General features: G+C 33.6%; 1 long non-coding RNA gene across 1 annotated transcript; it reads right to left on the reverse strand.

The window, feature by feature from the left end:
• Positions 1–27,553: 27,553 nt before the first annotated feature.
• LOC114332122 (uncharacterized) lies at positions 27,554–55,781 on the reverse strand. Its single transcript, XR_007696806.1, has 2 exons — positions 55,672–55,781; positions 27,554–27,712 (listed from the first exon to the last, which is right to left on the reverse strand). It is a non-coding gene; the product is annotated as an uncharacterized LOC114332122 (long non-coding RNA).
• Positions 55,782–72,089: the final 16,308 nt, after the last annotated feature.

Raw genomic sequence — 72,089 nt, forward strand, 5'->3', positions numbered from 1 at the left:
TTTTTTTCCATTTCCAGTGCAAGCAACTTCTGTTCTGTTCTGGAAATGGACTTCTGGCGAAGATCGGCCTGCATCTCCAGAGTCTCACATATAACGAATGAACGGGTACGAGATGTTATGAATAGAAAAACAAACATAATTGAAGAAGTCCAACAAAAACAACTTTGTTGGTATGGCCATGTACAAAGAATGGAGGAACATCGACTCCCAAAGCTAATAATGGAATGGCAACCCCCGGAAAGAAGGAAAAGGGGCAGACCGAAAACAACCTGGATAAGTGGAATCCAGAAAGCCATGTCTGAGAGAGATCTCCGACCAGGAGATTGGACAGATCGACGCGGCTGGAGAATAGGAACCGGAAGGCGCAGGACGCTATAAACCGGTGTTATATATATATTGTTTTTTTCCGCTCATTTTATATTTAATTATTTCATCTTCGAAGAAACCTCTGGATTCGTTTTGGCCGAATCCGAATTTTGGCGGAAGGTTTAAATATTTACCGAATGTGGCCGAAGCCGATTACTCGGTCGGTCTTTAAGATGTCATGTCGTTTCTGGCGGGAAAAGCTAGATGCGCAAGACCTGCTACATGCAGGCTGCGACTCAATTAAACCGTCTTGAATACGTTTGTCTTTGTCTTGAACCACCCATAGAAAATTGAAACAAGATATCATAAGAAGTCAAACGCGGCAAATGCGTATTAGATATGCACCGATGGCTCCAAAATGGAAAAAGGTTTAAGATGGAGGATATACCTACTCCAGATCACTGAACCTTAGTATAAAAGAGGGTATGGGAAAAATGACAGCGTCGGTCAGAGTAAACTGGCTGGTATCTCCATAGACGTAAAAGAGATAACCCAAAACGGTATAGACGGTAAATCCATAATGATTTGCACAGACACCAGACAAGCGTTAATCACCCTGAATAGACCACGTGTCACATCAGTCACTAGTCCAACTTCGAATGGTAACAACATCATACTGAGTTGGGTTAAAAGACTCAATGGAAATAAAGGCAACCGCATTACTGACTAGCTAGCTAGGAAGGCAGCAAGCCTAAGACTCTTATGGCCTTATAATATTTTTGGCTGGTCAACTACAACAATCGTGGAAATTGCTAAATGTCACTCCCACACGCAAACCGTGAAACTATGGAAAGAAGGGCCAGGATGTAGACCTGTCAGGGTAACACTAAGGAACCTTAGAGAGTCAGTACCAGAAAATTACTTGGGAATGACCAGGAAAACTCGAAAACCTACGCTTGACAGTTAGTTTTTGAACTGGCCGTTGTCAAATAATCAAACACTTCCACACACTGGGGCTAGTAGACACACCTCTATACAGAAAGTGTGAACGAGATGACGAAACTGTCGAGCATGTCCTATTATATGTGAATGATGAAACTAGTAGATGTGGAAATTATCGATATAAACGTATAAATTAACATTACATTACACAGTCTCCACCTTTACACGTCTGTGACTTGTGACAAGACTATTCTATAAAATAATCCTGTCACAGTGATAGTTGTCATACTCCTCCGATACTTCTAAAGGTGGAAAACTATGTACTGTAATGGTAATTTATACGTTTATATTGATAATTTCTACCTCTACTCGTTTCATCTCTTTTTACTTCACAATGTATTATGTATGTTTTCCATTTTTTAAGTTATTTTTCTGTTATTAGCGCACTAATCACTGTATATTATACATAGGTACATGTAAGTAGTTCATTACTTAACTTAATTTTTATAAAATGATAATGATGTCAATTAATACTTCGGCATCTAAAAAACTAGATATTGTTTATCTATGTATATGTTACCGGCCAAACCCGATTTCAGGACAAACTAGTTTGGCCTAGGCCAAGCTAGTTTGTACCGGTTGGCGCCGTACGAGGGAGACCACGACGCAGATGAAGAAGTGGAAGTAAATCAAGTTCGAGAAATACCTGACCTCACGTTTGAGGAGTTCATGTGGGCCTATGGAGGTACCGGTAAAGCGAGACCTGGTGTTACCACTGAAGAAAAGCGAGATCTACTCGCACTTCGCGATGACTATTCACTGCCCCATACATCCCGGCCAGTATCAAAGACGCACAAGGGTTGGCATCCGCCTTTCGAAGGAAGTTTGGTCGAGTTGCAGAACTTCAATGCCAACTGCCAGCTCCTGGCGAAGCATTGAAACTCCAAGATGCATCACGTTACCTATTCTATCTGGTAATAAAATATACTGTCCATGACCAAACTACCTACCAAGATGTATGGGATGCATGATTTCAATTAAGAGCACGTGTTGGAGTCCGACGTGCAAAAGTTAGCCATGCCAAAGTTGGAATGCCGCCAATTAGACTAGAGAGTTATCCGAAATTTGGTAGAAGAAATTTTTAAAGACACCGATGTCCATGCGTTAGTCTGTTGTAATCCGCATAGTTACTGGTGCGGAGCGAAGACCGTCCCCTGCCACTTTTATACAACTGGGAGTCCAGTTGCAGATACCATCATCCAGTTCGAGTCCCGATAAGGTTCCAGGAGGAACCATCTTTTAAGGAGGGGCAATGTGACGAATTTATAACTGAGACCGGCGCTACCCCTAGTAGTAAATAAACAACGGGGTCACGTCATCGACAAGGAATTTATCCGCTAAGCGAGAATTTTCGAGAAACCTGTTCCAGGCGTTCGAAATGTTCGACGGTGGATTCTCAAATCAGAGCCGTATCTATATAAGCTCATGATTTTCAAGCAGAGGGCAGTTGTGAATTTGAAATCGTCGGTGTACTTTGATATGTAACGGGCGCGGAATTATTTTTTGAATTTGTAATTAGATAAATTAGTGGATTTGGTGTAATAAATAAATTAGATATCGTAGTTTGTAAAATAAAAGATATAAAAAAAACTTTGGGTTTGTCCTAGTTGGGTCAGAGAGAGCAGCATATGTGCCTCCTGATGAGAGACTAATAAGTTTCGAAACCGGTAGAGGTGCTTGCTGCACTCTCTGATTGAACTAGAATAATGATGCGGCTGTAGTTTCGTGTTGCAACGAAATTAAAAACAGTTATTCATTTTTGATTTGGTCCGATTGGAGTACGAAGGGAACCATTCTCGTTGGAACTTTACCGCGCTGAGCAAATGGGACGTGGATTATAAATTGTAAAATTCCCTCATCTTCCTTAGTCTCAGCATCCGTTATGGCTTGCAAATTGTAGAAGCCTCGGAGGTGTTACCAGAGAAGGTTGTCCTTGTTTTCAGTCTGGTAGGATGTAGAATAACATTTTTGGATGTTGTTTTATGTGCTATTAGATTGAAAACTTAATTTTTTGATAGCGGTTGCCGCTAGGGCATCCCTGCCATTTCGTTCGTTGTAATTCGTGACTGCACGCCGGGGATTGTACTAGTTGGGTCAGAGAGAGCAGCATATGTGCCTCCTGATGAGAGACTAAAAGTTTCGAAACCGCTAGAGGTGCTTGCTGCACTCTCTGATTGAACTGGAATAATGCTACGGCTGTAGTTTCGTATTGCAACGAAATTGAAAACGGTTATTTCTTTTTAAAAGATATAAATTCAGTGTTTTTCATTTGTTTAGTTGTAAGTTATTAAAAATAGAAAAAGTCAATTAAAATTAAATATTAGTGCCTAAAAGATCATAGAGTAAATGGAGTCTTAGTTAACAACATCAGATATGCAGATGATACAGTAATAATAGCCGATAGTTTACAAGACCTGCAAAGACTCATGAGTAAAATAGTAAGGTGTAGTAGGGAGTACGGACTCTCTCTCAATATCAAAAAGACGAAGTTTATGAAAATTAGTAAAAACAACCATAATACTAACGAAATCTTGATAGTAGAGGGCCAGCAGATCGAAAGAGTAAAAAAGTACACTTACCTAGGAACACTTATAACAGAAAATAATGACTACACTGCAGAAATAAAAGTCAGAATCGAAAAAGCACGTTCTAATTTTATAAAAATGAAAAAGGTCCTATGTAGCAAAGATTTAACATTAGCTCTTAAAGTACGCCTAACAAAATGTTACGTCTACAGTGTTCTATACTATGGAGTGGAATCATGGACGTTAAATGTAGAGACAATGAGACGACTTAACGCCTTTGAAATGTGGACCTATAGAAAAATTATGAGGGTTTCCTGGGTAGATAGAGTTACAAACAATGAAGTACTGAGAAGAATAGGTAAAGAAAAGGAAGTTGAACTTACAATTAAAGAAAAGAAGCTACAGTATCTCGGACATGTGATGCGGGGCGAGAAGTATGGTATCCTACGACTCATAATGCAGGGAAAGATAGATGGCAGAAGAAGCATCGGAAGAAGACGAATTTCATGGTTGAAGAACCTGAGAGAGTGGTTTGGATGCAGCTCGAAACAACTATTTAGAGCTACTGCCTCAAAAAAAAATTAAAATAGCTATGATGATTGCCAACCTCCGTAGCGGAGACGGCACCTGAAGAAGAAGAAGAAGAAAAGATCATAGAAAAGTCATGTCAGTTTTGTAAAAATACACCTGCAAAAATCAAGGGATGTCACCGAAATTACTATTCCGCTGTCTCTCCAAAACGAAATTTTTAAACATCACGACGTGTTCTGAGGGACTAGAATCCTCAAATTGTTCTAGTGATAACAACTTTAGCATGGTTCTGATTAATATTCGTTCTATAAGATACAAAAGTGATGAATTGATTTTGTTCCTAGATGAATTAGGATGTCCCCCGGTAGTTGCGGTTACAGAGCACTGTCTTGAAGTCAACGAGCCTTTTTTGTTGAAAAATACACCACAATTGCTAGGTATAATCGACCAAGCTCAGCTCATGGAGGCACCCTAATCCTTTCTACAAGTAATGATTTTTCTTTGGTAACAAAATATGACTTTCTGTTAAGTGAAGCCTTTTTTGAGTTCTTCTTAGTTTATAACAAGAATCGTAATCCTTATATTATTTGCATTTTTAGATCTCATGACTCTTCCGTGGAACTATTTTTTCAGAACTTGCTAAATTTGTTAGATGACCTGCCCAATAAAAGTAGAAAAATTTTAAGCGGGGACTTCAACATTAATTATGTTGTTGCTTGTGCTACACAAATATCCTTAGTCAACATATTTGGATCGTATGGTCTAACAATGCACGTTGATTTTCCTACAAGAATTACAAAAACTTCATCCACCATAATTGATTATACTGTTTCAGATTATTCACCCCTTGATGTCCACTCTACAATTATTAATACTGGATTATCTGATCATGAAGCAATTTATACGAAGTTTAACTAACCCTGGACTACTAAAGGTATCCGAATATTTTCCAAGAGTATGCGTTTTCTACTCTACATCAAGAAATTTACTACCAACGTCTCTATCACTGAATATATCACCAAGTACAGGGCAACCTATCTTAAACTTTTAAAATCAGCTAAAAAATTCTACTACCAAAACCGTCTGGGAAGCTCCAAAAGTATTGCAAAAGAAACTTGGTCCATAATAAACGACCTTCGAAATAAAACCCACACTGCTCAAACATTTTCCCTTCCAGACCCTGAAAATCTAAATGAATACTTTGTCAATGTGAGTAAAAATATTACATCAACTATTTTGATTTTGCCACAATAAGATTCCATTTTCTATCTCCCTTATTCAAGAAAGGTCTCGAATTCATTCTTTATAAAACCAGTCGATAAATCTGAACTGATCCAAACAATCAATATTATCAAAAGTAAATCTTCCTGTAGTACCTACTGATGGTCTATCGATAAAAAAAAATTTTAATCTCCCAGAAAATGTGTTTGAAGTCCTCATCTCTCTATTTAATGACTCTTTTGAAAATGGTAAATTTCCAGACTGCCTAAAGACCGCCATCATTATTCCTCTTCATACGGGTGGTGAAATAACTAATACCTGCAATTATAGACCTATTGCACTACTACCGGTACTCTCCAAAATTATTAAGAGATTAATAAAAGCCCGACTTACGTCCTTTCTCGTTGAAAACAACATTTTATCACAAAATTAGTTCGGCTTTTTAAATAATAAATGCACCACTGATGCCATGTTTTCTGTACTACATGAGGTTTATCAAGCACTGAACAATAATCTTCACACTGCCACCGTTTTTGGTGACTACGCCAAAGCTTTTGATTATGTGAATCACAACATTTAGATAAAAAAACTAAATTCTACGGAATTCGAGGTATTTCTTTAAATTGGTTCCAATCTTACTTGGATCATAGGAAACAACTGGTTAGAGCAAATGATACAGACTCTAGTCTCAAAAGCATATGTGGGGTACCTCAAGGTTCAGTATTGGGTTCTCTACTTTTCCTTAACTTTATTAATGACATCACTAGTTTAAAGATCGATGGAAAAACAACCTTCCTTTTTGCTGATGATACCAGTATCACTTGGAACAACTCAAATATTGCAACTCTTCATGCTACTATAACTTCTGATCTACTAACAATAAAATCCTGGTCTGACTCTAATTTAATCTCGTTTAACGTAGATAAAACAGTAGCATTATCTTATAAAGGAGCTCTTCAACCATCATCATTCTCTTTGCCTTATCCCTATGCGGGGTAGGCTTCCCTAATTGCATTTCTCCACACAATTATATCTTGGGTCATATCAATGGTAATCCCCTTTACCAACATGTCCTGCCTTATCGTCTCCCCCCAGGACTTCTTTGGTCTTCCTCTCTTACTCCTTTCAGTAATCTGCACTTCAGCTATTCTTCGAATTGGGTGATTAACGTCTCGACGTTGAACATGACCAAACCATCTTAACCTATGCTCTGTCATTTTGGCATCAATTGGTGCCACCACTAGACCCCTAATATACTCATTTCTAATTTTATCCTTCTTTGTCACTCCACTCATCCATCTAAGCATTCTCATTTCCGCCACATGCATTCGTTGTTCCTCTTTCTTTTTCACTGCCCAACATTCAGTTCCGTACATCATAGCCGGTCTTATGGCTGTTTTATAGAATTTTCCCTTCAGCTTCATTGGAATTTTTCTGTCACACAACACACCACTCGCTTCTTTCCACTTCATCCATCCAGCCCTAATTCTAGTGCATGCATCTTCATCTATTTCTCCATTACTCTGTAATACCGATCCTAGGTACTTAAAACTATTGCTTTTCACAATCATTTCACCATCCAAAGATACCATTTTATTTGTAGTAGCTCCATCTTTAAATGAACATTCCAAATACTCTGTTTTGTCCTACTAAGTTTTAAACCTTTTTCCTCCAGAGCTTGTCTCCACTGTTCCAGTTTTTGTTCTAAGTCTCTTTCACTATTTCCTACTAACACGACATCAGCATACATTAAGCACCATGGAATGTTACCCTGTAGTTTCGCTGTTATCTGGTCCAAAACTAATGAGAATAAATACGGACTAAGCACAGAGCCTTGGTGCAATCCTACTTTCACAAGAAATTTATCAGTCTCTCCCACACCTGTCCTAACACTAGTCGTTACTCCCTCATACATATCCCTCACAATCTTTACATATTCACCAGGGACTCCTTTCTTATTGAGTGCCCACCAAAGAATCTCTCGAGGAACTCTATCATATGCTTTCTCAAGATCACTGAATACCATATGAGCGTTTGTTTCTTTACTCCTGTATTTTTCCATCAACTGCCTTAGAATGAAAATTGCATCTGTTGTTGATCTACCTTGCATAAAGCCAAATTGATTCTCGGATATTTCGGTCTCTTCACGTATCCGTCTATCAATTACTCTTTCCCATATTTTCATGGTGTGGCTAAGCAGTTTTATAGCCCTGTAGTTTGTACATTGTTGTATATATTCCTTGTTTTTGTAAACAGGTACCAGTATACTGCTTTTCCATTCGTCTGGCATTTGTCCGACTTCCATAATTCTATTAAATAGACCTGCTAGCCACCTTGTTCCTGTCTCTGCCAATGCTCTTCATACTTCCCCAGAATATCATCTGGTCCTACCGCTTTTCCTTTCTTTATTTTTTGAAGCGCTTGAGCCACTTCCCCGTTGGTTCTTTTGGTGACCATTGCTGCTATTGTCTCCGTTGACTCTACAGGCTGTCTGTCAAATTCTTCATTTAATAAGCTGTCAAAGTACTTTCTCCATCTCTTTCTTCAGGAGCTCTTCAACCCTCACCTCCTAATAACAGCCAGACCAGTACCGTTGATTCTCTAAAATTTCTTGGTATTTTTTAGACAGCAACCTTAAAGGGTCACTACATACCGATTTGTTAAGGAAGAATCTATCTTTAGCTTGCTATGCTAAGAACTCTTTCGAATGAACTCAATCTAGAATCTTCCAAAATAGCATATTTTTTTTGTTCTTGTTCGTTATGTTTCATCTTCGTTATGGTCTTCCTTTTTGGGGTTCTGCTGCAGCTGTTCAATTCGATGTTATTTTTAAATTACAAAAAAGAGCAATAAGATATCTGTTTGGCCTTAGAAGAGCAACATATTGCAGAAGTTACTTAAAAGATCACGGAATTTTAACCCTTCCACCTTTCCATATTTTAAAATCTGTTGGCTTAATTCGTAAACATCTACATACATGTCTTTCCAGCAAGATCTAGTCATGACTACTTCACGAGAAATTCTACCTTTGACGTCTATTTACCGACCCAGTCCTCTGAGTTGATACAGAAATCTATATTATATTCCGCAAAAGAAACTTTACAAAAAAAAAGAAGTTTCAGTAAACCTTTGTACATCTGTGTAAATAATAAAGAAAAATCTAAAATAATAAAAAGAAATTAGAGAAATCCGTTAATCTGTTCAAGAGAAATCAAATATAAAAATTAGCATAATTTTCTATAACCCTAACTTTTGACGAGCAGTTTATTTGTGTTCAGCTACCTCGAGAACGAGAACCACTGAGTAACAAAATTGAAGTCATTCCTGTCTATATTTTTCGAGTTGCAAATTTCTCATGTTCTATGTACTTTGGAAATGTATTTTCCTTGTGCACAAAGTGAAATTTTCATTGCGATTCATCTTGCTGCGGAAAATTGGTAGGTTTAGTGCGTTATTATCCCGCCTAATAGGCACAACGATATTCTGCAAATACGAAAATCTCAATTACTTATCATTGTTAATTAAAATAAACTAAATATTATCGAAAATGTTCTAAAAATATATCTAGAATATTCTATATATTACTAGTGCGGGAAAACAATGGAATTGAACAATAAAACTTAGATAACGTTAATCAACTGTCACTTCACCTCTTTCTTGCAGATCGGTTTCATCGGCATTTTGAAATCAGTTATTTCAATCTTTGTTGTTGATGCTTGTATAATGTGACATCTCTTTAACGTATAGGTATGGTGTCTCAAGTTGATGTTTCTTATTATAACTTGAAACAAAACAAACTGATACGATGCGTTCTTCCTTGTTGGGGTTCAATAAAGGATATATTTTCATAAACGTTTTACGTCCTACACGGCGGTAACAAATAATGCGTTGAATTGTGATTCTGATTTTCATAAGTAAAAAAATGCATTCAAATAAGACAATAAAAGAAAGACAATCATCTATACGCATTAAAATTTCTTTTTATTGTTTTCACCCAATTTACCACAATAAAATATGGTTAAAATGTTGAATGAGTTGCATATGTGAGTTCCTTTTAAATGAAGTAAAGAAACACAGACTTACTCACAATTATTTAATTTACTTCGACGACCGGTTTCGATCTCTACAATATACAGATCATCTTCAGGTCGGCGTTACAAGTGATTAAATGCTACAATTAAAGAAATCCAGAGTTAGAACATTGTCTGGTTGTATCAAAATGCAAATAGAAAGCCAAAATTTTGAAAGGTATGTAAATGTTAACATTTCAGAACAACAAACTGATACATACGTATGCACACATAAGAGCAAACAGGTATTCATAAGCGCGCATACGTACATAGATGTATGCGGTTTATGACTATTTGTTAAATTAAGTTAAATTTTAAAAGTTTTAAAATTTTTAATTTTGATCTACTTACATGCCGTTACAAGGGATGCTTTGTAAGTTCATCAATAACATGTTTAAACGTCCAGATTATGCTAGTAGGATAGCTAGGTGAAGGACTGGATAAGCGGACATGCTTCGTAGGTCAAAACACAGTGAATTGGAATGGATCCTGAAGGCAGATGTGTGATGTGAAACAGAGATAGATGTATTAGTTGTGAGAAAAACAACGTTCGGATGGGAATCTTCGTAACTGCAACTAAGGTATAAATTGACTTTGTGTAAGCACTTGTTCGATTGTAAAGGTCTTTGCTCTTAGGTGTTTTTGAGCTATGGGCAAAGGTCGAAGTAAGGAAAAAACAAATAGGAATAAGTTGTAAGATTGTATTGTTCCCAGTCAAGGACTAAGGGATGTCAGTTAGTTTGTATCATTGTAGGTGCATAACACTTGAAAATCTATTAAATGCAGAGAAATATAGGAAAAATTAATTAGATAAAGAAAAGGTCAAATTAAAATATTGGTTAAAAACTGGAGATTATTAAAGGTGATCTGAGAAAGGTTGGGGTTTGTTTAAGCTATTGTATGATAGTGTATGTTCAGAAAATTAATGAAATAATAATTACAGGGTGTAGACACTTACTCAGATATCAGATATCAAATGCAGGACAATTATTCTATATTGCAGAAGATCGAGAAGCCTTCGCAATGGTGATCGCCAACGTCGGATAATTCTGATATGAGTGATATTGCACGTGAAGAAGAAGAAGGCACTTACATTGGGAAATTTAAAATCAATAAATAAATTAACACAATACAAGACACAATACACATAGGATTTATCATAACTATATAGACAATGTCCTGTGTGTTTTGTGTCTTTTATTGTGTTAATTTATTTATTTATTTTAAATTTCTCAATATAAATGCCTACAACCTGTAATTACTAATTTATTAATTTTCTGAACATACACTATCATACTATAGCTTAAACAAACCACACCCTTTCTCAGATCACCTTTAATAATCTCCAGTTTTCAACCAATATTTTAATTTGACCTTCTCTTTATCCAATTAATGTTTCCTATATTTCTCTAAATTTAATAGATTTTCTAGTGTTGGGCACCTACAATGATACAAACTAACTGACATCCCTTAGTCCTTGACTGGGAACAATACAATCTTACAACTTATTCCTATTTGTCTTTTCCTTACTTCGACCTTTGCCCATAGCTCAAAAACACCTAAGAGCAAAGACCCTTACAATCGTACAAGTGCTTACACAAAGTCAATTTACACCTTAGCTGCATTTACGAACATTCCCATCCGAACGTTGTCTTTCTCATAACTAATACATCTATCTCTGTTTCACATCACACATCTGCCTTCAGGATCCATTCCAATTCACTGTGTTTTGACCTACGAAGTATGTCCGCTTACACAGTCCTTCACCTAGCTATCCTACTAGTATAATCTGGGCGTTTAAACATGTTATTGATGAACTTACAAAGCATCCCTTGTAACGGCATGTAAGTATATCAAAATTAAAAGTTTTAAAATTTTTAAAATTTAAATTAATTAAACAAATAGTCATAAACCGCATACATCTATGTACGTATGCGCGCTTATGAGTACCTGTTTGCTCATATGTGTGCATACGTATGTATTAGTTTGTTGTTCTGAAATGTCAACATTTACATACCTTTCAAAATTTTGGCTTTCTATTTGCATTTTGATACAACCAGACAATGTTCTAACTATGGCATTCTTTAATTGTAGCATTTAATCACTTGTAACGCCGACCTGAAGATGATCTGTATATTGTAGAGATCGAAACCGGTCGTCGAAGTTGTTAAATACCAAACATTTATTATTCATTTCCGATATTTTACAGTATATTTTTATCACCCCGTACATCACATAAACCAATTTGTTATCATATTTAAACATGTGCTGGATATTTCATTTGTTTAATTGTTGCAATTTATAAACAATATTTTGGCAATGGACATTAAATTAGCTGACTAAATATAAACCTTTGTTCTCTTGTCATGTGGGCTGTGACCCAATTCATGTTGCCAACAATAGAATATACATTTTAGAATCATTCGTTAGAATCAACTCAAGCAGTCAAGATGTAACTTCAAATAGAGTCTTCAACTAACTCGCGTATAAGCCATAGTCAGTACTCATCGTTCTCCCGGGGTAACTTCTCTAGTGTCGGTCTTTATAAATAAATTATCTAAGTGCTATTGGTGTTTCAATCAACTGAAGGGCAGCCTCCACTGAGCCCCCGAAGATTAGACAAAGTAAATTAAATGATTGTGAGTAAGTCTGTGTTTCTTTAGTTCATTTAAAATATGGTTACCTTGTATCTGTTGGCCCATCCGTAAACACAACTCCTCCCTTATTAAAATAGATATAATGACAAATGAGGTGTCAAATAAGAGTTGACAACCCAAAGACGGCATTAAAGATGAGAAATTTGACATCAGACTTTCGGTTCAACAGTTAAAATCACAAGTACTGTTTTAAAGCCGTCGAAAGAGTACAAGAGATATATTATTCGACGCGCCTTAGCAACAGAAGAAAACCTGAGACTTACGAAACCTTATTGCTTGGTATTATTATTTTTTGAAGTTCAAAACGTTCTAATTTGATTAAAATACACTAACTGACCAGGTGAACTTCGTACTGCCTCAGAAGCGGAATTGTATTGCCTTTTTTTATAATAGGTATCAAATGAACGATTAATCAAAATCAATGGGACGATCACTAACAATTCAGTACCCGTGTTGAGCTGGCCCCCCCCACTTGCAAAAATCAAAAAACAAATAGCCCTGATTTATGAGCTATTTATGAGCTCTCATATTCCGCAAACTAAAATTTTTGAGCTCGTTCCACTGAGCAGGAATTTGATACTTTAGTGGGGGGGGGGCTGACTCAGCCCCCCCCCACTACTTAAAAATAGGAATATTGAATCGGTTTTTGCGGCAGAATTACGAGCTATTTATGAGCTCTTGAAATTATATAGTTTCGATTTTTGAGCTCATCCCCTTCACCCCCAAACAACCCTTTAATTGATTTAACTTAAGAGAAAAATGCTGAGAAAACTTAAAATATATCGTATTGCGGATATAATTCCTATAGCTTATATACTCTAAGAATAAACTATTAAATCACGTGCATTTCGATTATTGAGCTACAACCCCTTCGCAAGAAAACCACCCTATCTTCCCGGCTTAAGAGAAAGTTGTACTTAAAATGCATTAAACTAATTATTTGGCGACTACATATCATTGAATAATTTATAAGCTTCCAAATTACGCGCATTTAGATAAGTAAATTGCACTTTATTTTGTATAGTGCAGTCACTGAAGGTAAAAATCAACGATTACCTTCAATTTCGGTGAACCTTCATCGATTTTCACGAAAATTGATCAGTGGTTAGAGGATACGTCAAGAAACAAAGGTGACATGGTACCACCTTGCGCCTTTACCCTGAGGGTGGATACCGCCCCTTCTCGGGGTGAAAATTATTTTATTAAAAATAACTGCACAAATCAATAAAAGAACAAATTAAAAGCAAAATTTATTATATAAAGTTAATAAAATAAGTCAATACTTTTTAAGTTATTACAGATCAAAGATTTTAATTATTCGTGAAAAAAATGCATGTTATGAAGCGGTTTTTCGTAAATCACTGAAAAACTGTAAGTTTTTACACAAAAGTTAATAGTAGTTTAATTCGTATAGCTTATATTCTAAGAATAAACTCTTAAATCACGCGCCTTTCGATTATAGAGCTACAGCCCCTTCGCAAGAAAACCATCCCATATTCCCGACTTAAGAGAGTTGTACTTAAAATAATTTAAATAAATTATTTGGCGACTAGATATCGTTTAATAATTTATGAGCTCGCAAAATATACGCATCTCAATTATTGAATTGCCATTTTCTTTCTATAGTGCAGTCACTGAAGGTAAAAATCAACTATGACCTTCGATTTCGGTAAATCTCCATTCATTTTCACGAAAGTTGGTGAGCGGATTTTGATGCTATCAACTTTTTCTGGAGCTCATTTTTGATAGGTATTTCTAAGTACTTTGACAAGTATTTAGTACCTAAGTGTTATAAAATGCATCTCTTTCCCGTTATTTAAGCTTGAATCCTTAGATTTGAATAGTCGCAGAAACAATATACATTTAACTACCAATAACTTACTTTAAATTAACATTAAAGGGTTTTTCAAGTAAGCAATTTATTATATTTTTTATTAGCTTGAATTTTAGTGATCAACACTTTTTTGTAAAAACTTACAGTTTTTGAGTTATTTATGAAAAATCGCTTTAAAGGCCTGGCTGAAAGACTTCGGTCGATGGCCTTTTGGTACATTGTATCAATAAAGTATGTCTCTCTCTCTCTCTCTCTCTCTCTCTCTCGCTTTAAAGCATGCATTTTCTTTCACAATAATTAAAATATTTGATCTTTAATAACTCAAAGGTATTGATTTATTTTAATCACATTATATAACAAATTTTGCTTACAATTTGTCCCTCTCTCAATATGTGGGGTTATTTTTAATAAAGTAATTTTCACCCCCGAGAAGGGGTGACATATACCCCAGGTTAAAACCCCAAGTTGTTATTGTTATTTCGTGAAAATGAATGGAGATTTACCGAAATCGAAGGTCATAGTTGATTTTTACCTTCAGTGACTGCACTATAGAAAAAAAATGGCAATTCAATAATTGAGATGCGTATATTTTGCAAGCTCATAAATTATTAAACGATATGTAGTCGCCAAATAATTAATTTAAATTATTTTAACTACAACTCTCTTAAGCCGGGAATATGGGATGGTTTTCTTACGAAGGGGTTGTAGCTCTATAATCGAAAGGCGCGTGATTTAAGAGTTTATTCTTAGAATATAAGCTATACGAATACGAATTAAACGACTATTAACTTTTTTGTAAAAACTTACAGTTTTTCAGTGATTTACGAAAAACCGCTTCATAACATTCATTTTTTTCACGAATAATTAAAATCTTTGATCTTTAATAACTTAAAAAGTATTGATTTATTTTATTAACTTTATATAATAAATTTTGCTTTTAATTTGTTATTTTATTGATTTGTGCAGTTATTTTTAATAAAATAATTTTCACCCCCGAGAAGGGGCGGTATCCACCCTCAGGGTAAAGGCGCAAGGTGGTACCATGTCACCTTTGTTTCTTGACGTATCCTCTAACCACTGATCAATTTTCGTGAAAATCGATGAAGGTTCACCGAAATTGAAGGTAATCGTTGATTTTTACCTTCAGTGACTGCACTATACAAAATAAATTGCAATTTACTGATCTAAATGCGCGTAATTTGGAAACTTATAAATTATTCAATGATATGTAGTCGCTAAATAATTAGTTTAATGCATTTTAAGTACAACTTTCTCTTAAGCCGGGAAGATAGGGTGGTTTTCTTGCGAAGGGGTTGTAGCTCAATAATCGAAATGCACGTGATTTAATAGTTTATTCTTAGAGTATATAAGCTATAGGAATTATATCCGCAATACGATATATTTTAAGTTTTCTCAGCATTTTTCTCTTAAGTTAAATCAATTAAAGGGTTGTTTGGGGGTGAAGGGGATGAGCTCAAAAATCGAAACTATATAATTTCGAGAGCTCATAAATAGCTCGTAATTCTGCCGCAAAAACCGATTCAATATTCCTATTTTTAAGTAGTGGGGGGGGCTGACTCAGCCCCCCCCCACTAAAGTATCAAATTCCTGCTCAGTGGAACGAGCTCAAAAATTTTAGTTTGCGGAATATGAGAGCTCATAAATAGCTCATAAATCAGGGCTATTTGTTTTTTAATTTTTGCAAGTGGGGGGGGGGGCAGCTCAACACGGGTCAATTCAGTCCAGGTAGTAGCATATATGCGAGTTCCAGCACCTAGCGGTGCTGGCGAGAGACAGAAGAACCTTAGAGGACATAACTAGACAAATTGAAAAGGAATCAGTGGAAAGAGGCTTAACACTAAATGAAGAGAAAACAAAGACACAGAGGAGAGAAATATAAAAACGGAGAATTATAATTTTAAAATAGTCAGTAATTTTCATTAGGTACCTAGAAGTCCGCCATTAGTCCAATTTTGAAATGAAGGGTAAGTATAACCTAAATCCAAATTTCCATGCAAATCAGTAACGACAAGGTATTCAATGACATTGTTTGTTTGAATTAAAACTATTCTAGGGGCTGAGATTAAGGGTTAAACTGTGATAAAATCTTAAACTATGTTATTCGTGTCAATTAACATTCATTCACTTCATTAAAAGATGATTTAAATTATGTATCTGCTTTAATTCACAATTATACGTTCTTTTCTAATGGGGGTAGTTTTCACCCCTAAAAAATAAAAATCAGCGAACGGCACAAATTCAACTTTGAAGTAGAGTGTAAGTAGAACCTAAATCCAAATTTTCATGCAATTCAATGCTACCCCTGAAAATTATACGGCATCGCCGTATTTCCCGTTCATTTACTGGGCTATAAATAATTCGCACATTCATTGTTCACTGTAAAATTTGAATCTACAACCAACCATAATCAAAATTTTCATTATTTGTCTCTCTGTTAAAAGCACAACCATTTTTGTAAAATTACTTCACTGCAGATAGTTTATGTCAAATAAATACCAGTTTACAATTTTTATCACCTTTTGTCGCATATTTTTGCAAAAAATAAACGGATGATAAATAAACGCCAACAAAAAAAAAGGTTATACTCCGTGGCAAAAATTGGAATTCGTTGAATAACATTTCCTGAATTAGTTCATAAAGTAATTATTATAGAATGATACCTACACTCTATATCGTTGAATTTATCCCCGAAAGGGCTATTTATTTCTTAAATTAGTCAATTCAATTATCAATAGAACCAAATCCTCAGCTTTTCTTATTAGTTGTTCAAAATTTAACCTTCTCCATGGTCGGATATTTCTTAGCAAGGATAGAATTTTCCTTCCTAATCTTTCTTTGTGCCACGATCTTTCATTTCACGATTATTCAGCATATTTATTTGTTCTCGTTCTTGCCTATTATTCTATGCAGCACTTCATCATTTGAGGTCTGCGATGTCCATAAAATCTTGAGGATGCTTTGGTGGATCCAAATTTCAAAGACCTCCAATTTATTTACTTTTTAAAGGCCGACATTTGGACTGCATAGAGAAGAGCCGATCTGATCTAACATTTTGATAAACGTAGAGGCCAGGGTAATAAGACAAAAATATACCCTGTTCGTGAAACTTCAGCAGCCAGGGTACTGAAGCGTTTTTTCGACAAGTAATACCTATAGAAACAAATTGTAACTATTTCCTGCGTAGGATCTGGCGGCCATTTTTATTTATAAACAAATAACGGTCAAAAAATGGCATTTTTCCCTTTTTTTTTTCAAATCAATGGAAAATAGTGAAACGTATGATTTTTTTCATTGATTTTCATATGATTTTTGGCAGCAGCAGCTGCCAATTATTTAGATCTACGGTATCAAAAATAGGCATAGCCTTGATGATAGCCAAACTTCGGAACGAGGACGGCACCTGAAGAAGAAGAAGATGATTTTTTTAGTACAAATATCTTTGAGATTATGGGAAAAGCTTTAAAATGACATATTACAAAGTTTGATATACTTATTTATTGTTAATATAATTGCAAAAAAAATCGGAATTGCAAAAAAAATTATTTTCGCAATAACTGTTGTAAAAATGAGTGTACAGGTTTGAACTTTTTGTCAAATGAGGATTCTTTGGTGCTTAATATGTGATAAAAATTTCAAAGCGATTCATTCAATTGTTTAAATTTTAATTAAATTGTTTATCCCCGAGAGCATTTTTTTGCAATAACATAAGTCAGAAAAAAATGACCTTAGAACCATTCCACAGATGTCAAATGGAAGAGCATGAGCTATATTTTCAACTTGGTTTAAAAAAAGTGAATAAAAGATGCATTTATTAGTAATAAATAATTATGCAAAAGTATTGTAAATCTTTCCTTATAAACATTTTGGATAACTTTTTAAAAAAAAATTAACTGTTTTAAGTGCACAACTACCAAGTAATGTTATTTATATCATAATTGATAAAAAATTGTAATAAATATATATAATTTCTTATTTAACAAAATAAAAAGTTTATAAGGAAAGATTTACGATACTTTTGCATAATTATTTATTACTAATAAATGCATTTTTTATTCTCTTTTTTTAAAACAAGTTGAAAACATAGCTCATGCTCTTTCATTTGACACCTGTGGAATGGTTCTAACGTCATTTTTTTCTGACTTATGTTATTGCAAAAAAATGCTCTCTGGGATAAACAATTTAAATAAAATTCAAACAATTGAATGAATCGCTTTGAAATTTTTATCACATATTAAGCACTAAAGAACCCTTACATGACAAAAATTTCAAAGCTGTACACTAATTTTTACAATAGATATTGCGAAATTCATTTTTTTGTAATTCCGACCTTTTTTCGCAATTATATTAACAATAAATGAGTATATCAAACTTTGTAATACGTCATTTTAAAGCTTTTTCCATAGTCTCAAAGATATTTGTACTAAAAGAACCATGAGAGTAACTGTTTTCCATTGATTTGAAAAAAAAGGGAAAAATGCCATTTTTTGACACTTAATTGTTTATAAATAAAAATGGCCGCCAGATCCTACGCAGGAGATAGTTACAATTTTCTCTTATAGGTATTACCTATCGAAAAAACGCTTCAGTACTCTGGCTGCTCGAGTGTCATGGGAAAAACCTTATTACCCTGGACTAGTAGACCCATTTCGAGTTTTACTCGACGATCTTATAGCAGTCTTTTGCGAAAGATTTTCAGGCGTGTTCTATTCTTGATCTTATTTTTAATTCAGGATTTAAAGTCCCAGGTAATTTAAATTTGTTAACCTGTTCTAAAATGTGTCCGTTTTTTGTATGAGGCTGAGGTACATTTTGGTTTTTTCGGATTGGTACCACTTTTGATTTATTGATCTTTATTTTCATACTAAATTGCTTACAAACCAAGTTGGTCCTGTCTATGAGTCGTCATAAACCTCGTTGTAAAGTCGAAATGCATAATCAATACCGTATCATCGGCCTGTCTGATGCTCTAAATATTTACGCCATTTATCTTGACGCAATCCTTGAAATCCTACAGTACCTTTTTAAATAGAAACTCAGATGGAAGCTTAAATAGCAGAGCTGACAAAACACATCCTTGTCCAACTCCTCTTCTAATTTCTACTTCTGCGGACGTGGAACCTTCGATCCTAACTCTGGTGTTCTGGTTCCAGTACAAGCCTTTGTAGTTTGATGTCTGGTCCATCTAAATCGACTTCTTGCAATCGTTCTAATAGTCAATGGTGTCTTCTCTATCAAATTATATTTCGATATCTATGACACATATAAATACAGGGTGTTTCATTAATAATTGTCCATATAGTAACTGGAGAAACCTTAGCACAAAATACGAAGATTTAACCTAAAACACTTAAATAAAATGTGGTTCTTTACTGAGTTACAGGGTGTTTTACCTAAAAATTTAAAAAGTATTTTTGCTCAGCATTTTAAAACTATTCGACGTATACTTTTCATACTTGGCAGGAAGCATAGGTACTGTACAAACTGCTAAATTATGTTAAACAAACGCTTCTGGCTATTACCAGAGGCGTACGACGGGGGAAAGTGAATGGTTGCCCTTTCCAAATTCTACGCCACTGGCGGAATTGCTACTTTAGTTCAATTTTTGGATTCTCCAATACTTTCTATAAAAGTAGTGTACTCTTTATTCGTAACGATAAAGTCATTAGATTTCAATATCTTTCAAGTTAAAAATGAAACCACACGGTTATTTTGATTAATGTATTGTGTCGCTTCATTTTTAATTTCAAATATCTCGAAAACTAATCATTTTATCGTAACGAATGAAGACCATATTATTTACATAGAAAGGATTGGAAAATCAAAAAAATACACTAAAATAGCAATTTTGTCAGTGGCGTAGAATTTGGGAAGGCTCAACCAGCCACTATCCCCTGTCGTACGCCTCTGGTAGTAGCTAGAAACGTTTATTTATCTTAATTTAGTAGGGTGTACAGTACTTACACTTTCTGCCAAGTATGATAAGGATACGTAAAATAGTTTTAAAGTACTGGGTAAAAATAATTTTTAAATTTTAATGATATGAATCATATCATAATGTAATCAAAATAACTGTGCCGTTTCATATTTATCTTCAAATATCTCGAAAACTACTGACTTTATCGTTACCAATGAAGAGTATATTATTTACGTAGATAGTATTGGGCAATCTAGAAATGGCACTAAAATAGTAATTCTTCCAGTGGCGTAGAATTTGAGAAGGGTCAACAATTTACTATCCCCTGTCGTACGCCTCTGGTAGTAGCTAGAAACGTTTATTTATCACAATTTAGTAAAGTGTATAGTAGTGGCACTTTCTGCTAAGTATGAAAAGGATACGTCGAATAGTTTTAAAATGTTGAGCAAAAATAGTTTTTAAATTTTTAGATAAAACACTCTGTAACTCAGTAAGGAACCACATTTTATTTAAGTGTTTTAGGTTAAATCTTCGTATTTTGTGCTAAGGTTTCTCCAGTTGCTATATGGACAATCATTAATGAAACACCCTGTATATCTTTCTGTTTCTGTTTCTGGCCATAGCATTTTTGAGCCAGAACTAGTAAACTGAACAGGGCTTCTCTCGTTTCTAAGCCGGCTCTGAATCGAAAATGATCGTCTCCGAAATTTTTTTCGCACTTTTTATGGATTCGGTTATTATTCTTTTATTTGTTATTGGCATTTATATTTCAGTTTTCAGAAGTTTTGGTCCTTCGTTACTGTTGTCCAATCTTTTTGGTTCTTCTCGTATGCCGTGAAAAAGAATTTTGAGATAGCTTTCCTATTACAGTGAAACCCCGATAAGTCGGCCTCCGATAACCCGGGAGTCCGGCTAACCCGGACCGATTTTCATCAGACAAAACAAACATTTTTTCACTTTGACTGGGTTTTTTACCAAGAAATAAACAATACTGTATACAATAAATGTATACGTAATTTAGATGTACTTTACATACAGGGTGAATCATGAGGAACTGTACATATTCCTACCTCGTATAGAGGCTCCTATGGGGAATAACAAATGACCATTAAAAAGTGTCTGCTCTCATTGTTTAATAATATACAGGGCGAGTTTGGCATTTTGACAGAAATTTGTATTCGTCATAATTGTTGAAAGGTCAGATCGATGTGTCTCTTATTTTGGTCAATCGTTACACTATTACCACCTAATCAACTGATTTCTTCAAACTAGAAAAAAATCAGGTCCAGCTTCAAAAAAATTAGTTCGTTTGGGTCTTAAAAAAACTTTATACGCTTTTTGAAAACTATAACATGAATTTTACAAATTAGACAAATAAGCAATTAAAATGACATATTTATTTTTCCCCACACGATTACTTAATTTTTTTATAAAAAAATCAAAGGACATCGCACACATCTTATGGAAAATATAATGTCACTTAAATTCAATAAAATTTATACGATTAGATTCGTTTTACTATAACGATCAATTCTTATCATTGCGCCAACTCTTAATTATGATTAATTACGGCGCAAATTGCAATTAAAGTTTATCGAAATCACATTTTTGGAGTCCATAAAATGTTAGTTTACAATCATTATTGCTCTGAGTGCTATTCATAACAGCTTAAATCCGGCTGGGCCTAAGCGGATTAGTGAAACCAATCCGCTGATTTATGGAGTACCGAAAATCTGGGTATTTTAAAATATTTTTTCTCTCTCTAACTTATGTACCTACCCATTTGATTTCAGATTTATTTATATCAATTTCTGCTCTTATTTTTGAAAATAGAGAGTTGGCGCAATGATAAGATTTGATCTTTAATTTAAAACGAATCTATTGGTATAAATTTTATTGAATTTGAGTGACATTATATTTTCCATAAGATGTGTGCGATGTCCTTTGACTATGAATTAAAAGTTTGGTAAAGTGAACCATAGATTTAAAAAAAAAACTTTTATTACAAAAATTAATTTTTTTTAACAGATTTTTAATTTATGTTACCACCTAATCAACTGATTTATTCAAACTAGAAAAAAATCAGGCCCGGATTTAAAAAATTAGTTCGTTTTGGTCTTAGAAAAAATTTCACCCTGTATACGCTTTCTGAAATTTCTAATATGAATTTTATAAATTAGACAAATAGGCAATTAAAATGGCATATTTATTTTTTCCCCACACGATTACTTAATTTTTTACTAAAAAATCTTTGTCAAAATCGGAATTTTAACCTAAAAAAAAATGAAATCACGGTTTAACTCGCTACAACTCTGTTCCAGTTTAATATTTTTTTTTCTGAAATTTTTACAGCACATATCTCTTCCCATTGTGAAGACTATGAAAATTGTTGTAGACTTTCAGTCTTCTTCTCATAAAAGTTATGAATTTTTAAAAATGAAATGTGCATATTCGTTAATTGCAAAGTTAAATCGCAAAAATTAAGTGAAAAAATTTAGAATTTATCTATTTGATCACGTCTATGTCAAACTGTAGAGTCCAAAAAAAAGTGTTATGGGTTTTAGATCTAGACGTGGTATAAAAAAAAAATGGTGAAGATTTTAATTTTAATAAAAACGTTGTTTAAATTTTTTTTATTTTTATGGTAAAATTCCGATTTTGACAAATTTGATTTTTTAATAAAAAATTAGTAATTGTGTGAGGAAAAAATAAATAAGCCATTTTAATTGCCTATTTGTCTAATTTGTAAAATCCATACTAGAGTTTTCAAAAAGCGTATACAGGGTGAAATTTTTTCTAAGACCAAAACGAACTAATTTTTTAAATCCGGGCCTGATTTTTTTCTAGTTTGAATAAATCAGGTGATTGGGTGGTAACATAAATTAAATATTTGTTCAAAAAAAATAGTATATTACATACCTAGCGTGAAAGTACTCTATTTCAGCCGAGCGGCAAGGTAGTTTACCGAGGTGCGAAGCACCGAGGTAAACTACAGACGCGAGGCTAGAATGAGTTCCCGCGAGGTTTGTATACTATTTTACTCACAATCGGTTAGTAGTTTATGGATTTCTAATACTCACAATCTACCAATAATAATTTCGTTTCAAATATCTGTAGGTATCCATTTTCATTATGTGATAAGATGAATTATTTTAAGTAATTTTAACCTGTGAGATCGTTGCTAGGTAACAAAACAAGTTTGTTGAATCTGACATTTAGGCGATACATGACGCCATTAATTGTACATATAATCAAATTGTGTTTATTTTACAAAAATGTCTGATAGTGAATTTGAATGTACGCCACCAGAACTGCGGGTAGCCGCAGAGAGAGCTACTGAAGGAATAATTCCTGAAAAAAGCAGGGAGAGGTATGAAAACACCTATGAACTATACAGTAAATGGTGCGTGGCTAAAGGTGTGCTAATGTAACTATTAATATTTATAATTCCAAATAGTTTTCTGTTTGTTATTGTTGTTTCTTAATTAAATAAATGTTGAGTGGATTCTATTCTTTCTAAACCATCTTTTAATCAAAAATGACATTGACATTTGCAGGTAGAAAAGTGACAGATGCTAGTCGGGAAAGTACTTTCCCGGCTAGCTGGGAAAGTAAAGTAAGTAATAAGTCGCTTCCTGATTACTTCAAAGGTTAGAAATCCATAAATTACTAACCGATTGTGAGTAAAATTAATTTTTGTAATAAAAGTTATTTTTTTTTTAAATCTGGTTTCTAGTAAATATGTTTCACTTTACCAAACTTTTAATTATTCATAGTCAAATTTGATTTTTTTATAAAAAATTAAGTAATCGTGTGGGGAAAAAATAAATATGCCATTTTAATTGCCTATTTATCTAATTTGTAAAATTCATATTAGAGTTTTCAAAAAGCGTATACAGGGTGAAATTTTTTCTAAGACTAAAATGAACTAATTTTTTAAATCCGGGCCTGATTTTTTTTCTAGTTTGTATAAATCAGTTGATTGGGTGGTAACATAAATTAAATATTTGTTAAAAAAAATTAATTTTTGTAATAAAGGTTATTTTTTTTAAATCTATGGTTCACTTTACCAAACTTTTAATTCATAGTCAAATTTGATTTTTTTATAAAAACTTAAGTAATCGTGTGGGGAAAAAATAAATATGTCATTTTAATTGCTTATTTGTCTAATTTATAAAATTCATATTATAGTTTTCAAAAAGCGTATACAGGGTGAAATTTTTTCTAAGACCCAAACGAACTAATTTTTTTGAAGCCGGACCTGATTTTTTTCTAGTTTGAATAAATCAGTTGATAAGGTGGTAATAGTGTAACGATTGACCAAAATAAGAGACACATCGATCAGACCGTTCAAAAATTATGGCGAATACAAATTTCTGTCAAAATGCGAAACTCGCCCTGTATATTATTAAACAATGGGAGCAGACACTTTTTAATGGTCATTTGTTATTCCCCATAGGAGTCTCTATACGAGATAGGAGTATGTACAGTTCCTCATGACTCACCCTGTATTATATATTTCATGTTTTTGCAATTATAATGTGTATTTGTTTATTATTTATATGTGTTTTATTAATTTTTACCATATTCTCCGGCTAACCCGGATTTTCGATAACCCGGATCGGTCGCGGTCCCGATTAATGTTCGATGTTCCACTATATTTCCGTTTACCTTCGGTCGATTCTATCAGTTTGTCATCTGTGTTCAGCAATGGTGTGAAAAGTTGTTCTCTTGCTATAATACGCTTGAAAATTATTAATAGCACAGTTTTTATGGCACAGCATATTTATTTGCATTTTATGTTGTACTGTATTCCATCTCGACAAACTTTGAATACAATACAAGATAAAATTAAAATGAGCTTTGCCATAAAAACTTCGCTATCAATCATTTTCAAACGGAGTATAATCGCTGTGAACTCGTTTACTTTTTTATGTAATTTAAAGAAAATCATGCCTTTGTTGCAGTTCTATTTCGAAGCATTTTTTCAGTCATTCCTTGTTTCTATTTTTCGAATTCTTTTGTATTCTCCGTCTTTGTCATCTTTTGCTTTGGGTTCTGTTCGTTTGTCAATTAGTTGTAAAATCTCGTCTGTTATTTATTCCTGTTTGTTGTTCATATAATATTTTTAGATGTTTTTCTACTACGTTGTTAAATTTTGTTCTTTAATAGCTTTTAACAGGACGTTTACGTCATCGGACTTTTCATCTTGAGCAAACTTTTACAAAAATATTATGATCAGAATTTATGTCAGCTCCAAGACATATCTTTGTAATGATGATAGCGTTGGGATATCATTTTTTGTTTGTTTATTACGGATTAATATGTTTTCATTATGTTGCGGTCAAGTCCACGTGTAGGTACCTATAATATGCGAGTATGTAATTTAAACTATGTATTTGTCACTACCATATTTTATTGTGTTGGTAGAATTCGGTCATTCTCTCTCCCCTGTCGTTCTTTACTCCAAGTCCGAAGTCACCATATTCATTTCTTCATACCGTCGATAGCCACGGGAAATCGAGAAAACGACTTACTTTTCTCGTTTTAAGATCGTTCTCTGATATGTAATTATCAGTGCAATCACGAGCGAAGGACGCTCTTTACTGCAGAGAATGTAAAGGCCGGTATTCACGCTACGTCTTATTGTACGTTTTGTTGGATAGGACAAATCCCATACAATAAAACGTAGCGTGTATACAGCAAAAATAACATAATATTGCTTTTTACACGATGCGTTTTATTGTATAGGATTAGTCCTATCCAACAAAACGTACAATTAGCGTGAAAACCTTTAGTTTATTGTTTCTTATTGCCCAAATCTTCATAGCTTACCATACTATGTCTTCATACTGTGTCATATACGTCTGAGATATCCAAAATACTGTAATGTTCTATTAATTATTTGCAAACTTCACATGTCTCTGATTATAAACCTATTCAAGACAAATACTGTATGACGTGTACACACTTCTATAAATCAAATGGCAAACGGGTATATGTTTTCAAAAAATTCATAGTGTGTAAACAAATAAAAACTTTATTAAAATTCAGCTAAGCACTTTCAGCATATCAAAAATCACATCATCAGAGCGTTTGTCTCATAGTTATAAATACCTCAAATAAAGAGTAATCGTTGAACAACACATTACAATAATTAAAATTAACCCAGGGCTTACCTTCTGGTCATGGGTAAAAACCTTTAAAATAAATAAATTGTCACATTAATATGAGTAAAATACAATGCTACCATTTTACAATACTCAATACTTTACAATGACCAGAGGCTAAGCACTGGATTAATTTGAATTATTGTAATGTGTTGTTCAAAAATTACCCTTCATTTGAGGTATTTATACCTATGAGACGAAAGCTCTGATGATGGCATTTGTGATATGCTTAAAGTAGTTACTTAGCTGAATTTTAATAAAGTTTTTACACACTATCAGTTTTTTGAAAACATACACCCTTTTGCCATTTGATTTAATTATCAACCTATTAAGTTACCTGCACAGGATCTACTTGAATTACTTTTGCAGACTAGCAGACTACTGCTTTAGTGGCTGATCTAGAAATTTTCTTGGGGAGGTTAACTTCCGATGAAACATCAACCAAAAGACATAAAATAGAAAAACCCAAACTACATAAAAGAAATAAATAATAACTTACATACATTAAGTTTCCTTAATTTTCGTGACCAGACGATTTGTTGGGTTGAATTTATCTGTCTGTGGTTTCATGTCAGCTAATATAAATTTATGTATTAACAATTTTTTTCTTTAATTTTGGACCTTGTTGGTGGGGATATATGCCCACTTTTCCTCCCGTCTCTCCGCCCCTGCTCAGTATTTGACGAAGTTAAAATAAGCATATTATTTATTTTCTTCTAGATACCACAATAGTCTTGTGTGTAATTTTTTTTTAACTCGTCGAAATAGGAGTTTATTTTTACAATTGGAGTTAGAGTAGTGTTACTAACACCAATAATTCCACTTAAATAGGGTATGTTATGCATCATATTATGTCACCACGATTACGTATACGATATGAATAATATACAAATACAGTAGAGCGTCGATTATCCGAACTAATTGGGGGACATGGGTGTTCGGAAAACCGATTTGTTCGGATAATCGAACTATATTGAGATTGTCATACATATTTATCCACAAGTGAATAAAAACCATATTTATATAACTGTATATTTGTTTATACCTTGATAATGACAAATAGAAATTAAACAAAAAAGTGCAGTGTTTGCAACAACATATTTTTGGATACACAATTGAAGAAAATTGAAGATATTTTATGCGTTAATTACTAACGCTTGCTCAGTACTCGAGTGCGGGGCGCGAGAGTCGGGAGTTCGGATAACCGGTCGTTCGGTTGATCGACGTTCGGATAATCGACGCTCTACTGTAATACAAATGTATTATTATACGTGTAAGGAAAACGAAAAAGTGAACGATAAATATTTTAAAATCTTTTATTGGCGAAAAAATATTTTTTACATTAATATTTTATTTTGTATGCCATCTTTAATCATAAACAAATCATTATTTGTATTTATTTGTAATTTGCTATTTATAATAATACGTTTTTCATACAATGTCTTCAGCTGAAATGTTATCCTAAAATAAAAAAAAAACAAATTAATGTTTGAATAAAATAGAAGTTAAAGGATACCGCGCACATCTTATGGACAATTTAATGCCACCAAATACAATAAAATTTATATAAATACATAGATTAGTCTCCAAATTACATAATTTCATATCATTGCGTCAACTCTGAATTTTGATTATTTGATTAATAACGGCGTAAATTGTAATTAATATTTATAGAAATCACATTTTTGGAATCCATAAAATTGTCCTATTCAAATACTATTGGTCTAAAATATATTATCGAATTGAAAACAGCTTAACTCAGCGTGAGGCTGACCTTTCTTTAGCGGTGCGAATTTCCATTTATTTATTTATAAGATAAGATACCTTAATATCTGCAGAAAGTTTTATAAAGTGCCTTTTCACAAAATCTCGTTTCACTCTATCTTATGTACATACCCATTTGATTTTGGATTTGTTTATATAAATTTACACCGTTAATAATCAAAAAACAGAGTTGGCGCAATGATATGAAATTATTTTATTTTCGAGGTGAATCTATTCATGTATATTTTATTGTATTTGAGTGACATTACATTTACCATATGATGTGTGCGGTGTCCTTTATACACAAAATAAAAAATAAAACAATATTACCGGTATACAGTATATTATCAAAAATTAAGGGTGAAATTTAGTCAACTTCTCAAATATGTTCTTTGGAATAAATCACAACAGTGATCTATTCCCAAGGACATATACATAAGTACAGCTCCAGGAACGAACCACGGCCGATGAAAAACGCTGTCGTTGGTCGTACAGCCACTTAATCTCTACACAGACAGAGTTTCGTATATAATTTAGAATAATAATTTAGATTAATAATAATATTATCGGTTGATTTAATAGGTTAATAGTATCGGTTAATAATTTAGAATATTATCGGTTGATTTAATTTGACAGTGAGTTGGAAAATCTCAGTGAAAAGTGGGAAGGAGTTTCTGTATACCATACACTGTATACAGAAACACAACTCACTGTTGAGTTCTTAGTGTATTCTCCATTTAAACACAACGTTTGTCTAGTTTTTAGTTTTTTCAGTGAGTATTTTGAGAAGGGATTGAAGGTATTTTGAAACATAACTCTTCCCTAAAACCTTAAAACGCATCCGGTAATAGCCTAAACTCTATTTATAATTTCATGTGTTTTAAACTACCCACCTTGCTGTGAAATATGTATAATTTAAAATGTGGGTGGGTGTTAAAATAATAATTTACTTATTTTTTAAATACTTAAGTATCTTTACAAAGGAGCAATATGTTTTAAGATTTAATTTAAATTGTCATTTGTTGATACACAAATTGCACAGATACAACATGTTCGCATTATTTATCAATACACAGCCGAATTGACTATAATAATATGTACCTACACGTCACTAATCAGCATTCAGCTACAGAAGCTTCAGAATCAAGCTACAGAAACATTCAGTTTAGGTCGAGGAGTAAGAAAGGGAGACAATATTTCTCCAAAATTGTTTACGGTAGATGTAGAGTCAATATTTAAGAACACTTAATAGCATGACAACAAAACACCACAAGCAATCCAGAAACACTCACAAGAAGGGATTTAAGTATGACAGAATACCATCTGTAAAATCTGTAAAGGGCCTAGGAGAAAAATGAAAAAGGATAGGAAATAAGTACAATATCACAACATTAAAAAAAATCTGTCTAAATCAAAACTTGGAAATACACAAGAGAGATCAAAGAACTGTATCTATAAAATACCATGCGAATGCAACGTCAAGTGTAAATGAGAATGAAAACTACATCAAAAACAGGGATTTCGACAAAACATGCCTGGGACAATTAACAGAGAATCAAGGGAAAATGCATCAATAATGATTACAGAAACAGAGATGAATAAAAGGAAAATCAAAGAAGCAGCCCTCATTCTACTCACTGAAGACAATGGTGTAGCAAATCCATCAGCAGAATGCAGCAGGCTTTGGTTGCCAATACTAAAAGAAGAAATCAACTACAAGAATATATCAACAATAGCGGATTAATAAAATCTTAGACACATTGTATCAGGCGCCGATACAGAGAGGGCGTCAATGGGGCCTTGGACCCCCTATTGTATTTAGTCTATAAGTATTTTTTATTATTTACTATTTTTCTGTAGAACTTCAAGCAATCAGTAGAATATACACGACAACTGCTTCCAAAGAATTAAAAGAAGCCATAAAATCCAAAATAAAGCAGCCTTCTCTGAAAAAGAAACTGCAGACGCATTTATTTGGGTACCGATGGAACCATAAACAGCGGATATATTTTTCTCATTTCAAAGAATAACAAAAATGATATTTTAAAATGCAAAAACTGGGTATAAAACTTATCTCATGAAAAGTCACATCTCAATATATTGAATAATTATATATTGGATACGTATAAAATTTGAATTTTACTAGATAGCCCAGTCGTACCAATTGACAGTAGAAAAGTTAACCTTAATTAACACCTATAATTGGTAAAGAGGGGCCAGTGATATTAATAGTCGTGAATTTTGTCTGCTAGCGGTGAATAATAGTGAATATGTCCAAACGAAAGATTCAAGCGGACAAGCCGATATAATGCAGTTCATAAAAAAGCCATGTTCTGAAGTAAGATCTCTGTCTACTAATGTTGCCGATAGTAATAATAGGCATATGTTAACGTCAGATGTCGGAAACTGCGATATTGGTGTAAATATATTTTCACCAGAATCAGTTACGTGTGATGCAGGTTCGGCAGCCCCAACTTATAACGATATCGGTTGCGTTGTGGGTAAAGAAAAGTGCAGTGACGAGAAAATATCGTGTTGTAACTGATCCTTAAGTTATTTAAAGTGAATACAGATTTCCAAAGACAATTGTACACTCAAGACAATTGTAGTTAAATATTATGTAGTTAAATATTATGTAGTTAAATAAATTCCCGTTTCTATCTTACAGCAAGAAACATGAAGGTGCTTACTGCCGTGTGTATGTTTTGTTCGGGCCTAAAGAGGGAGGTCAAAGCAAAATCGCGTTACAAAACTTAATTACTAAGCCTCTTCGGAAATTCAAGAAAGCGTGTGAAATATTAAGAAGCCATTCTGATAATATCTATCATAAAACGGCTCAATTAAAATGTAGCAACTTTAAAAAAGGGTCTGAAGGTAAGACTGAAAACGCTATCTTTTAATTGATTAACCTTCCGATGACCAACCTTTTTTTGTTACACGGATGACCAAGGGGGGGAAAATGACCACAGGTCAAAAATGTCAAAAATGACAATTAACAAAAAAATAAAGTTTTTTTTTTTAATTTTTAATTTTTTTTTTGGCATGGACTTTATGTCATTCAGCCAGTCACAACATAAGTATTAGTGTCATGTGTAGTGTGTATGTTGAGTAAGTGTCTTGTTACTTTGCAAAGTCGACGTCATTAGCGTAAAACTACTTGTAATTACACATAATAGACGCTATTTTACTAAACATCAACTTCAGAATATATTTTTTATTCGTAAAATATCGGGAATTTTTTTTATTTCAAAATATGAAGATATCTAGAGTGATATTAAAGTCAAATAAAAAAATAATGAGTTAAAAATTAAAAATACTTTTGAATTTATTAAAGAAAAACATACGCTGGGGTCACAATTTCCCCCGCTTGGTCATCCGAAGGTTAATGGAGTTACAAAAACAGTAAACGAAAATCGAATGAAACTTGTTCCAATTGTAAAAATAATTTTTTTGTGCGGTCGACAAAACATTCCCTTAAAAGGGCACAGATATGATGGTGTGCTATTGATTTGCAAATGGAATCGTCTGAATCAATCAATAATTCAAACGAAGGGAACTTCAGTGAACTTCTTAAATATAGAGTTAATGCATGTGATCAGATTCTGGAACACCATCTCAAAAATTATCCCAAGAATTCAACGCTTATAAGTGCCTTTGCCAACGCAAAATGACCTCATAGAATTTTGGCACTGTTATTGAGAAAAAAATTGTTGAAGTGGTTAAGCAAAGAAAATAGTTTTCTATTTTGGTAGATGAAACATCTGACATTAGCTCCAATGAACAATTTACATTATGTGTGTGATATGTAGACAAAAAGGAGTAGGTACTGTAGATTAGTAGTGGTGCAGGATTTAACTGGAGAGACATTGTTAAGCGATATAATACGAGAACTCAGACACTTGGGGCTAGATATTTCAAATATTCGTGTGCAAGGTTACGACGGCGGAGCTAATATGTCAAGAAAGTTATGTGGTGTGCAAGCGCGAATTTTGAAACCACAGCCTTTAGCATTGTATATGCACTGTGCCTCACATTGCTTGAATCTGCCAATTTCAAAATCATGCACTGTTTACTGTATTAGACAACAACAACAACAATAATAAAGTCATCCCGAAGAGTCTTTTAGAGAACATAAAACAGCTAAAGCAACCAATGAACATCTCTTTAAGACCACGCAGAAAGTGATAATACTCTCAACATCCAGATGCCTAAGAAAGTTTTTGGGAGATACTCCGAAGTATCAAGGCTCAATCATCTAGAGCTCGATAATACGGAAACAGTTTCACCAGAGTCCAATCCTTTTGTTACCTAAGGTATCTAGGATGAATAAACTGTCCCCTTTGAGGGAGTGAGAGCCGTATCGCTAAATCTGGAATAATAAATCTGCGCTACTCTCAATATCTATTCAGTTGCGTAAGGTATTTTTTGGGAGATACTCCGACGTATCAAGTCACCTATGGCTTGATAACATGGAAATAGTCTCACCACAGCTCAATCCTTATGATACTGAAGGTATCTGGGATGAGTGAGTTTTATCCTTAGGGTAGGTACCTAAGTGTGAGTCGTATGGCTAAATCTGGAAAATATAATATTTGCGGTCTAATAACATCTGGCCCCCTCTATTATGAATTTCTAGATCCCTGCATGCATATATACAACAGTCAACAACAGTACACGAACACACACACACATAATCAGAATTTGAAGTTCCTTAGGGTAAAAAATCCACACTTACATCTTTACAGCCAACGCATGGCTGTTGCCTATGACACTGCAGCGAAGTCAACTTTCAACTTTTTGAGCAGACATGTCATCAACTTGGCGGTTATACAGTCTTTTCAACAAAACTCTTTAATAATCTTTTTGAAAACGATTTTCGGAATGAAAATCTAAACGTCAAACTTTAGTTAGTCAAAAATGTAATTTTAATTACAATCACTTATCGCTTGTAGAATTGGTTGCAGCTGAATTGTTCTTAAACTTACCGAGTTAAATAATTATAATACTTACGCATAATCACAAAAACGTGAAATTAATTTCAGTGGAGTTTTGGAGCAAAGATCGTATAAGTAATGTAAATATATTTCTTAATATGATATTCAGTTTATATTTCCTACAAATATATTTTTTTATTTAATATCCCTTTTCTTCGATACAACCATTTTACATGTAAGATTTTAAACCCGTAATAATATTCATAGGCACGTCCTTGCCCGACCTTTCCAGTTTCTTATCTTTATTGATTTGTATAAAAGCCCTCTCTCTCTACCAGGTTTTGCGAAGCCCGAGTTCAAACATCATTATAAGCACCAACCATTCCATTCTTGCGATCAATCCATCATCCCATTCTTAGTGATAGAAGACGTCAGGGCCGCTTCGGATCTCCCGCTAGTCGGCGGAGGCCCGAAATTCTGAGGGTTTTTTCTCCGGGCGCGCTCCTAACTAAGATAAAGTTAAGAGTATTGATGCAAAGCTCCGGGCCCGCCTATTCGCGGTTACCTAGGTAACAGACTCTAACCAATGAGATATAAGTATTGCGCGTCTTACATGCAGCCAACTTTTATATTATGACTTAAGAGTGCCCGGCTGTAAGGCTGAAATTTGCTTGAGATAGGGGTAGTTTTTAAAATGGGGAAAGGAGGGGATAAGGAGTGGTTAAGGTGCGGAATGGGATGGGGTGGGTGAAAATAGGATATTTTAAGGGAAGTTCCCTGATCCTTTAGGGTTGCTTCGTTCCGAGATTGAATTTCTAATATGTGTTCTGTTTTTGATTAAATTTATGCCGCTAGTTTTAGTTTTAGGTCTCTCTCTCTCTCTTCTACAGGCGTGGAATTTTAGCTCCGGCTTCAAATTGGGAAAGTTTGTTTTAAATTAGTCGCTATGAATTATTACACTAAGATCGTTATTTTCGATTTATTCGCTATTCTATATTAATTACTTCTAGCTCGTTTATATCGGGATGGACTAGGAAAACCATTTTTATTTGAAGAAACTTTTGGGTTTAGTACAGTTTACAGTTCAGGAAGTTAGCATTTGTTATAATAATTTTGAAAAGGTAATATTTAAACGCAGACAAAAGTTTATAAAAATGGATTTATTGTTAAAGGTCAAATAACTACTGTAGACTAGTGCGAAGCTTCATACAAAATTCATACTACCAATGTTTTCTATATTTTTAAAATTTAAATAATATTATGTTTAAAACTGAATGAAGGAATTTTAATATTTATTTACGTAATATTTTTTAAAATAATTCTGCGGCCCCTTTTAATGGAGTCACTGAATATCACAGAAAGTGAGTCACAGGTGAATATGAGCTATTGCCTCCGATTTCGTTGAACCTCCATCGATTTGCATGAAAATTGGTGAGTGGTTAGAGGATATCTCAAGGAACAAAGATGATATGGTGCCAAATTGCGCTTTTACCCTGGGGGTTGATGCCACCCCTTCTCGGGGGTGAAAATTATTTTATTAAAAATAACCCCATAATTCGATAGAGGGACAAATTTCAAGCAAAATTTGTTATATAAAGTTATTCAAATAAATCAAACATTTTTAAGTTATTAAAGATCAAAGATTTTAATTTCTCTTGAGAAAAATGCATGTTTTTAACCAATTTTTCATCAATAACTCAAAAGTGTTAGTTTTTACAAAAAAGTTATTATTATTAAAATTGAAGCTAATAAAAAATGAAATAACCTCTTACTAGAAAAACCTTTTAATGTTAACTAAAAGTGAGTTATAGGTAATTGAATGTATATTTTTTTCGGCGAGTAAAAAACTCTAAGTATTCAGGCTGACATAACGTGACATTGATGCATTTTATAACATAAACCTATTAAACATTTGTCAAAGTACTTAAAAATATCTATCAAATGAGCCCCCGAACATGTTGATAGCGTTAAAATTTATGTTCCAAAATTTTTTCAAAATTTATCTTTTAAAAATTTTTCCAAAAAATGTTTTTTTTTAATAACTCTGTTCGTGTTTACGATATTAGGTTCATCTAAAAACTGTTTGAAAGAAAATTCCAAGTGCTATTTAAGCACGTTGAACCTAATCTTTTAAACCCCTTACTTTTTTAAAAATAAAAGGTTAAATGGCCCTGGTTGCATGGTTCCCACAGCAAAATTTAAGGTTTATTATCGAAAACATTACTTATGCTAATATGAAGAAGTTCTTTTAAGGATTACTATAAATTTTAATTTTTGTTGAAATGGCGTATGTTTTATTTTTCACTTTTTCCTAAAAAATTCGAAACCGTTCTTTTATTTTCATTATAACTTACTTAATTTTGACGCTATTACCTTGTTCTGAAGCTCATTTGATAGGTATTCCGAAGTACTTTGACACATCTTTTGCAGGAATATTTTATACATTAATCGTTTTCCCGTTATTTTAAGCTTGAATACTTAGATTTGAGTACTCGTCGAAAAAAATACACATTCAATTGCCAATAACTCATTTTGAACTAACATTAGTTTAGTTCTTTATGTGAGGAATGTATTAAATTTTTTATTATCTTTAATTTCAGTAATAACAACTTTTTTGTAAAAGCTTAGTTTTTGATTTATACATGAAAAACCGATTTAAAACATGCATTTTTTAAAGAAAAAATAAAATCTTTGGTCTTTAATAACTCAAAAAGTGTTGATTTAGTTTAATAACTTTATATAACAAATTTTGCTTATAATTTGTCCCTGTATCGACTTACGGTATTATTTTTAATAAAATATTTTTTACTCCCGAGAAGGGGTGGCATCCACCCCCCCAGGGTAAAACGCCAGTCTTGGCATCATGTCACCTTTGTTCCTTGAGATATCCTCTAATTACTCACCAATTTTCATGAAAATCGATGGTTCAACGAAATCGGAGGTGAAAACCTTCAGTGACTGCACTATATTACTGGCACTTGATCTGCCCAAAACCACATTATTTAAAATACAGTTCTGACCGGTACTCGCATCCTTCAAAAAATGTAGCGATGCGTTTGAGATAAGTACATCTCTTCTTTCGTTTACTGCACCAAAAACCATAGTTTAATTCATACCCGTCTTTTTGTCTGACTGCACATAAAACAATTTCGAATTTGATATTTTAAATTGAAGGGCTCGGTGCAATAATCGGTCAACGACCACTTTTGTAGAAATTGAGTTTGTGACATTTCTTGCCTTCAAAAATCCCTTGGTACAGTTTGGAGCAAAAGCCGTACACGTACTGTGAAAGAAATTCAGTGGTCGTTTGCCAAAAGTAGATAAGTCCATTTTGGTACTTTTCAGGAGAGCAAATTCCAATTTCCACGACGGCCATAAACAGTTTTTTCTTATATGTCAACTCACATAAATAGCTGCATAAACATTAAACTCAAAACCAAATATCGTCGGTATACTGCGAAAACCAGGCAAATTACAAATTATTTTAAAATATCGAGTTAAGTAGGTATACCAAGGTTCTCAGCTTTTTACGCTCTACATATAAGTAAAACCCAGTAAATGATACGACTTACCAGTCAGCAGATAATTTGTGTGATAAACAAATAAGTTACACATAACTAACTTTTCATTTTCAAGTAAAACAATATATCGCTACTTACTTCCACAAAATTAAAGTTCTGTTGCATGTAAAACCAAGTAACCGCACATATATTATTTTGCCGGACAACAATATATTTCTACTGCTGTATATCATATTCAGTAAAAAGGTTATAAATGTCTTTAATACATTTTACATGTATATTTTATTAAAATTTCTCATTCATATCGACTGGTAAAATCGATAGTATCGACTATCGACTATGTTTCTTTGAATGGTCAAGAGGTACAGGTATGTGAGAAGTTTTTTTTGTAAGACACTTTGTATATCAGCGTCGTTAATGCAAGATGTAAGAAAAATTGATATTCTATGTTGTTATGCAGATACGGGCAAAAGAGGCAAGGTTATATTGACAAATAAAATAAGCAATGAAAACCGAAAAATTGTGAAGGCTCATATTGAGTCTTTTCCAACCATGGTCCCACATTATATTCGCCAAAGTACGAAGCGTAGATATTTATATTTGGACAAAAATTTAAGTATAAGGAAAATATATCAACTTTATATAAATGACTGTCAGCTGAAGAAACCGGAAGGTATTAGCGAAATTACATACCGAAGAATATTTTCTAACGACTATAATTTAAGCTTTTTTACAGTTCACCCCTTCTCGATGGTGGAAATTTTTTTTTCAAAATAACCACCGAAGTGACTGGAGAATCTAATTCTAAGCAAAAACTGTTGTAGGTATAATTATTTTTTTTAAACTAAATACTTTTTGAGTTATTCGTGGTTGAAAATTTGCCATTTTCATTTAAAATGACACCTTTTAGGATGGTTTTTTGCGAATATCTTAAACATTATGCACCTAACGAAAAAAGCTGTATAAAACATTTTTTGTAGCTTATGAAAAATCAAAGAAAATCGTTTCTTCATAAATTTTCTAGTTAAGTATAATACAAAAAGAGATGGTAGGTGAAAATAAATTTTTTTGGTGCATGCTTAAATAGGTGTGTTCAAGTTAAAGTATCAGAGAAATGGTCGATTTTAAGGGTATAATGCTACAACTAGCTTTTGTAGTGCTTGAAAAGACCTTTAAAATGAGCACCGTAAATGTCGATTACATTTAAACTAAGCGAGATATGGTTCAAAGAAAATTGATGACTAATTTATTTTAAGATAAAATGCAAAGTATATTAAACCCCTTATCCACCAGATTTAAATGCATCGTTTTACTTTTACTTTTTACTTTACAATACCTTTTATTAGAGTGTTATTTCTATGTTTAAAAAGCTCAACTGGTTTAAAATGCATGGCTTTAAAAAATATATTAAATTATAGAGCGCATTTTTAATTCTCTTAAAAATCTTCCTTTTTCTCCACGTAACTCGAAAATTATAAAGAGATACAGTAATAAAAGACAAAACAAAATTGTTAACTGTAAAAACCAAACATTTTTTTATTGGACCTTTTTTTCGTATCTCTTATCATTTTAGAGTTACATGGAGAAAAAGAAAGAATTTAAAGAAAAGTTAAAAACATACTTTACCTACTCTAAGTCATATTATGTATACATTTTTAGTTTGTGAAAACTGTTATTATAGATATCAGTGCCTGAAGGATTTAAAGTGTGCGTGAAGTAACAATGTATTTTAAATGGGATTTACTTTTTCGCACTGTTTTTTGGCACACTTTCATATACTCAAATATCCTTAACTTTCGCGTTGTCATGGTGATGACATAATGAGCAATAAATTACAACAAATGTTTTGACTGTTTTGTGGTTTGAAAGAAGTTAGAATATTTAAATGTCAAAATTCTAAATTGTAGAATAAAAATGAATTCCAGTGATGAAGAGTTAAAGTTTTTTATTTGTTTATCGTAGATAAAATATTGTATGAAACTGTGCGTGAAGTACTTTTTGCGAACTTACGCGATGTATAGCACTCGCTCCGTTGTCGCTTGTGCTCTAAACATCGCGTGCGTTCGCAAAAAGCATACTTCACGAACTGTTTCACAAATACCTATTTCATTTTTCATTAAAATACGTTAATCATCAACTTTTTGCACCATATTTCGCTTAGTTTGAATGTAATCCACATTTAACTGTGCTCGTTTTAAATGTCTCTTCAAGCACTACAAAAGGTATTTGTAGCAATATACCTCGAAAATCGACCATTTCTGTATAATTTTAAGTTAAATACACCGATGTGAGCAAGCACAAAAAATATTTTTTTTGATTGACCTACTATAGGTATCTCTTTCTGTATTAGGTACTAGAAGATTTTTGAAGAAATAAATCTCTTTGATTTTTAATCAGAAGTACAAAAACGTTTTATACTTCTAGTTTTTTCGTAAGATGCATAATTTTTAAGGTATTCACAAAAAACTATCCGAAAAGGTGTCATTTTTCAATGAAAACGGCAAATTTTCAAACACGAGCAACTCAAAAAGTATTGAGTTTTCAAAAAAGAAAAATATAGAACAGTTTTTGCTTAGAATTAGGTCCTCTGGACACTTCCGTAGTTATTTTGAACAACAATTTTCCACCCCGAGAAGGGATGGGAACCACCCCTCAAGATAAAGGCGCCATATAATATAGGGTAGATTTTGTTTGTTGAGTTATTCCCTACTTACAGTGAAAATATCAAGTACATTGATGCAGTAGGATGAAATTCGGAGCCAAATATCCTCACTGATTTCACTACTAAAAGGCTTTTAACTTTCAAAGAAAAGGCTGTTTTATTTACCGATTTATTATCAATTATCAGGTTCAGTTCAAATATCTTTCTTTGAAATAAATACTTGTCATAATGTATCTTTTGAGCTTTCAACTACATATTATTATACGTCTGCAAATGAAAGAGCTGAAAATTGTTATTGCTTGAAAAAGTTCCCGTGTGCCCATGAAGGAGACTTGTGTCCGCAGTAGACTTTTTAAGCTGGAGGGTGTGATTAATATAATTGTTTACAGTTCTAGTTATGTGTAATCATATTTCTCCTTTATTATTATTCTCGCATTTCAATTTTGATTTTCCAGCAAAATTCCGTGAGTAGGTGTGTACGTACCTACTACATATGTGAAATGTGTATGTGTATTAAGTGACAGATAACTAAACTAAAAATATTCTGGATATTTTTCTGATATTTATCTAGCGCAATTATGTTACGTAATATATTAGGTAGGTACTTACTCAAAAAGTCCGCTATGAATTTTATTTTAAAAAGCTTTAAGAACTACACCATTTCAAAATTTTATAAAAAAATCATTTTATTAAAAAAATAATTATGTATATAACTTTTTGTGACTACCTACCTACATAAAATAAAATATTATTAATACAATTATTACATCAATATTTTTCAGTATAGGTTTCGCTCTATATACAGGGTGAAACAAAAATGCAGGTCATAAATCACATATTCTGCGACCAAAAATAGTTCGATTGGACCTAACTTACCTTAGTACAAATGTGCACATAAAAAAAGTTACATCCCTTTGAAGTTACAAAATTAAAATCGATTTTTTTCAATATATCGAAAACTATTGAAGATTTTTTTTATTGAAAATGGTTATGTGGCATTGCTATGGCAGGAACATGTTAAAAAACAGTGAAATTTGTACACCCCATAATTGTACACATGTACGTTCCAATTAAGTTATTATTGTGGTACCATTAGTTAAACACAATGTTTTTAAAACTTTTTTGCTACTTAATATTTTTTCGATAAGCCACTTTTTATCGAGATGTGGATTCTTTTCAGATTACCAGCTCTCTATAAATAATCGTACTTAACCATATACAAATATGTGGTGGATTCGAAAAATATTCAAAATATCTCGATAAACACTGGCTTATCAAAAAAGTACTAAGAGGCAAAAAAGTTTTAAAAACATTGCGTACTAATGGTACCACAGTAATAATTTAACTGGAACGTACACAACAGTTGGGGGAGGGGGGGGTTATGGGAACAAAAACCCCATAAAATTTTTATGGGGTACACAAATTCCACTATTTTTTTTAAATGCTTCTGCCATAAGAATGCCAAAGGTCTATTTTCAATAAAAAATCTGTAATAGTTTTCGATATTTACGAAAAAATCGATTTTCATTTTGTAACTTCAAAGGGATATAACTTTTTTCTGTGCACATTTGTACTAAGGTAAGTTAGGTTCCCAGAATACGTGATTTAATTTAGGTATGACCTGCATTTTTGTTACACCCTGTATAAATTTCTCATTTTAACAATAGGTTAAAAAGTTTATTTTAGTTTACACATATTTTTGAATATTTATTCGTTTTAATTAAATTTTGTCAGAATTTTATTTTAATTGTAAGTAATCTCGAATACAGATTTACTAAATTATCTAAAAGTTATTAAAAAATGAAGATGTATTTTGATACCAAAGGAATGTATATGGTAGCAACTTTCGTTCTTAAAAAACATAAACCATAAATATGGGCCATTCCACGAACATACGCCTGTTTTGGATTATTTCGACAACGACTATTTTACTGTGCAACATAAGTACGAAAGTAAATGGCGCTAATAATTATTCCAATAAACAACAATGTAATTTGCAATTTACTTTCGTTCTTCTTATTTTGCACAAAAAAATATTCGTTGTTGAAGTAATCCAAAACAGGCGTATGTTCGTGGAATAGGGTATATGTAATAAGTATAATTAGTAGGCGAATACAAATTGTTTGAAAATTTGATGTGGAAGATTGTAACTAAGCAAAAAGATGGAGGGAGTACACTTCAAATGAGATTATAGACAAAATGTCGGGATAGCAAAATTGAATTGACTTTTTATCGTCACTCAGCTCAAGAAACTTATTTTTACTAGAAACTTAGAAACAGGGTTAGATCGAAAGAAGATCCATCAATTTCACATTTGAGAATGCTTAAGAAATATTTTCAAAAGAATGGCACAATCAATCGTACAGTGGAACAATGCATAGAATCGCTCCGTAAATACTTCGTTACCACATGAATTTTTTAATGAAGGGTTCATTATTTTACAACAACCAAGAAATATTAAAAGGTTTACGGTAGGGGAGCCTAAGCGGGGATTTTTGCAGTTACTCGAGCGCGTCAGACTATTACATGGGGAGAAACCCTGTACTCTGAAAATGTACTTCTACTATATATTGGCTCTTAATGCAGGGGAGTTCGTTAAGCGGATGTCGAAAAAAAATCTATTTTTAGAAAAACTCGAAATCGTCAGATTAAGATAAGGTCAGTTAAGTACACGCAAAACAGTGTATATTTAAAAAATCTGACTATTTGAGCGGGGCGTAAGGAAATGGGGTGAGTCCCAAAGTTTCACAAGAAAAAGGCGAATATTTCGCGAAATGAATGACAGATCTAAAAACTAAAAAATACGTTCTCAATATTTTTCAAAAATCTATCGATTGATACCAAATACGACTTCCCACGTAGATGGGAAGGGGGTGAATTTTAAATTTTTTATGGGAGTAATTTATAATTTTGAAAAATCTATCGAATGACACCAAACACGACCACCCACGGAGATGGGTTAGGTGGTTACTTTAAAATATTTAATGGGAGCCCCCATTTTTTATGGCAGATTTGGATTCCTTACGTCACAAAACGTAAGTTTTATTCGAGACATTTTTTAGAATTATGGATAGACGTGCTATAATCTAAAAAAAGCGATTGTTGGAAATGGAAAATTAAATTAAAATTGGAAAGTGCCCACTAAAATGGAAAACTTTACTTTACTTGTTTTGGTTTTAGGACCTACTCGTCACAAGCCAATAGGTCCCCATAAAGATCGAGGGACTGCACATTAAGCATACTTTGTACGCCTATTTAGCATACACCTACCATTATGTCTACGTATTTTAGCGACAAAACATCAACACTAACAAAAAACAGATAGTCCTAACACATCTAAAAGGAAGCATCAAATGAGAAATTAATATTTATATTCTAAATTTCTATGATTCTGAAAAGTTTTTTGTATGGCATATTTTTCATTTAATTTTTTATATACAGGAGTAAATCAATAGAATATTTAATAACAGTTGTATTTATCGTGACGTTTCTATTTTCTATCTGGAAATCGTTTTCAAAAAATTCCAGCAATAAAATTATGAACAATAAATAATCTGTAAATGTTATACTTTTTGGAAAGCAACTTTTCTTCCAATAGGTGTGTTATACAAAACACATTTTGGAAGAAAAAACTAACTGGCATCTTTATATTCTAAAAAATAAATAAATTATACATTGTGAATTGTAAATACATAATTTTAAAAGGGAACTGGAATAATACACATTAAAAAAGGTCCTGAAACACAAAAATAGATAAAAAACAACAATACCATTGGGACTAAAAAACATTTAAAACCAAACACCCTATTTATAACCAAACACCATACCATAGGGACTAAAAAACATTTAAAACCAACACACTAAGTTAATTTTTCAAAAAAAAAAAAACAAACCTACCAATGAACAAAAAAGAACTGAATTTATAAAATACCACCTTGTGTTGATAATAATTATCAACACATCAATTATTGATCTAGACAAAACTTCAAGACTACTAAGCGTTAGGATAAACGAGCATAAATCTTATTATTAAATTTCTTAGCATAATTATTCTTAGCATAAATATTATTAAAAACAGACAATTTTGTAGATCTCAGATGTTACAAGATGCTTCGGACAATGAGCAGAATTCCAATGGAAAAATGCTTCAATATATTTGAAAAAAGAGATAGGAAAAAGGGGAAAATTAGGTCTTTATCGTAATGAATCAAAAAATTATACAAAAAATGTAGTTTTTATTACAATTCTACAATTCTTTGTAGTTTATTTCCATGTATAAAAATTTCATTTCCAACTTAAATTATGGCTTATTTTCCAAGTAAAATAGTAATTGTATGTATAAAAAATTCACAGAAAATTAAGAATATACTGGAGTTGCGCCAATATGCGTAAAAATCGACAAGGTGAAATATAATATAGTGCGTGAAAAGGATTGATTAAGAGGCTACAGTAGCGCGTCAACAAAAACGGAAAATGCGGTCCAAGATTGCGGCTTTAATTTTGAATATTTTGTCGAGATATTTGGCACACATATTCGTCATATAGTAAATAATGGCGGTACAGAGCCAAATTTGAGAAATATGTTAGAATGTGGAAATTACTTTATAAATAAATACGATATTAAAAAAACGAGCCTGTACCGCCATTAAGAAGAACAAAGAAAATACACTTTCTTGAAATAAACTTTTTTTATCCCATGCCTAGATTTTATGTCAGATTGGAACTACTAAAATGTTTTATCTCTAACAAGAAATCGAACATACAGTATGGTGCAAATGAAAGGAATAATTTCGTTATTTCGTAAAGCGGCGACTTTAATCCCGAAACAGGTCGATTTTTATTTTTAAGTTATGATATTGTGGCATATACTACTGACGTCATCCTTCTGGGCGTGATGACGTAATCGATGATTTTTTAAATGAGAATAGGGGTCGTATGCTAGCTCATTTGAAAGGTTCTTCAATTATCTATTTAGTAATATAAACATTTACATAATTATTTATGTAGCCGCCCAACGTGTGGAGCTCGACTCATTTTTTAGCCTCCTTCCGGCTCCAGTTGTACGTAAAACGCTTCAAATGGCGCCGTGCACGTGGGGCATGTTTCCTTTTAGCCTCTTCTGGTCCTATTTGCATGCTCCAACTGACCCACCAGTGTGGGCCAAGTCCCTTTAGCCTCCTTTCGGTTGCATTTGTACTGCAACTGGTGGGGCAGCCCGTACCCTTGGGCGGCCCGATCTCAGTGTGTGATGCAAGTGTTTCCGACAACATGGAAGCTCGACTCTTGTCATGTTTTGTGTACGCCCACTGTTACAAGTTGAGCTTGTATCCTTGTTCAACTAGTAGTTAGCCTATCTACTAGTTCCCAATGTCTTTAGCCACCCGCACTTAGTGTTACACTTTTAACGTTCACCCTGAAGTTTGACCCCGAGTAACTATCGCACCAGTCTTCCCATGTAGTTTAGTCCAGATTCCTCTTGTCTTGTTCCCAGAAACTGTTTCATGTCTTTTAGTGCCCCCGAAACTGTTTCAGTCTATTAGTCCCCATGAAAGATACCATTTTTGTAGTTTTTGTTGCCGAAAGTTAATAATTTTTCCAAAGAGGTGTAAGTATGTACACATTTTATTGTGGTGTTGATTTGGTCATGCTGTTGATTGTATAAGCATGTACCATTTCATACATCATAGTGTATTTAACCTGTAACCCCATATTATGTATACTGGTATTGTATGTATCGTAGAACAGAATTGTATGTTATTGTAGCGTACTAACTGTATTGTATTGATATTGTACCCATGATGAAAGCATTGATTTAATTTTTTGAAAGTATTGATGAAATATATAGACAAACAGTTGAGTAAAAAGTAACGTAAAATTTTTTGAAAATTTTGGTAAAAGTAACGTTAAATTTTTTGAATATTGAATCCACTAATAGAGTATAACTGTATGTTGTATTTTTTGCATGTATTCCTATAGATCAACAGTTTTTTACAGAAACAATAGTTTTTTGTGATTTATTGATTTGGTCATTTGAGTAGATGTGTGATGTTGTTGGTATGGTCCGTGTATGAGCTTAGTCCCGTATTGTCTGTGTGAGTTAGTCACGTGTTTTCCCAGCGAAGCCTATCTCTGTTGGTGTATGCTACGCCACAGGTTAGTTGGAGAAGTCACCCCATAAGAAGTAGAGCCCCTTGTTTTTTTCAAGCAGTCAGGAGAAAAGCTGTCGCTGTTCGAAGATGGCGTTCTCTGTCGACACTGTTTGGAAATAACTGTTTTGATGAAGTGTAGAGGTTAGCCCGTGAAGAAGCCCCCCCTTGTCTGTGTTGCCCCTTGTTTTTCGACTAATCTATCTTTGTAGGTGTCAAAAGGATGCCAGAGGTTAGTTGAAAAGAGCCCGTGAAGAAGTAGTTGAAGTCTACCCCCCGTGAAGTGAAGTAGTAGAAGTCACCCTCCGTGAATGAAGTATGTCTTTTTGTATCTGACATGTCACAAGTGTGATACTCGTGATGAAGGAAGTGTTGTTCAGCTATCTGTGAACACTTTCATTAGTAGTCGGAGCAAGGACTGTCTTATCCCGTGTAAGCTCATATAGGAACCAAGCTTCAATATTGTTTGTGTTTGTAAGCCCCTCTGCATGTCTAGAAGTCTTTGATAATATTGCCTGTTTGTTTGTCTATCCCTGTTTTGTCTGGAAATTTTAGAGCCCGTTGTCCCGTGTTGTCTGTTAGCCCGTGTTGTCTGTTAGCCTGTGTTGTCTGTTAGCCCGTGTCCGTGATGGAGTTTGATTTTTTTGGCGAATAGTTAGTTGACCTCTCTTTTGTTTGTTGATTGAATGTAGGCCAAGAGCAGAAGCTGTGACAAGGCTGGTGAGGTTAGGATCTGGTCGCGTTGAGTACAGGTGACGCTTGCTTTCGGTCGATAAATGGAAGCGGTTGTTCGTCAGAACTGTCATACTTTCCAATGTCCCTTTGGTTTTCCCCTTGTGCGTTGCTTTCATCCCTGTTTTGAAAAGTCTACCCCCAGTCTTGAAAAAGTAGTCTATCCCCAGTTTCGAAAAAGTAAAGTCTGCCCTGTTTCGAAAAGTGAAGTCTATCCCCAGTTTTGAAAAGTAAGGTCTACCCCAGTTTTTTGAAAAGTGAAATCTTCCCCCAGTTTGTGATTTGAAAATGAGAGAGTTGTCTTGTGAACTTTCAATGAAAGGTTCTTATGTCCTAGATTGGACTGTTGATTGAAAAAGTAATGATGTAGTGTTCTCTATATCATATGTTGCGTTCATTTCCCTTAGTCTTGTTTAAAAATTTCGATATCCCGTTTGAACCCAGTATACTAGTCTTTTTGGTCTTTTGTTGTTGTCACACGCACCCCTCTTGTTAGTCTTGTTTTGATTTTAGTCCTTGTTGTTGTCATACACCCCTTTGTCTAGCCCTGTATTGTTTGAATGAGTTGTTGAGGTAAGTAGTTGGTGAGATTTTGTCTCACTGAGGTGTTTAGACTGGATTGTCTAAATCCTCCTTTTGCAGACCGTTGCCGAAATGTCCCGTGAAACTCGCTAGGTGTTAGCAGAGTTTGGGCAGATGTTTATCTGCCAATCATCAACTTTTTTAGTTTTGAGAACCGCTCGCGGTTAGGCAACGAGGTGACAAGGCTGTGTCTGCCCTGGTATGTCACTTGTGTTACTGCTGTGGATGTCAGCGAGGTCCACACAGGGCACAAGTTTAGTTTCTTTCCCAAGGCACAGAAACTCTTGTCACCTACAGTTCTTAGTAGAGTCAATAAACATTTTAGTCTACTTGACTTTAAAGAGTCTGGCGATTGATGGCACGCTAGCCCAATCCCTAACGATTTTTTTGTTTTATTTAATCCCCACTAGCCATTATCTAAATATTTTGATATTGCTGTCCTGTCACACCGTAGATGTCAATGTTAGATTTTTTTGTAGTTGTCGAAAACTGAATAGATAATCCAGTTTCCTCTCTCCCGAGGAGGCTATTATAGCAGTTGGATTTCCCGCTATAATGTTTTGCTAATAGCATTCATTAATTTTATACTCCAGTTCCCAAAAAGAACATTTATTTTTCCAATTTATTAATCCTATATCCCGTCCTAAATATTTTAAAGCCCGCCCTGCTTCTGAGTATTACAGATCATTGCGCAACATTGAATCATGTTAGAAAGTACCGTAATCCTCTTCAAAAAATGATTGGACTCGTCCAAAATGCCAACATTCCCTTGAAAAAAAAAATAATGGTTTCGTCCCTCAGCTTGTTAACGTTGCAGCATTAAGGGCGAAAATCGCTTTTTTAAATGCGCAACAAGTTCTCGGTGTGAGTACTCCACCGCCGAGAAGAGTTCAGTTCTACAAGTACGTTTGAAATGTAAAGACATTTCCGTGGAACTCCAGGTGCCACACCTGCCGGTTTGAATTTGTCGCTAAGTTTAATCAAGAGAATGGTTTGGTCTATTGTTCTGTGATCATAGAAGAACCCCGTGCAAGGTTCCGCTCCATAATATTGGATTTTTACAGTGGAAATCGGGTACATACGCAGTAACATGTTACGTAGTTTGAGCCGGTATGGTGGTGGTTGTTATTCTTCTAAAGCCCTAGTTGTTAGCCATGGATGGTTAATATCCCCTAATGATGTCCTGTAGAGATATTATGGTTTAAGTTCCCGTTCCAGTATAAGTATATGTTCCTGTTTCCAAGTTGTGCCTGTTCCCCCCTGCACCTCGTGTCAAGGCCCCCGTAAAGTTTTCGAAGCGTGATGACAGGATGTTTGTGTTTGCAAGAGTGATTTAAAAAGGTATGAGACGTTTTTTCATTTTGTAAGGATTCCAAATGGATATAAAGTTTGCTGGTAAAGAGTTTAAAAATAATAATAATTTGCTTTTGCTTTCATAATGGTAAATGACAATGACTTTGACATTTGACAGCTACGTCAAATCTTATGTTGACATACACTGTCCAACAAGTTCTTTTGTAATGTAAAATAATTTTCATATTTGAGAGTATTTTAAGTCTAAACCAGGTTAACACCTTTGTAATATCAAAGTCAAAGTTTTGTAAATTAGTAGTTGTAATAACTTCATATTTAAGAAAGTATTTTTTATAGTAAAAATAAAGTTTGAAGTTTTAAATAAACATTTTTGAAAATGTACCGTTTCTTTCTGTAACCGTTTTTGGAAAATTATTAACCAGATGTCTAATGCAACTGTGTAAGTTTTAGAGTATAAGAAAAGAAATATGGCATAGAAGCCATAGAACCATAGAATAAAGAACATGATTGCCCAGTTTAACCCCAAAGAGGAATCGATGGGGAATGTCCCCCAATTAATAGCCCGAATGTCTAGTAAGTACCCATATGTGAACCAGAGGATTTATTTCGAACGGCGTCCTTTTTGTTAAATAGTAGAAAGATCCTCTAGTCTGAGTAAGTACCCTTTTGTATTTGATTATGGTAGTTTAGTCTTCTTAACACCCCTTACCCCCCCTTAACGAATCTGCGACCTAGCCACCGCACAACCAATGAGCTGCCGTCTCGCAAAGAGGCTTTATGTGTCTGTTCCTTCTACTAGCCCCATTTCGACCCCTAGTATCTATGTAGTTAGTTCTTTCCCTGCCCCCATAAGAGCAGATATGTAAAACGCTTCACAGGGTGTCCAAAAATTTTATTAAATTAAAGTATTTGACAAAAAAAGAATAATGTATGTAATTTATTTAATTCTAAATACAATGTACTGCTTTCACAAATCATAAATCAAAGTTTATTTCACAAATAAACATTGCTTTTCGCTTAAACTAAATGTTCAAACTTCCAAGAGGCAGGTGGCTGGCGGGAGCTGGCTTGAACATTGAATTTAATCGAAAAGCAATGTTTATTTGTGAAATAAACATTTTTTAGTTTTCGGGTAACAGTAAAATCTATTTTGAATTAAGAGCACACAGTAGCGATCAACAGGTAGCAACAAACGCGGTCCAAAATTGCTGCGAACTTTCAAAAGTGAGGCAACAGTGCTTCGGTAATTCGACACTGACAGTGACGTTTATACTATCTTAGTAGTTCCAATGTGACACAAAATCTAGGCACGGGATAAAAATGTTTATTTGAAGAAAGTGTATTTTTTTGTCTTTCTTAATGGCGGTACAGGCTCCTTTATTTAATATTGTATTTAGTTATAGAGTAATTTCCACATACTAACATATTTCTGAAATTGGGCCCTGTACCGCCATTCTTTATTATATTACAAATATGTGTGCCAAATATCTCGACAAAATATTCAAAATTAGAGCCGCAATCTTGGAATGCGTTTGTTGCTACCTGTTGATCGCTACTGTTTGCTCTTAAATAAATTACATACATTCTTCTTTTTTTTCAAATAATTTAATTAAAAACTTTTTTTGGACACCCTGTATAAATAATCATGTAAATGTTTATATTACTGAATAGATAATTGAAGAACCTTTCAAATGAGCGAGCACACGACCCCTATTCTCATTTAAAAATATCATCGATTACGTCATCCCGCCCAGATGGATGACGTCACTAGTATACCATATATGTCACAATATCATGACTTAAAAATAAAAATTGACCTGTTTCGGAATTTTTCCTTGAAGTCGCCAGTTTACGAAATAACGAATTTATTCCTTTCATTTGCACCATACTGTATAACTAATAACTGATTAGGCAACATACAGAAATAGTCACTGTCATTTTGACAAGCTTGCATCAGATTTCTAAGTATAATAGCACGATGCTCTTATCTGTTCTGTTATCTGTATCGATATCTATTAATATTTGCAGTAGTGTATTATTTTAAGAATTCGTTAGTGTTTATTTATAATTAATTTATTATAATTTTGTGTAATAGAACTAAGTTGTTGGATTATTTTGAAAAAATAGTGTTATTAATTGTGTGTTTTACTTATGGGTAAGTATATTTTACGTAAAAATGTTTCGAATTCTAATGCGAGTATATAAAGTTTTAGGAGGATTTTTTTGTCTAGAAATATCATCAATAGTTTAAAAGTTAAATTTTAAATTTAAATAAAAAAACCAAAATACACGCTTTTAATAATACATTTTTCACCTATTTTGGTTTATTTTTATAAATATTTATTTACTAATAATAAAATTGTTGTCTATTACTTTTATTTATCGCGCCTATGAGTTAATGTAACAATCTGCCCTGTGATGGATGACCGAAGTTATCGTTAACGTAAAGTTATCCTGTAGTTATGTTATAACCATCGAATTGGTGTGATGTATCATACTTAACTTAACTATTTGCGTTATTTCTTGACAGTTCTTTAGTTATCTGGTCACTTTATAACGCGACGTTAAACCTCAAGTTATGAGATAACTCTGTAGTTATCCAAGGTTAAGTTCATCTTTTGACTTGTTTTTAGACAGAAATCAAGTGAATTTAGAAGCTAGTAATTTAATAATTAAGAATAGAAGGGTAATACAATTTTAAAATTTATACAAAAATCAAATCGAGCGAGAATTTCTGCTTAGAAAAATTTCAACAGACGCTTTCAAATTAACCCAAAATTTTGGGAAAATACACCAATCTGGCAACCCTGTTTCTATCTACCGTTTGAAAGCAACTTAGAAACACCAAGGAACCCAAACAGCTGTTTGCTGTTCGGTCATCGGCAGTAGCCGACGACGGGTATGTTCGGAACAATCTCTCGCGCTCACTCCAACTTGTACTATTTGTACATAAGGTTCTCTTTGTTACTTCAAAATTTGTTCCTCAAAACTTCATTCTAATATAACGTTGATGATATAACTATTTCATAACTAGGAGCGATACATCACACCAAATTTTACCTATACAGTTATAAGCACGTTATTCCTGAGAGTTATCTTAACTTTAACTCAAACGTTAAACTTAACTTCGGTCATCCATCACACGACTGAATATGTAAGTTATGTCAAATAATCTCGACGCACTGTTGCCAAAGTTTCGCAGAACTTTCGAAAAAAGGTGTGCTACTATCTCCCGAAGTTATATTGACGCGCTACTGTTGGCCTTAAACTAAGGCTAGGAATATGATGAGTAAAATTTCTTGATAAATCTCTAGTTAATTTAATAAACAGGTAAATAAATAATAAGTAACTTTACACTTTTCAGAACTAATGAACTGAATATTTTCAAATCAATTCGTAAGATTTTCTATAGTAGAAGTAAAACGTTGATATATGTAATATAACTTATAAATAAATAATAAGCAACTTTATGCGTTTGATAACTCATGAACTGAAGATTTTCAGATTCAGTCGTAAGATTTTCTACTGGATAATAAAATGTTTATTAACTATAACATTTTCGAATAATTATATAAAAGCCAAAAAAAATAATGTGTGTGTCCACATACATCTTTTCTGGACTAATACATACATAAATTAAAACATTTTGAAGTATTACTTCAAAAATATAATATGAAAACTATTTAAAAAGGCAGTATAACTATTAACTAACCTTTGTTGTTTCTCTTCCCACAAATTTTAAAACGCAACAACCATACATAACCAAACCGTCAACCGTCCAAACCACAGCTGCGCTACAGCTGCCATATTGGATAATTTTTGACATGTCATTTGAACATCCAATCAGAACAAAGTTATAATGTGCATGCGCCGGGATCGTAGGTTTTAACATATAAAAATTCACCCTCATATCGCGCGTAAAGAAGTATAACTTAAAAAAAATGTATTGTTTAATTTAATAGAAGAGAAAAAATTATTTCAAACCACCAATTTGGCTTCAGAAATAAACATTCTACAATTGATCAGGTACAAAGATTTACTAACATAATTGAGATATCATTAGAAGAAAAGAAAGTCTGATCTACAATCTTTTTAGACGTAGCTAAGGCCTTCGACAAAGTATGGCATAAAGGTTTAGTCTACAAACTCAAAATTCTTATGCCTAAACAATATTCAGAAATTTTACAATCATATATATCTGACAGATATTACAGAATTAAGCAAGAAGACGTGTACACTGATCTAAAAGAAATCAGAGCAGGAGTCCCTCAAGGAAGCGTATTAGGTCCTGTCCTCTATCTGTAATACACATACGATATACCTGAAATGGAAAATGATACTATAGCTACATTTGCAGATAATACCGCATAATAATTTCCGATAATACCGGACTAAAAAATGGAAAATCAAATTAAATGAATCTAAATATATTCATGTCAATTTTAGAAATAAAAAACGCTGGACGGAAGGGCCGCCCGAGAACTTTATCGTGCCGATCTATTATCGTTATGGTACTAGATATTGGCATTCTATAAAAATAACAAAGTTACTCGTTATTTTGATATTTTAGAAACACCTACTGTACTTAAAAGTATTTTATGGTTCTACGCATCATTAATTCCTGCATTTGAGAAAATGTTCGATGCCATATTTCGGGGACACACTATAGATGTGTAGATTATTGCATAAATCAATAGAATATTATAGTCATACTTTCATTTCAAATTAGTTCATTTTTCTGAGAAATTAATAGTTTACAATATTTGCATTTCATTCTATTTCGATTACGCCAGTCAATGCGCGAGATTAAGAACAAGATATTATCTCCAAATTCTATCCTACTGCATGGATTTTAATGAAATTTTGGGAGTAGCCCAATCTCCTAATTCAAAGTCTATCCTATATACTATGGCGCTTTTATCATGGGGGAAGTTCCCACCACTTCTCAGGGGTGAAATATTTTTATTTTCGAATTATATGGAGAAAAAGGAAGATTTTTAAGAAAATTTAAAAATTCATTCTATAATTTGATCACATTTTTTAAAAAAAACCATTCATTTTAAACCCGTTTAACTTTTTGAAAGTAGAAATAACACTATATTAAAAGGTATTGAGAAGAAAAACAATGCATTTAAATTATGGTGGATGGGGAGTTAAATGTATATACTTTTCATTTTTCCTTAAAGTACATTAGTCATTATATTTTTTGCACCATATCTCGCTTAGTTTGTAAGTAACCGACATTTAACGGTGCTCGTTTTAAAGGCCTTTTCAAACACTACAAAAGGTGTTGGTAGCATTATACACCTAAAACCTACCGTTCCTCTGTTATTTCAAGTTGAATACACCAATTTGAGCATGCACCAAAAAACAAACTATTTTCACCTACCATATCTCTTTTTGTATTATAAATAGAACATTTACGAAGGAACGAATCTCTTTATTATTTATAATCTAAAAAATGTTTTATATAGAGTTTTTAGTTCGATGCATAGTTTTTAAGGTATTCACAAAAAATCCGTCCGAAAAGGTGTCATTTTTCAATGAAAATGGCCAATTTTCAACTACGCATAACTCAAAAAGTATTGAGTTTTCAAAAAAAAGTATAGACCAGTTTTTGCTTAGAAATAGGTTCTTCAGCCACTTCCGTGCTTATTTTGACCAACAAATTTTCCACCCCCTTGAAGAAGTGGGAACCGCCCCAAGATAAAAAGCGCCATAGTATATATGGTAGATTTTGTTTCTTGAGATATTCCCTACTTACTGTGAAAATATCAAGTACATCAATGTAGTAGGATGGAATTCGGAGCCAAATACCCTCATTGACTGCTCTACAATAATGCTCTGCTATGAACGCGTGAGAGAGGACACACATAAGATTATAGCAAAATTTCTATTTACCGTAACTTTTCGAGTTTTTGAGCTACAGCAATAAATTTTATGTCATTGGAAAGGTAATTTTGCATTCTTTCAAAATGTGTTAAAATATACAGGGCGTATCAAAAAAATTAAGATTTTTTATTCATTTCCGGTTCAACCGGAAGCCATGTTTTTGGTAAAATTTATTGTGATAATAGATAATAAAATACCATATATGCTTGCAAAATTTCAAATTTCAGTTTCTATTAAGAAGGAAGTTACGGGCACTCGAATATTTTTTTATAAAAAATTCATAACTCCCCTCCTATGGGGAGTTAAGATATATGACTAATGTCATTCAATTTACTGATAGGATATCAAAAATATATCAAAAAATAAAAAAATTCCTTGGAGCCATTTTTGAAAAAATCTAGTTCAAATTTATGTCAAAATTTGACCCCTTAAATATAGGCAACCCATATCTTTTTCTGAAAAACGATAACATCTTTCTTATAGCCCCATCTTTAGGCTATATAACGACTTTTTCAAATTAAACTTATCTTCAAAAACTTTTTAGATAGATAGGGAAATGTGTCGGGGGGGCGGTCGGCCATGTTGGCCGCCATTTTGAATTTGGAAATGTCAAATTCCGTACTTTTATTTACCTATCGATGAGCTTACTTTGAGTTGAATTTCATTTATTTCTGTCAAAATTTGCAAAAATGGGCCCTAAATAACCCCCCTATTTCGGCCCCCCTTTGAGAGATTTTTTTTAAAAGCTTAGTTTCTCGACAAAATTCTCTTAAACTTACTCATACCGAATTTCATCAAAATCGGTCCAGTAGTTTTTGCTGGGCGGTGGCGACATACGTACGTACATACGTACGTACATACGTACGTACATACTTCCGACATGTTTTTTTTATTTGCTTTTTAGACTCAGGGGGACTCAAAACGTCGAAGAAAAGTGAAATCTGAAAAAAAATTTTTTGCACGATCCTATAACTTTATCTATTATACTATACTACGTATATAGTACGATAAAGTAATATTATACTATACTACGTATATAGTACGATAAAGTAAAAATTGAAAACATTCCAATTAGAATAAATGATGCCCAAATACCATATGCATCTTCTGCAAAATATTTAGGTATCACACTTGATGCAAGGCTTCGCTGGAAAGTCCACATTAAAAAGAAAAGGGAAGAATTAGGTATTCGTTACAAAAAAATGTACTGGCTGATGGGAAGAAACTCTGCATTGTCCACATATAATAAAATACTTCTATACAAACAAATACTTAGACCAGTATGGATGTATGGTGGCCAACTCTGGGGCTGTGCCAATTCAAGTAATACCCAGATTATCCAGAAATTCCAGAATAAAGTATTAAGAAACATCGTTGATGTTCCTTGGTATATCCGAAATGTCGACCTCCACAAGGATCTTGAGATGGAAATTGTAGACAAAGTTATCAAGAAGATGGCAGGTAGTCAAGAACAACGGCTCCATAGTCATGTAAACATCGAGGCCATCCAGCTCCTCGGTAATACTGGGCTAGAAAGAAGACTCAAATGAAGAAAACCATTTTTGTTAGTGTAAAGTGTTAGTGTAAAAGCAGAGCATAGTGTTGTATTGTGTGTTAGTTTTAGTTTTAAAATGCATACTGGTTAAAAAAATAAGAGGACACCATAGGGTTAAGATCTTAGATTATGTATCATTTAGTAATATAAGTTAAAGAAAAACTGATAATTGGTCAACTGATGACCAGATTTCAGTAGTATAAACACGGCTTGTGTTTAATAAAAAAAAATGTTTAATTTATCTTTACCGGATCACATTCTAGTCTACAAGTAAGGTCGTGGAAGGTTAATTAATATTGGAAACCGCTTAATAATTACCGATAAGGAAAACTCCCTTGAGCTGTCCGTTTTATTCAATTACATCTTTCCCAACCACTAACACTTTAATTTCAGCGCCTTAAGAAACTTTACTGTGACATATATCACCAAATTACCTGAATCAGTGAACATCCTCCTTGATTATCAATTTGGACTCTGGCAAGTAAGTAATTAGAACGCTCTGGTCGTGTAATACCAGTTGTATTTTTCTTTGGCAAACTCTTGGCACATGACAGATTAAATTAGGAAACTTTCTAATGAAATTAATTCCAAACTTCCTCATCCTTTGCATATAACATTTCATATCCTTTAACTTATCTATATTATGATCCGGAGTAAGTTACAGGACAGGATCGCGACGAGGACAGCAGCGAAGAATCTTGATTGGTTCTTTAAGACATCTAAAAAAATATTGTGAAAATAAGTAAACATTGCTTTAAAATACATTCTTAAACAACTATCAAATAAGTAGTACTAGTATATTATGCAACGAGCATTTAATGATGGTCATTATGAAGCGAGTATGAGGGATACGAAACGAGCCGCCTCGAGGCGAGTTTCGTATAGAGTACGAGCTTCATAATGATAATTAAATGCAAGTTGTATACATGTTTTGTTCTATGATCATTCACACCAAAAAATATATTCAAATTTATTAATTTTGTAACGCAAACAAATTAAGTAGGTTGACAGTTTGTTTACATATTTAGAACTGTCAAAGCGTATGTATTTGACTCGCCATTGCGATTCTATTGGTTAAAAATCTGTATCTTAACGAAAATCTGTGTCATAATGAAGTTCATTTTGATACAGGTAGTGACATCATAATTGATATAAAAAAATATTAGAGTCAAAATCGTTATGGTTAAACCTCGGAGTTCCGTCACTCGTTTGATTAGTCAATCCTGACTTACAGCCAAACCCCGAAATACATTTCATTTTCGGCCTTTGACTAAAGTGATTTGAAAGCAGCACAGAGAGTTGGAGTTTAATTAAAAATATGAGAACTAATAAGAAAAAAGACGTTATATCACCAATAACAACGGAAAAATGGGAAGAATATTTCAAAAAATTACTAACAGAACAAAGACCAGAATTTGTTAACATAGAAGAAAACACGATAGGTATACATATAAATTCATCAACATTACAAATAAGTAAATCAGAGATGGAAGAAATAAACAAATCCCTGAAAAATGGAAAAGCCCCTGGTCATGGTGACATCCCCGCACAATTAGTGAAAGCCGGTACAGACAAACTTCAAGAGAGCTAAGAAAACTCTTCCAAGATTGCTTAAACGGTGCCGAGTTACCAAAAGAGTGGAAATAATCTATAATGTCAACAATCCACATAAAGGGCAGCAAGGATCATTGTGAAAATTACAGAATAATTAGGATGTATGGGAAACTTATTAAGAACAAAATAGAAAATGACCATAGAGATTACGAAGCAGAGGAGCAAGCTGGCTTTAGAGCTGGACGGTCCACAGTAGACCACCATCAAACCAACATTAAACATGGTCTTATCAAAGCAGTCCAAAGTCTGTATAATGGAACGACTACAAAAATTAAAACTGGATCAAGGATGTCTGAGGGATTTAAGGTCACGAAAGGATTGAAGCAGGGTTGTTGTATTTCTACTACCCTCTTTAAAATTTATCTGGAACAAGCACTCAAGCTGTGGAAAAAAATAATGTTATGGCATGGGAATCCTTCTAAATGACGAGACAACACTATACACTTTATGTTTCGCTGATGACCAAATTCTGATTGCTCAGGATAATGACGACTTGAGTTACATGACACGAAAGCTAATAGAAGAATATAACAAATGGAGTCTCGAAGTCAACATTAAGAAAACTAAACCATGTGTATTGGAGGAACAAAGCAGTCCATTACATTAGACGATGGGGTAGAAATTGAACACTGCGATGAATACAAGTACCTGGGCATGAAGATAACTGAAGATGGATCACTCGATGCTGCTATAAAAGACAGAAACATACAGGGTAGAAAAGCCATATCCATGATGAACGGCATTCTGTGGGAGCAGACAATATCTAAAGCGAACAATACAATAGCATACTTAAAAGTATAATCACATATGGCAGTGAAGTTTGGCCACTGAAACAAAGAACGGAGAAAATATTACTAGTAACAGAAATGGACTTCGGATCGGATACCAAATAAGAGAATACGAGAAATGATGGGAGTCACACATACAATAATTGATGACATACAAACAAAACAACTAATATGGTACGGTCATGTACAGAGAATGCCAGATGACAGTATCGCTAAGCAGATTTTGGCATGGACACCACAAGGAAAAAGAAAAAGAGGAAGGCCGAGAAGAAGCTGGAAGGAGGGAATTAAAAAAGAACTAGAGGAAAGAGAAATCCCTCCAGGTCTATGGTTAAGCAGAAAATATTGGCGGTTAGGAGTCGGAAGGCGTCAATGAACGATGTAAACCGATCGTAGTAGCATCAAAGTGTTTTTAGTCAAACCTGGAAGTGCCTAATTTTTCAGTCAAACGTTGAACGAAAAATAGTCTGTTTCGGGCTTTGTCTAGCTAGGCGATTCTATGGTTTATTTTTAAATCAAGACGAGTGATTCAAATTTACCGCGCTGTATTGCTTGTTTGTAATTGGTCCACTGTTATAAAATTTTGACACTAATGACATTTATCAAATTTTGACACTAGTGACATTTCATAGGTTAATTAAGTTATATCGGCGATTTTTTGTACTTTCTGTGTTATTCCTTTAATTTTTAGATTGTTAGTCTGCTTTTATATAAAAAGCAGTTGTTTACGGAAACTCTTTAGCGACGTATTAATTTAATATAATATTTAAGGATTACCGCTGAGCGCCGACTAGATCAACCAAAAAAGAAGATGTATTTGGCTATTATTCTAGTGACTTTTTTGGGTATAAATCTGTCTTTTTAGTTTACTCCTCCTGGTTAAAAATAAACTATAGAAGTGACTAACAGACTCGGCCAAAGGTCGATCTTTATTGTACTGTACACTGTCAGATTCGATGAAAAAGGTTCTTCAGACAGAGGAAGAAGTAAGATGCTATGAATTCGTCTGGAGAGAAGCAAAATGATACTGATGATAATATTAAGTGGCAACTTTCTCATTAATTGCTGAAATTTTTTATTTACTTAAATATTCATTTTATTGTTGTTTCTTTTATAATTTGCAGTCAAAATCAATGGTATTACTATACAGTGCACTATAGTGAACGTGCCTTGTTTTTGCTTTGCCCAGCTATAACGGTAAAAAAATTATTAAAAACCGTTCTAATATAAACTTAGTACTTAGGCATATTACAAATATGTATTTCATGTATATTTCAATTTTTAACTTTATAATTTACATGTAATTTGAGTTGGCTAAGTATATGAATTTTATTTTAGCCCAAAGATATAAAATGGGAATCTCATTGTCAACTGTGCAACCAGATACTTTAATAGAAGAAAAAACTAAGGATCACCGTACTGATAAATCCCCTGAAACGCTGTTACTAATAAAGAAAGAAAATTGTTCAACAATTGAGATTAATTTTTCAGATGGGGTTCGTTGTGTTTGGCCAAAATACAGCTCTGCCGCGCATACGTGCAAAACTTATAAACAGGTTGTACATGTGTAAGCTTACAGCATATTTTTGGCGTATACTATGAAAGCTTCGAAAGTAAAGTTACATGCATGCGTTGTGCATAGACAGAAAATATAAAAATAAATAAAGAAAAGGTAATTGAAGGTCTTCATGCTGATGCTAATGTTTTGAAACAATAACTGCACAAAAACTTTCGGTCAATTCCGATCGGAAAAACTGTAACCATACCTGTTCCTAACTTTGAGAGAGCTAAAAGAGATGTTCGAAATGTTAGGGATATCATGCAATTTGGGATAAACCAGTGACGGTTTATACAGAGTAGGGATGAAACACCAAACAATAAACACACTTTTTTCGAGGAATCAAATAAAATAATGCAAAAAGAATTTTTTTTAATTTCGAAGATGTCCGACGTTCAGCTATCAGTGACAAGTCTTTATAAAATGCTATTGCAATAAAAAATGCTCTTCAAAATTATGAAAATATATTATGTAAATGTGAAATTTCTAACATATTGTGTAATTCTAAATGATATAATACTTCACTTTGTGAGGATAAAGACAATTTTTTTTTTAATTTTAATTACTTTATTGTTATAATTTTATTTTAATTATTTAATTTATTTTAATTTTAATAATATAAAAACAATAAACATTACACATGTCAAGATCAAAAGTCAAACATTACACATGTCAAGAGGTAAATGCCCTTGTATTCTCAATATTTCTATACGGAGCAGAGACTTGGACTCTTTGCGCATGGGAGCGCCAAAAAATTGATGCCGTTGAGATGTGGTGCTGGAGAAGAATGCTGCGCATACCTTGGATAGCTCATAGGACAAACGTTTCCATTCTAAACCAACTTAATATTAAAAAAGGCTGTCCACAATATGTCCGCAACGAATTCTGCAATTCTTTGGTCACGTGGTTCGCAGAGGTGACGACAGTTTGGAGATATTAATTGTTTCTGGAAACGTTCCAAAGAGAAGATCAAGAGGACGATCACCAACTAGATGGTCTGATCAAATAAAGCATTCAGCAGGAAACTCATTCTGCGAAGCTCTTAGAGCAGCTGAAGATAGAGACCAATGGAGAAACATTGTTAGGAATATTGGAAGAAATCACGATCCTCAGTTATGGGGAAATGACAAGAGAGAGATGTCAAGATCTTCTTCTTAAAGTGCCCTCTCCTTAATGGAGCTTGGCTTCTACAATTACAAGCTTTTATCTTTCTTCAGCTATTCATATTATCTGTTCAAAATTGAGCCATTTCAAAATTGTTGGATGTTTCTTAGCCACGATAGTGTTTTCCTACCTAATCTTCTCTTTCCCTCGGTCTTTCCTTTCACTATTAATTGAGCATATTATTTAGTATGTAGCCTAGGTATGATGTTTTCCTAACTTTCACTGTGTTGAAAAGTTCTCCTTCTTTGCCTATTCTATGCAGCACTTCTTCTTTTGAAGTATGCAATGTCCATGAAATTTTGAAGATGAGTCTTTGGATTGGTAGATCTAAGTTTCAAAGGCCTCCAATTTATTTACGGTTGATGTTTTAAGGGTGCAAGTTTCAACTGCACAAATAAGAGTCGATTAAACGTAGCATTTTGATAAACGTAGTCGAATTTCGAGTTTTGTTCGAGAATCACACAGCAGTCTTTTGATTTTTTTGAACAATTTTCTGGTCTGTTCTATTCTCGATCTAATTACTAGATCATGATTTATGTTGCTATCAAGCCAACATCCCAGGTGCTTACATTTGTTGACCTTTTCTAAAATGTGCCCGTTTATTTTGCAAGGTTGAGGTACGTTCTCTTTTCTTTTTTTCAGATTGACATCACTTTGGTTTCCTTAATGTTTATTTTCATATCGAATTGCTTACAGATTGAGTTGGTCCTGTCGATGAGTCGTTGTAGACACAAATCGGAATCCGCAATCAATACCTTGTCATCGGCTTATCTGATGCTCTTAATGTTTACGCCATTTACCTTGACTCCATCCTTGGAATCTTACAGTGCTTCTTTATATTAAATAGAAACTTGAAATAAAGATTAAATAGCAGGGGTGACAAAACACATCCTTTCTACTTCTGTTGCCGTGGAACCTTCGATCCTAATTCAGGTGTTTTGGTGCCAGTATAAATTTTTGAGTAGTTTGATCTCGTTACCACCTAAACCGACTTCTTGCAACAGTTCTAATAGTAGATGTCTTACTCTATTAATTGCTTTTTCGAAGTACATACATGATTATTGATGTTAGCCAGCAATTTGTCAAATGCTTCTGATTCGTGGGACCACATGGAAAACACATCGTTTCAATCTCCACCATCCAGTGGGTTGTTTGTCTGTGGTGAAAGGCTGGTAATATGCTAACTAGCATATTGTACCAACACTGTATTGCAAGCACTCCTGGCTCCAGTTCAGTGACTCCGTCTCACGCGTCAGTCTCAGTCGACAGCGTCTGTGTGCTGTTTGTAGCAATCAGTTTAATAGTTATTTAATAACAGAGTGATTGTTTGTGAATTATTTAATAGTGTTGTGTAACAGCTTTGAAAATGGCTAAGTCACTTCCAAAGAAAAGATTTCAGACGATTATATTAAGCATGGTTTTACCTTTATGGAGAAAAACGGCAGTCATTTACCTCAGTGTGTCAACTGCCATGCTGTTCTTAGTAATGATGCAATGCACCCCGGACGTTTAGAACGGCATCTAATTACAAACCATTCTTCTTTGAAAGATAAAGGCCCAGAATTTTTTATTGCCAAAAAAAGCAGCCTAACACGTATGAAACTTGACTCTACTGCAAATTTTCGTGTTGAAAATGAGAAAGCTGTGGAAGTATCATACAAAATAGCACTTTTGATAGTTAAAGACAAGAAACCACATACTATTGGTGAGTCACTAATTAAACCTTATTTACTTACTGCTTGTAGTACCGTACTTAGTAAAGACAGTTGTAAGAAAGTAGAAAAAATTTCTCTCTCAAACGACACAGTAAAACGTAGAATTGATGACATGGCTCTGGATTTGAAAAATCAACTATTGCAAAAATTAAAAGATTCACCGTTTTTTTCTTTGCAGTGTGACGAAACAACTGATATTTCAAAGCATGCACAGTTATTGTTTTACTGTCGAATTATTGACAGAAAACGGTTCCTGGAGGAAAAATTGTTTTCAACATCTCATGAAACAACAACTAAAGCCATTGACATATTATTTTCTGCTCTTGAAGATTTTTTAGTAATCAACGAACTTCCATGGGAGAAAGTAATTGGCATATGTACTGATGGGGCCCAAGCAATGACAGGATGTCGATCTGGATTTATGGAATTGGCAAAAAAATGAAGAACCCTAGGATAACTGGTTCTCACTGCATTATTCACAGACAAGCTTTAGCTAGTCAGACTGTATCTGAACCTCTCAACGTCACATTAAACTTAGCAATTAAAATAGTTATATATATCAATTGGTTTTAAAACGTCTTGCGACGTTGTCTGATGCCTAATTTCCATGACACTCTATCATCCCATTGGCCCTCTCTAAGATCTCTTGCGCTCATCGCCTTCGTTGCTCCCTCTCTCCAAGATTTCTTGGGTCTTCCTCTCTTTCTGCGGTTTGGTGGTACCCATTGCATAATTATTTTAGGGATAATATTTATTATCCCATTATTAAAATAGTTAACCACATCAAATCCAGCGCATTAAACACTAAACTCTTTCAGGCACTATGTCAAGAACTGAATAGTGATCAGGAAACCCTCCTGTTTCACACAGAAGTCCGGTGGTTATCCAAAGGAAATATGCTTGCAAGATTATTCAATTTAAAGTCAGAAGTTGAAATTTTGTTAATGACTTCAAAACAAGAAAATCTTCACAGAAGATTTACAGATGACAAAAATATCTTTTACTTGGCTTATTTGTCTGACTTTTTTGAGACACTTAATGTCCTGAATCTGAAGCTTCAAGGCCGTAAAAACCTATTAAACACTTATGATGCAATTAAGGGGTTTATAGAAAAAATATCGCTTTGGCAACGCCGCCTTCACAGTTCCAAGCCAAACTTTTCCTCTTTTCCTAAAGTGAACGACCTCCTCGATGATATTCAAACCCTTCCTCTACATCTAGTTTCGTATTTGAAAGACGTCATATCACGGCATTTGGAAGAACTGATAAATCAAATTCGAAAGTACTTTCCAGATGTTAGCTTGGAAAACTGGGAATTTAAGTTGACAAGAGATCCTTTTCATATCGAAATTGACATTCTTCCAGTTAACCTTCATAAGCAAAAGCAGATTTTGCAAACATGGACTTCGAAGAATTTTGGTTAACCTACTTTCCTGTTTACCCAGAAGTGGCCTTAGTATCTGAAGTTATTAGTCCAGTTTTTTGGGGTGCAAAGCTGTCTCGCCTCCTCGTGGTGCACCCTGGGTAACGCTAAATGAGCAGCAACATCGAACCGCCAGACCATCTTTCAGATCTCCTGGCGAACACATTGCAGTACAACCATGCAACAAACAAAAAACGGTTCTTCTCAGAATCATCTGACAATTGGACCAACAATCCGAGTATGCCAAATAAACATTGAAGGTATTAACAGAAGCAAGAGCGAATACATCAGCAAGCTCTTTGCAAAACATAGCATTGACATAGCCACAGTTTAGGAAACACACACTGCTGATGACTTACAACTGAACAACCGAGGTCAAATTCCAGGATATAGATTGGTAGCCTCACTTAATCACCCACAATATGGAATTGCTACCTATTGTAGAACAGATATAAAAAATGTTAGCACCGTACATTCTTACTCATCCCAAGAACTCTTCATACTGGCAACCGTAATAGACAAGATCACAATAGTTAATATATATAAACCACCAAACGCAATATGGCCACCAGAAGTGCTTCCCTCATTCCCGCATCCATCAATATATACGGGAGACTTCAATAGTCATCACACTACATGGGGCTATAACCAGTGTAATCTCCAAGGCGAACAAGTGATTGAATGGGCGGAGCTCAAGCATCTTAGACTTCTGCACGATGCAAAACAGAAGCCTACCTTTTTTTCCGCTAGATGGCAGAAAGGCTACAACCCAGATCTTACATTTATATCCACCAAAGATGACTGCCATAATCATGCAACTAGAGAAGTTCTTGATAATTTCCCAAAATCGCAGCATAGGCCGGTGATAACAACCATGGGCATCACTATTCCCATTATAAACTCAATTCCTCTGCCTAGATTGAACTTTCGTAAGGCAAACTGGGATAAGTACCAAGCACAATTGGATAAAGATATATTGAGCCTAAGGTAGAAAACTACGGAAGATTCGCCAAACTTATAATTAGCTGTGCTAAAAAACATGTTCCACGTGGCCTAACCAAATCCTACATCCCATGCTGGACCGAAGAATGCAAAGACCTGTATGATCAATATGAGCAAACCAGAGACCCAGATCTAGGGGAACAACTTCTAGAGTCTCTAAATTCTGCAAGAACTACCAGGTGGAGGGAAACTCTCGAAAACCTTAACTTCACGCATAGCAGTCACACTGCCTGGAGCCTGCTCAGAAAACTGGACACAGGCGCTAGTATCCCAACAACTAACTCTTCATTACCAAATCCAGAAGATATAGCGAAACGCATTGCGCAAATCTCCAAACCAGTCATAGAAAAGGCTCATAAAGGAGAAGTACGATATCAGCTCAAAAAGATCAAAACTGCATCTCAACAAAGCCTACCCATCATGAGGCAAATAGAGACCGAGGAACTTTTCAACGCTCTAGACTTAATTAAGTGCCGCAAAGCTGCAGGAGTAAAAAAAATATATCCTGAGTTCATAAAACACATTGGTCCAAAAACTCGAAAGTGGCTCCTCGACTTCTTCAACCAGATAATGACGACGCAAAAGCTCCCCAAACTATTCAAGCAAAGCAAAGTCATCGCAATCTGTAAACCAGGCAAAGATGCTTCATTGCCCGAGAGTTACAGACCAATCGCCTTTTTAAGTGTCTGCTATAAATTCTTTGAGAGGATAATCTACGCAAGACTTTTACACTCTGTAAGCGAAAATATTCCCGTAGAACAAGCTGGATTTATGCCAGGAAGGAACTGCAGTGATCAAGTTCTTTCTCTAACCACATTTATTGAAAATGGCTTCCAAAAGAAAATCAAAACGGCAGTAGCATTCATTGATCTGACTTGTGCTTACGACACGGTATGGAAAGAAGGACTACTACTAAAATTGTACCAGATGGTACCATGCCAATCATTTAATAAGCTAATAAATCAAATGCAGTGTGACAGATTATTTAAAGTTAGCGTTAATGGGAAAACTAGTAAATACAGAAGTTTACAGAATGGGTTACCCCAAGGATCGGTTCTATCGCCGCTCCTGTTTAACATTTACACCTCAGACGCTCCCACGACAATCTCACGCAAGTTTATTTATGCAGATGACATGGCTTTAGGCATACAAGAAAGAAACATCGAGAACGCCCAAGCTATCCTAGAAAGCGACTTACATACTGTTAACACATATTTTAAAAAATGGGGCCTTCAGCCAAATCCCACAAAAACAGAAGTTACTGCCTTCCATCTAAATAACCGGGAAGTGAACTACAGACTAAACATAGAAAGCGAAGGGGTTACCCTAAAACATAACCCAAATCCAAAATATCTCGGTGTAACACTGGATCGTACTCTAACTTTCAAGGAACACTTACATAAAACTGCAGCTAAAGTAAAAACTCGCAATAATATCATTCACAAGCTTGCAAACACCTCTTGGGGAGCCAATGCAGACACAATCAGGACAAGCGCTCTTGCATTAGTCTATTCAACAGCCGAATATTGTGCTCCAGTCTGGCTAAACAGTCACCATACTAACGTCCTAGACACACAACTAAATCAGACAATGAGGTATATTACGGGGACCATAAAAAGCACACCAACTCAGTGGCTTCCAGTTCTAAGCAACATTGCACCAACCAAAACACGACGGTTAGCTGCCCTTAAATCACAATACCAGAAATGTCAAAAGAATCCCTCATTGCCAATAAATACCGACATAGATCAGTTAAACCAGGGCCAATTGCGGCTGAGATCTCGAAACCCGCCAACAAGAACAGCAAACAATCTTCCAAACAATTTCACAATTGATGAGCATTGGATAAGCGAATGGAACGAAGAAGTGAACAATGCACACCTAATAGGAAATCCCACAGTCAAACTCAACGGTTTCTCTCTTCCGCGTCGAGAATGGTGTAATCTGAACCGAATCAGGGCAGGTCATGGAGTGTGCAATAAATCACTTAACCAATGGGGTATCGCAGACAGCCCGCTATGTGACAAATGCAATACTGCTGAACAAACAGTCCACCACATTACACAAGCATGTCCAGCCACACAATTCGAAGGAAGCTTAATCGAAATCCACGAACTAACTCCTGAGGCAATGGAATGGCTCCACAGTAGCAATATCCGCCTTTAATGTTTTCATTTATATTCTTACAATCTATTGTATGTTTTAGCAATGTGTAAAGTTCATACGAATATATATATAGTCCAGTTTTCATCCACATATCTTTGCGAATCTGGTTTTTCTGCATTGGCGTATATAAAATCAAAATACCGTTCAAGGCTGGACGTTGAAAGTGACTTGAGGTGTGCTCTGACACAGTTTCAACCGAAAATCGAAAAACTTGTCGAGAACAGACAATACCAACCGTCTCATTGAAAGTGCAAAAACACTCATATAAGACTTTCAACTTTATATGCGTATTTGATTTTTTGATTATTATTTTTCTCAAATAAATAAACAATGTTAAGTTTAATGAGACATCCAATAAACTTTCGTATTTAAATATATCTGGATTTTTATTTTGCATCCCAGCTTTTGCTAACGTAGAGTTAGCATCGTCAGTTTCACAATTTCACTGTTCTAACTTGAACCAACCAATTATTGACTGGATGGGAGGCGTGAGCTATCTTCAGTGTTCAAAGGGGGCGCCAGTGCTAAAAGGTTGAGAACCGCTGTTGTAAACTATGAAAACTAACTGGCATATTGTAATCATAATTTATTTTGATCCCCTATACACATAACATTCGATTCCGTATAAACCTTCCCATAATCCCACATAAACATAACATTTAACTTAGACAAGTTACAAGAAAACAGTTTCTGAACCTCATTGTTTATTTTTTCCCAAATTTTATTAGTATTTGATTAATGTGGTAGTTTTATATTATTTATTTTTTACACAAACTATCGAAAAATTCCCCCTTTTCCGTTGTTTTTGACAGTTAGAATGTCCGCTATGTTATTAATTTACTAATGTTGGTATTTTCTTTTTGTAGTTTGATTTATTGAGCAAAATAAACCATTTTTGACTTCTCTTTGTTTCTTACCCTTTCTTTCTTTCAGAATCTGGCATTGACAATAGCATTATAAATTCATCTACATTAAAATATTTAATATCCGCTATGAGCTCATAGGTAGAGGGGATAATTAAAAATTCGCGAGCGCCAGTAGTGACAAGTCTGTAAGCTTTTACTGGAAATTTGACATAAATGTCAAAGTGATTAATTTAAAACTGTGAAAACATTAATAGGAAATAATATTAGTTGGTCAAAGCTGTGGTGTATATTTTTACCTTAAATATACTTACGTTTTAAATACTAAATTTAAGTTTTTTTAATATTTCGTAATATGTAATTATAAATTAATCTAAGCGTCATCTACACGACAATTGTGAAAGTATCCGAAGTAAGAAATTAATATTTCATTAATAGAACGTTAAAATGATTAGAAAAATCTTTAAAAAACCGATTACAATTTAATTAATTTTTTGCGTTGTATATATTAAGCGATAACAATTAAATAATAAATTAAAAAATTACACAAAGTTGCATTAGTAATCCGCTAGAAGCGACACCAGCGAAGCTCAGAGCGTATACGTCTGAATTTTTGTTAACAAATGAGGCAAATTAAATTAAAAATGTAAAGACTGAAATAATTTTGTACCCACTTATGACTATAGATATACAGGGAGAAGTGAACTTTTGAAGTGTGTAGAATATATAATTCCTAGCTGAGCGCTTTTGGCTTATAAATCCATCTTCAGAGCTATGGTCAAAAAGTTCAAAATACCACTATGAAGAGAAATGGATCCCATGTACGATATAAAAAGACTTTTCTTATGCAGTTTTTAATGATAGAAAAAAACCTTGTATGTTGTATGTCTGTTGAGAAAAATTGTTCAATGTTGCCGATGAAACCGTACACTTCAGATGGTAGTATTTTTTATACTTTACCATGATCAAATATTCGTTATCTGTAATGTAATTTTTTGTGTGAAAGTCCTTTGTGCTCGTATTTGATGTTTTTAAATTTTCCGGCTACAAACCAACAGCAACATTGAACAATTTTTTCAACAGACAGACAAGGTTTTTTTCTATCATTAAAAACTACATAAGAAATAGAAGTCTGTTTGTATCGTAGATGGGATCAATCTCTCTTCATACTGGTATACACACTCAAAAGTACACTTCTTTCTGTTTATCTGTAAATTAAATTAAACTATTAAAAGATTTTTCTCTATTTCCACTTAACAACAAAATAATTTATTTAATTTGTGTTTTCAGTTTTTTAGAACGCATTCACATTTGAGTGTCAAGATCATCATTCAAAATGGATAAGCAAGACTTTAAAAAGATGTGCAAACGTTTTCAAGATCGTCAAGGTCTGGGAGGGAGATAAGCTAAAATTTACTAATAAGCTTATCCGTTTCACCATTCCTACCGACCGAGGAGGAAAACTCAGTCATAAAGAAGATGAAAAAATCTTTGTGGTCCTTAGCCGATTGAAACGGCAGCAAAAAACTACCGAGGTGAAGATTGAACCTAAAAAGTTATTGTCATTACAATTTTAAAACCAAACAAAGATCCGAATCTGGCACAATCATACAGACCAATTTCACGCGTCTTGTATTCTCAAAGTTTTAGTAAGACTTGAATGGTGGTTAAATGAGAAAAAACTACTTCCACATTTTTAGTAAGGCTACAGACAAGGATGTGGTACTATGGATTCACTATTCGCTATTATCACTACTATTGTAACTCTCATTCAAAATGAATATTCTCGCAATACATATGTACCAATGTTATGTTTGGACATTGAAGGTGCATATGACAGTGTTAATTTAAATATGCTAAAAGACAAAATGAATCATCGATTCCAAATACCTTCTCTTCTAGCTCAAAATATTGTCAATTTCTACAAAAACAGGAAAATACAATATTTCATTTTTTAATATATTACAATATGCTGATGACTTTTGTATTTATACTGAATCTAAAAAATATAATGATGTCTTAAACACATTGGAAAATATCCATGAACATTGCCGTAAGTGGTTATAAAAATGGTTTTGGGTTAGCAAACAACAAGTCTAATATTTGTATATTCACTAGACATAATGTACCTCAAAGAGAACAAATAAAATTAAATGATGATTACTTTCCTGTTTGTAAATTAGTAAAATATCTGGGTATGATTCTGGATACTAAATTGACCTGGAAACTGCACGTTGATTTTATGCTTGATAGATGCAGTAAGGCACTAAATTTTCTTAAATTAATTTCAAAAACTTGGTGGGGTGCACATGTTGAAATATGTCTTCTATTTTATCGTTCATATGTCTGATTTATTAGGTATGGATTATGGCTCAGTACTGTATGGATCGGCTAGTAACAATTTAGGTCGCATAGATATTTTTCTAAACACAGTATTGCGTTGTTGCACAAGTGCTATGAGATCTACCCCTATTGAAACAATGGAACCGCCCACTAAATTCAGAAGAGAATATCTCAGCCAAACATTTTTCTTAAGATTCGATGTTACAACACTTGTTTCTATAAAGAAATTAGTACTTTAAATTATTTTGATTTAACAAATAAATATTTAATAAATAAACACTGCGAATAATAATACTGAACTTGCAGTTGCAAATAAAGTGGTAAATTTCGAAGATTTCTTTAAGTTACTAATGTAAATCAAGTAGATAATAATATAATACAACCCAGTTATTATCAGCACTCTTTATTGAACCGTATTGTTTTTAAACAACTACCTCACAAATTGGTCAAAATCTGTTTGTATTTATACAGATGCATCCAAAAGTTCAACTTGTGCTGGTTGTGCCTTTTATATTCCAGATAAATTTATAGAAAAAATGTTTAAACTGCCCTGAAATTTCTCCATTTTTAGTGCCGAGGCTGCGGCGGTATATGAGGCTTTAATTTATTTCAAGTTAGCATCCTATAATTCTGCAGTAATTTTAACTGATTCATTATCTGTGCTTACTGCTATTCAAACACCTCAACTACCTTGGAGTACTTCTAATCCATACATTTTTTTAATAAAAAAAAATCTTATTTGAGATTAAAAAACACACCCAAAAAATGCAAGTTATGTGGATCATAGCACATTCAGGACTTACACATAATGAACATGTCGACCAATTAGCTAACAATTCCCTCATTTATGGAACAGTAACCAAATATCAGCCCTATATTCTAGATTCTTTTGCTTGTTTAAGAACTGAATAGATGGGGAACTAGAAAACACACTGGGAAAAGTAGTGTAGCGTATCAACAACACAATACAGTTTGATACAACCGATTATTCATGAAAAATCTTGGTATAATAATTTCACCCTCCCTCGCAAATACATTTGTTTAAAATCGAATTCAGTAGCATTAGATTTGGACATGCATGTTATCCTGCACAATTATTTAAAATAAACATATCAGATTCGAATATTTGTCAAGAGTGTGAGGTTAAAAGCGACTTAAACCACATATTTTTTGAATGCAAGGAGCATAAATAACTAACCAATAACCTAATTAAAATAATTATTATAGACCAATAACCTAATTAATAATTGACTATAATAAACTTATTGACTGTTTGGTATCTTTTTTGTCGGATACTAAAATATTATTGTAATTAGTTATATTTGTAAAACATGTTTAAAAAATATTTAAAAATAATTAACACAAAAAATTATAAAAAAATGAAACAAAAAAAATTGTTTAAAATGATTAAATTAAAAAAAATCTAAAAAATATATAAAAAAAATTAAAGAAAAAAATAACTAAGAGGATTTACCACCTACGAGCTGTTAAACCGGGTTGACATCTTATTAGTGACAAAAAAAAAACAAACAAAAACTACAAAAAAGAACGCAATTATTTTAATAGTTATTTATGATATAAGTGTTAAAAGTACACGTTTAAGGCACGCATGTGAAACTCGCTTCGCTCATTCTGCAATTCACATGAGTGCCTTAAAAATGTACTTTTTAACACGCATATCATACAATATTTTTTCTACAAACGTAATTACAGAACAATATCTACAAAAACTTTTACTTGAACTTGACTGACATTTCATTTCATTTTTTGACAGTGCATCAAAATTGCCTATACGGTCAATACAAACTGCAGTGTCATAAAATTTTTAAAGCACTAGTGCCTTAAAGTAGCATATTTAACGCTCGTATGGAGTGCTAAAAATTGCATTTTTTAACACGGTTGTAGAAAAATATTATTATTATAACGTTCATATTTTTATTTGTAAAATGTATACGCTATGTGTTATTGATAACCATAAGTATAATATAAGTACCTATAGTATTTATTAACATAGTGTGTACATTAACATAGTATGTACATTAGCTGGAGTATGTACAGGAAACAAGTTTGAGGATAAAGAGACTTGGTGGTGGTCAAATG

This window comes from Diabrotica virgifera, chromosome 3 (assembly GCF_917563875.1).
Source record: "Diabrotica virgifera virgifera chromosome 3, PGI_DIABVI_V3a".
Classification (NCBI taxonomy): domain Eukaryota; kingdom Metazoa; phylum Arthropoda; class Insecta; order Coleoptera; family Chrysomelidae; genus Diabrotica; species Diabrotica virgifera.